Here is a 72,089-nt window from a genome sequence, read left to right as displayed (position 1 = left end):
ATTACGAATTTATTTGACGATGTTTGATTTATATCACGAATTATACTATAGCACATTTCTAATAGGTTTAACGAATTACATGTCATTTATTTGAATTGAAATTTATTTTAATGACTTAGTATTTACTAAAAAAATGTAATTTTTTTTAAAAAAAAGTTTTGATATGGGTTTGAATGATTGTTTTGAATTCTTAGAATTTTGTGCATTTGCAATGTACCTAAGTTAGCAGCGAGCTTGTTTTGCGAAGCAAACCATATAAAATAGCGTAGCAATTTTTGGGGGTTGGCGAACGTTAGCGAGCATGGGGCGCAGCCCACTAGTTTTAGATATTTATTTACCATCACTATTACCATTAAGTCAAGCACGAGCTTTTAAAATGAAAATCTCGTAAGAGAGGAATTATGTTTTCCTCCTTTAATCTATAATCCTAACCCATTGGAGTCGATTAAATTTTTCTGACTCCAACTCCTACAAAAAAAATTTCAACTCCGACTCCACAGATCTTCTGAAGAGGACCCGTAATATAACTTATAGTTACCTAATATTGAAGTTATTAGGTAACTAAATAATATTACCGTTCATTAGTTCAAGCATGCTACATTGATTTACCAGTTTGTTAGGTACTATAAATCTATAGCCATAGAAAGAAAGAATCGGAAGGCCATTTGAAATTCGACAACTCCCGTTTATAGTCAACTAATGCGTTTTGTTTAACGTTATCTCTCCCTTTCCCGATTATTGTGAGTTAAATGAGTAATGATCCCGAAACCGTAACTGTGACTTCTGTCACAGCCCTATTTGGCGCGAAACAATGCCGCCAACCATTAAGGTTCTTCCTCATCCGGAATTCCCGTTGATCTCTTTAGGGGACCGACTGATACAAATGCAGAGTGTACTAGAATGGTCAGACCAATGGTACTGGAGGTTTCCCTAGCGCTGATCGTTTCCTTCACCAGGTGAAATGATCCTTTTGCATCCGGGATGAAGTTTTAGGAAGATGGATGGCACCCTATTCTACAACCACCGTTACATTAACCGCCTTATCAGACAGACCACAATACAGCCTGGATAATTAGTCGCTTGTCTTGTTGCCAGTCGAGGGTTCTGATTGTTTGACACGCCAGTCGATGGGTCCGGTATGGTCCTCAACGAAAAATAGCGATAGCACCTTCCCATGAAATCATATTTGTTCATTAATTGAAAAACTTCAAATTTGAAAATGGCGAATTGCATTCTCCTTCATTTAGGGAAAAAAAAAACTCATATATATATATCTATACATAAATGATGTGCTTCGGAGCAATACAGTTATAAGTTAAACTTTTCCAAAGGTAGCTCAACAGACGTACTACAGTATTTTTTAGATCGATACTTTATAACAGGGGTTTCCAATTTACATGAGGCCGGGGGCCGCACTTGAAAACATCAGTCAATTGGCGGGCCGCAACTTTATCAAAATTTTATCTAGGACTCTTTTATGTTTGAAGGAACATTAAGTATTACTGTCAGATTTTTATCAAGTTGTACAAAACAAACGTATTAAATTACAAATTAGAAGTAGATTTTTAAGCGACATACACGATTATTTTTGTATTTGAATAAATATTTTCTTGGACGCAAAACCTAAAAAATATTTTTTTTTTTTTTGTGTCGTTGGGATGTTAAATTTCACAGAAACGACGAAATTAGTTTTTTTTTAACGAAAGAAAAGTATTTTAAACCCATATAGACTTTTTACGAAAATTGTTCGCAAAAATTGCCAATTAATATATTTTAGTTCGCGGGCCACAAAAGAAATCAAATTGAACTTGCCTTTTTTAAAAATAATAAAAATTAACTACATAGACTTTAACATTTTCAATTAGAAAAAGTGACACGATTTGAACTACAGCATCTTGGTTTGGTCCAGCTAACAAAACCCGACTTGTTCATAAAAAAGACACGGAAAAAATATTCTTTTGACTTCCTTACCCGAATTTGGCCACTTTTGAATCTAAGTCTAATGAAAAAAACAATTTTTTGTACTTTTCTAAACTTTAATTAACTTTTTAAATCGAATTGTGCAGAAAAAAAATTATTATTTCTCCCTATCCGAAACTTGGCGTTTTTCAAATGGAAGTGTACGGGGAAAAAAAATTATTTGATATCTCCCAAACTCGGCCATTTTTAAATCTAAGTGATCAGAAAGAGAAAAAAAATCTTTTATCTTCCCTAAACTTGGCCACTTTTGAATCAAAATATAGAGAAAAAAGAATAAAATCATTTTTCATCTCCCAGGAACGTGGTCACTTTTGAATCGAAGTGATCAGAAAAAAAAAACTTTAGCCTCTCCCAAAATTAGCCATTTCTAAATCTAAGTGCACAAAAAACGAAAAAAAAAAGTTTTTCTTTGATTTTACCTTAACTTGTAGTCACTTTTGAATCAAAATGTACAAAATAATAATAATAATTCTTTAACTACTCATAAATTTAGCCAATTTTGAATCCAAGTATACAGAAAACAAAATGTCTGATCTTTTTTTTTGGAAATTAATGTGATTTTTTCCCTTTTAAAAAAGAAAAAAAATTTTAAGGAAAAAAAAGGTATTAAACACTTTATTGTCCAATAAAAATGTTTTATATCAGTCAATCACATTCCATTTTATCATCTCCATAATGGAAACAGTCAAGCATTTCATTTAGCATAAAGAAACAAAACCTACAATTACATTGTGATATATTTTTTTTGTTTCCAACTTATAGCTTCCAAAACAAGCTTCAGGTTTTTTTTTTCATATCTGTAAAATTTACGAACCTTTTTTTTTCTTCAACTTTGCGAGCGAGCTCCTATGAATCTAAACACAAAAATCAAATTTTTAGAACTTGAATTCAGTGAGCAATCGATGGGAGCTCTCCTTTGTCATTTACACCTCTATCTCCTTTTCAGTCGGATATTTTGTGGTTGATTTAATTGCAGAAAGGGTGGAACATTTTTCTTTCCGATAGCGCCATTTTAATTGCCTTGTCTTAATATTCAAGACCATTTTGGTGGTAATGCTCGAGTTTGGCAATAATAAATTTACCATTGTAGCTGTTTGAATTTATCTTTTCTCGAAAGCTAATAAAAAGTTCCGCCTATAATGAAATGTTAAAATCCGCTCGTGAGCGCTGTTTTCCATTTTGCGAAAATAATTCTATTTTGATGAGTAAAGGAGATAAAATTCTGTCATTATTTTGAGCGTCGATAGCTTCTGTGTGAGCAGCGTAGTGCCATTCCAATAACAATAAAGTTCTTGGCAGAACATAGCTTTTTGCAACTAATGTAATGTTACAAATCATGGTGTGTCTCCCTCCACGCTGAGTAGAAGTTCATTAAAAGTGTGTGTTTCTCCTGTTTTTGATCCATATTTGGCGTGTTACTGCTAGAATGGAAATTTTTAAAGAAACTCTGTGAATTACACTGGGGAGCAAATTTTTTATTGCATTTTTAAATGTTCTTGATCTTGCCTAATGTGATTGTAGGGATTATAAATCTGAAATTAGTTTTGCTGTTGAAGCTACTTATTTTTTTAAATGACATTTTTAGTCTATTTTTTTTGTAGTAATGAACAAGTTTAAAAACTTTATATATAAGATGAGAGTCGCGTTAATATGTCGACAAACTTCCAGAGGAGTTAGGGCATATTATCAGGATTAAAACTGCATGGATGGTGTTTTCTACACTAGGGAACGTTGCAAGCTCCATACCGCCTACACTTCCGGGTTACTGTTTCCGGTGTATTTTAAAGCCATTTGGCTCCCAACGTGATCATTGTGTTTTGAGATTCTTACAAACGTGGTATTTGATTACTGATTACTTGTGTTTACAATGCTAAAGGTGCTAACACTAACGTAAGATGGTGCACAAGAACAAACAGTAATAAACAAATGGAAAGAGGCCAAATCAGGACTGCCAAAAAAGCGAGTTATTCAAAATCTAGCAAGAATGTCACCTTTTTTAACAATATATAAATAACTAAAACAAATTTTCACCTCAAACTCCCCAGAATTACTTAATAACATTAATATCTTATGAAATACGGCAGATTTGAACTCAGAAATTATCTAATTTACTTCTTTTCTTGAAAACAAAAGTATCCGTTTGAAAATATCGCCTCGCAGAATAAGCTGTAGTAAGCAGTTGCAAACTTTCTAACCGGAACTAGAGCAGGTATTGAGCTCGAGATTGTTATTGTTTACATTTATATTGAAAACACCATCCATAGGAACCCATGCCCGGAACTGTCATAATCTTCCTTATTATTACTATACTCCTTGTTATTCTTTGTGTGAACAGATAATAATGGGAAACGCCCCTAGCCGCGTACAATGGCATTTTCTGGCATGGGTTCCTATGCAGTTTTAATCCTGATAAGGTGCAGTAACTCTTCTAAAGGTTTATTGTAGCATGTAGGGGACCCTCTGTTATATCTAACGTTTTTAAACCTGTACATTACGGCAAAAAATAGACTAAGAATGTTTTCTTAATTTTAACATTCCAGGTTTTGGTATAAGCTTTATGACCATACGCGATATTGATGTTTTGTTCTACAGAACTCTATGTTTTGTTTTGTTTTTTGGTTTAAGTTAATTTATGTTAGTTCTCAGATCATTAATATTGACTGTCAAGTTTAGATAAATGAGCATTCTCGACACCTCTTTCCTTTTGTTGTTAGTCAAGGTTTTATAATGCCGCAAAAGCTGCTCATGACATTTGTATTGTGCAAGGAGAGGTTGCTACAGCTAAAGGAGCCACTCGTGATTTATCAGGTTTTAAAAATGAAAATCTTGACCTCAAAGACGCACCTCATTCTGGCAGTCCATTTGAGTTCGAAGAAGAGCGATTATGCAACTGATGCATGAAAATTCGTGTCAAAACGACAAGGGAACTAGTAGGGAAAGTTAAATGCTCCCACAATTCATTTTAAATTTTTAAAAAAGGAAAAAAGACGGGGGAGCACAGTTATAAACCTAATAGGTTTTTTTTCTTTTCTTTTTTTCCCCTAGGAACAACAAATTCGTTATTTTTTTTATGCTGGTGGGACTTATGTAATTTGTTCTGGCCCCCTAATTAAGAGCAAAACTATCTTTTGACGTTTTTTTAATTAAAAAAATTCTAATAGTTATTAAAAAAATCTATTAGATTATCGGAATCATATTTGTACAAAAATATAAAATTAAAAAAAATAATAGTTTGACAGTTTTTTTTCTCTCCTTCATTTTCAAAAGTTTATCAATAATTGCTTTTGTAAATTAAATACATTACGATGGTGAATAACTGTTTCTCTTAGATCTAAATAACCACAAATTTAAAAAAATTATTGTTTGGAAATGAGTCGTGTTTGAAAGAATTTACCTTCAATGCTGAAAAAGTCACCGGTGTATTTCATAACCATAAATTATTAAAATGCCAAATATAATATTTTTCGCTTATTTTCAACTAACTTAATACAAAATAATGAGAAAAGTATGAAAAATTAGTTTGATAAGAGGTTATAAGAAAGTCAAGTTTTATATTTTTAACTTTTATTTCAATTCAATGTTCAATTTGCTTTCTAATAAATATCAAGTATTTGAACATATATGTCATATTGTTTTCCAAAAAAGAATTTGAAAGTTATTTTTCAATAGTTTAGATAGAAAGAAAAACACTTGAAAACTTAACAAAACTGTAGTTAATGTCATCATTTTCTTGATAAATTTATTTAGATACTTATGATTACACTGATACTGAAGACAAATACAAATAAATTATAATGAAGGCAAATAAATTATGATACTGATACAAATTTAATGTTTTGAATGATTAAATGTGTTTTAAGGAATAAAAGAGTTGAAGGGATATACGTCTTTAACGAATATACTCCAATTTGTTATGAACCAATTAAAAAGTTAAGGTAAAAATAAATCAATTTAACTGTCCCTGCAGAAAATCGCAACTCAGATTTGAAGATGAAATATCAAAAAGACAAGAATCAGTAAAACATTATTGACAAATTTTTTTTCTTACTAAATATAATATAATCATTTGACTTTATTTTCTTAGGGTTAACAAATTTTTTGTGTTCCTTCTTATATGTTTTAGAAGTTGACAAATTTTTGATTTAATAAAAATTTTTATCGTCTGAAATGTAAAATTTAATATAATTCTAGAATAGTTTCAACATTACTTGAGTTGAACTACAAGTAGAAACGAAATGTGTAAAAGGTTTGGGAAATTATAATTTTGATAAAGCAACAGTGAAAGATGGTTTACAAAATTNGGTTGGTGAGCGCCAGCGAGCAGGGGGCGAAGCCTCCTAGTTTAATATAATTCTGGAATAGTTTCAACATTACTTGAGTTGAATTACAAGTAGAAACGAAATGTGTAAAAGGTTTGGGAAATTATAATTTTGATAAAGCAACAGTGAAAGATGGTTTACAAAATTAGAAGTGGGTGCACCAAATCAGATCAATTAAAGTAATGGTAGAACATTATTATTATTTTACTGGAGTTTGCAGATTAACTCAATGAGAAGCAATTTTTGATTGTATTATGTAAATTAATTTTTGATGCAGTCAAATTTGTAAATTAATTTTGATTCCTTAACTAACCATTTTGGACTAAACATTAATCATGTAAATGCATTGTTTCCAAAAAGAAAATATTTCTTAAAAATAGGTCATAACGTTTACGTAGATTTAATACAAAAACAATCTTTGCGACTACCAATGACACAAAAATATTATTTTTCAAACGCAATACATTTTTTTTTCTTTTGTTCAAGGGTTGGAAAACGGATAACAAATTTATCCGTAATTTTCTTCTCGACTGGATCATTTTACTGATTTAGATGCGAGAAAGCACTGTTATGAGCGGCAAGATAAAAATTGAATCATATAAAAAGTTAAAATATAACCTTAACTTTTAATATGAGCTATTAGTACTTAATATCATTTTATATCTAATTTAAAATGAAAAAGTTCCACTGAGTATCGTAGTATGGAAAAAATGAAAAGCGCGGTGACCAATGTTCCACGTTTAAAATGTTATAGACTTTAATTTCTCTTTAACTTTAGAAATTCAGATAGCCAGTTTTATGATTTATACGCGCATCTTCTTCTTCGGCACTTCAGCCTTATAAAGGCCAAGGCCGTCACACTCCAGTTTTCGCCATCGCTGTCTGAGCAAGACTACTGCTCTCGAATTTCTGAAACCTAACATGCCAAGATCTTTTTCTGCATTCAACCACATTCAGATTTTCAACCACCTGGTAGCTGGGTAATTTGTTTTCTTGTGTCAGAGGGTTTGCCAAAAGTCCGTTTCCTTGCAGCAGTTGTCTTCTGATTTTTGAAAATGCCCATTTACGATAAGCTTTAATGATTTAAACAATGTTGGGCTCTTTAAATTTATTGTAGCGCTCGCTGTTATGAAGTGTTTGCCATAATTTATTTTCAATCACAGGGCCATGAATGTTTCTTAAATTTTTCCGTTGCACATTTGATTCCTTTAATTTTCATATATTTAGCATGCAAAATCTAATTAAAATACTTCCCTTCTTTGAGTTTTTCCTACAACTCTTAACATTTTTCCTGTCTATAGCCAGAATGTTCTGAACTTGTTCTAATCAATTTCTGGTTACAACTGAACTTGTTCTCGAAAGTTTCACCACATTTTAAACCATTAAAATGGTACCTAACTTCAATTTGCAAAAAATTAAAACAAAAATTTCATGTATAACAATTTTTTTAAATTATATAATTATAATTTTTATTTTAGAATTAATAAAAATGAATGAATTCCTTTACATTACGAAAGTTTCCATGCGCATCTTTTATTTCTTTCCCATCTATAAATTTTTTATTTGAATTATTTGGCGATTTAAAGATTAAATTCGCCAATGAGAACTCTTTTCTTCAGTCAGATCTCCTGGATCCTCTTTCTCCCGGAGAAACGGGGGAAAGTGTAAAACACAGGAGCAAAGAGCCATTTGTCAGGAGCAGCTTGGCGATTAGTTGGGCGTAGGTGAGGCGCGTAAGGCACTTTTCAATCATTAATAGCTGTCTTCTCTTCGTATTTGGGAGAATCAGAAAAGAAAAACCGTTTAGATAAATCGCTCGTTAGCGTTACAGCCGCCTTTATCTCCAACTCTTTTTTTTTGTCACTTTTCCCTAATGGGAGGTATACAGGAAGTGAGGGAAGCCAGCTTCTATCACACTTTAACGAAACGCTCCCGATTTTGACATTCCGCTATCGCGACAAACTTCAAAAGAGTTTTCAGTTCATTGTCGTCCGAACCAATAGCCTATGTTCATTGTAGTGACGGGTTCAGTTTAAAGATTTAATCCCTTATTTCTAGTTCGATTTCTTTACGCAAATAACTCAAGTTTATTTTGTGCACAAAACTAATGTTCATAATGTTATGTGTTTATAATGGTATTATTAGTATGATATCTTTCTCAGAATAGGTAGTTTAATTGTTTGCTGATTAAATAAAGTGGACGCTAAAGACGGGAAAATTTTCGGTTGTGCGTCTTCCATATTACACTTATGGTGTTACAAAAATGTAATTATTTTCTCCACTTGATTTGTCAAATTTAGATTTTGTTTAAATATTTTATTTAATCATCAGCTTATTTTTAGTATTGTGCCTGTTAGTCTGTCTTTGTAGGATAGAGATCAAAATTTCGGTTGGAATAAAGAGAAGAAAAAAAATAAATTCGGAAACGATTATAAATTGCATTTGTATCAGGCTGGGCCTAGTCTAGAAATGCAGAGAACCTAGGAAAAATTCGAAATTTTGATAAATCATAAATTCTGTTTGGTGACAAATTCTACTTTTAGTGGTCAAGAAACGTATGTAACCTATATTGTCATCTAACTACACATAGTTGCTCTTGGATTTGAGTACTCTTGCTAATTGGAATGCTGTCGAAACTTCGTTTGACCATTAATTGTATTCGAGGATAATGACGTTATAATGTATTCTTGTTCTGGTCAAGATACGTTTGAGGCTTGTATTGTTATCCAACACAGAGCTCCAGTTGAAGTAGGAGTGCTTTAACTAGTGTGAATTTTGATTGGCGACGAATTTCTTTTAGCCTTATTATTGCTATAAATTCAGCAAATAGTGACGCTTGAACTGTCATCAATACTCCAAAGGAGCTTTTGGTGTCATCAATACACCAAAGGAGCTTTAAGAGTTCTAGCTAGTGGGAAAGTGGTAAACATTTTGGTAGCAAAATTCTACCCTTTCACGCATGAAATCGAATTACACTGGCTTTTATAATTAAGATAATTTGCATATTTTGCTACATTCAACTCACAGCGTCGCGTACAATTTATGGCATAAATTTCAGGATTCCAGATCTGTCTAGAGAAAGTCTGATCAAGATCGGCCAAGTGCCACAATGGCCATCAAAGATCGGTATTCGTTTATTACAGCGAGGCGTAATTCAATAACTTCTTAACTCACTCGTGAACTCTATGCGGCCACAGGAAGTCAAGGGATGCTGTTTTCAGAAAGCTTTATGAGAGAGGGCGGTTTGTAAAAAGACCTGCTGCTAGCGTCCAGCTGACTTCAGCCAACAGATGCATTCGTTTAAGTTTGCGCAGATATGATAGAGATTGGAACATGAATCAATGGCCGAAAGTTCTCTTTGCAATGAGACCCGCTTCAGCTTGACCTTTGACTCTTGATTTACTTTCATATAGAGAAAACCAAGGATCCATTACCTTCTCTCTAATGTCCAAGAAATTTACCATTATGGCTGGTCAGAGAAGGTATTCCCACACGCTACGCTAGATTCCCACACTACCCTCCCTATTTTTGAAAGTGGTACTGAGACTAGTGTGAGACATAGGGATGAGGTCTTGGAGCCCTATGATCACCCTTTCAAGGGTTTAGTGAGTCCTGATTTTATTCTAATAGATGACAATACTACATCACACATAGCACTTCAGGTCCATCATTTTATGGAAAATGAAGATATTCGAGGGGTGGATTGGCCGGCTAGATCTCCAAGCCTCAACCTTATATAACATGTCTAAAACGTTTTTAGAAGGCGATTGCAACGTATAATCCCCCATCCGAAAACCATCCATCCAGGGTCTGCAAACAGCGTTACTGAAAGAGTGGAACAAACTGTCATAGGAACCCATAAGCAATTCCTATTTACCAGTATTAAATCACGGCAGGTGGCTCGTATATCTGCACGACTTGGCCACAACCCCTATTAAACCAATTTTTTATTCAATTCTGTAACCACGCTTTGATACCATCCGACACTGATGAGTTATCATACGTGTGTATTATAAGTATTGAAGGATTATTATTTTTGTATTTCATCAACCTATGTTCAACATAATTTTATTAGAATCTGTTCTGTAATTCTAGAATAAATCAGCCAACTACAAAAAATATCTTAATTTTGAACACCTGTGTAATAAAAACATAGTATAATAATAATTATATCATTCTTGAGCGGGATTCTCTGGGCTTTTTTAAAGTATGCTTATTATATATTGGCTCATCTGTACAGAGATTAAAGTAAGTTTCAAAAGACTATATGTGTCTTTGGCTAATTTAAAAAATTTGGTCCTTTGCAAATCATCGACATCACTTTGCAATACGCTGGGCTAACTAAGAAAGTCCCTAGAGCTTACTAATCTGCCCAACAGGATTATAGCAATTAGCCAACTTATTCTTTGGCTAATTAGTGAATACATCATCTATCGCTCAATAAGCCTAAGCAAACACTAGTTGTTTGAGTAATTTTTGCCTACTTTCTAGCTGGACTAGGGACATATAAACGAATTGCAAAATACTTCCATTCTAATAGAAAATTATAGAGACTTTTCAATCAGCTTGGCGCTTTGCAAAGACTTGAATTTCCCAATTAACCTTCGACTTACACGCTTGTTTATTTTTTTGTAAACAAGATTTTTGCTGACTACAGTTGCCTAAGCCAATTTTATATGTTAAAATTGCTGTGAAGTTTCGAAAGAACTCATAAAAACTTCAAAAAAAATTACTTAATTTATTTTAAAGCAAGGTCTTAACTGGTTACAACTTACTTGTCATGGAAGTTGAAAATCTAATACGTTTTTGACTATCAATTTAAAAAGTTTTTTTTTTTTTTTTTTTTTAAAAAAAAACTAGAATAACTCACTTAAATATGATTGTTTTTATGGAAAACAAAAAGCAATATATTCCTACTTGCTTGTTAAGATGCTTATATTATCCTACAAAAAAGAAAATTTATGAATTTCCTGTAATATAAAATAAAATCAGCCTTAACTGCATCTACAGCTCATTATCCAGAAGAATTTTTTAATCAAAATTAATGCTATTCTGTTGATCTAAGTAAAAATCTTAGAATTGTTGTTCATATCTACTTCCGTGACTGAATGAAAGAATTTTAAGTTTTTATTTTGAAATGAAAAAATAACCTTGATTTCATGAATTTTTAATTTTAGAGAAATGTTAAATGTTCATTTATAAAGTAGAACGATTTACTGTTATTTTAGAGTCACCAGAAATTGCGATGTTACCTCGAAGCCTATTGCATGGATACAGGTAAACAGCCGTCGTTAGTTCTCGACAGTTTGTAGTACTTGATGTCGGTACTTGACTCGACTTTGTCAGTACTTTATGTAATATCCGTATTCTTCCAATTTTTTATCCTGTATAGAAAACGTAATTAATTTATTTCCCCTATTTTACTGATAACATAGCTAGTTAGCGATATTTCTGGATTTTCTTATATCAGTATGAGAGCGGACTTTTATTCCCATAACGGAAATTAGGTTGAACTGGTTAAAAAAATGCTCCAAAATTCACCCAAGATTTTAATTTCTCCTGATTTGCGTGAATATTTTACTAACTGAAAAAAAATCACTGAATGGCAGTTTATTACAACACTGACTGTAAACGTGTTGGCTTTGGTCAAAATACTATCGGGGTATTGACATTCAGGATTATTAAATTAAACTAGTGGACTGCGCCCCCTGCTCGCTAACGCTCGCCAAGCCCAGAAAATTGCTACGCAATCTTATATGGTTTGCTCCGCAAACCAAGCTCGCTACTAACTTAAGTACATTGCAAATGCACAAAAGTCTAAGAATTCAAAACAATCATTCAAATCCATATAACAACTTTTTTTAAAAAAAAAAATTACATCTTTTTAGTAAATACTAAGTCATTAAAATAAATTTGAATTCAAATTAATGACAGGTAATTCGTTAAACCTATTAGAAATGTTCCATAGTATAAAATCTTAAAGCGTAACAGCACGACTAAGACTCATTTTTCAATGAATAACTTATAACAATAATAAAACAAATAAATTCGTGATATAAATCAAAAATCGTCAAATAAATTCGTAATATATAAATTCGTGAAAAAAAGCGCTTTCGACAAAATACTAAAATAGAGATCTATCGACAAAGACTACTCATTTCTGCCTAGCTTAATAGTACGAGATTGCTTCAGCTGATGCTCTCTCAGGTTATTTCAGTTTCCGTTTTTAAAAGCGCTATATGTTGAGCCACCTCAGCTTGATTTGGCATGTGACATTTTTAGCGGCAATCATTGGTCGATTTTCTAACATTGCCATTCGGGGAGTTGTAATGAGGCTTTTTTTGTCGCCGTGTAAGAGAAATATATATATAGATCAAATTAAAGCAAGACGCGCTTTCATTGTTGAGCACTATTTTGAGCCTTGTTATGTAGTAACCTAACCTAGTCGCCAATTTTTGTTTTCTTAGCACTGACGTCTAACAATCGATCCATTCCAGGATTGAGGCCTTCAATATTCAACTGTGTAGCCTTGCAATTTTTATTCCTACCCAGAAGACCAGAGAAATTCCTGGTTCAGGCAAATTCATAGAGACGATCAAATTTCTCGAGAATTACACATCAGATCAACTTAACCCCCCCCAACGAAAACTAAGTCCCACCCACGAGGGTCCCAAGAACCAGAAGGTAGAAAAAGGGTAAGTTCGGTATTATTCAATTTGATGTCATTTCAAACATCAATCATTGATTTCGAAGCAAAGCCTAATCTTATTTTTTTTTTCGATCTGGCGTGCGCTTCCCGATATATTCATATTAAAAAAAAAACACATTTGATCAACTCTATCCCTCCTCCGAATACTATCCCTTCCCCCCCCCCCTAAGAGTCACCCAAGAACCAGAAGAAGGTCACATTTGGTTTCATTAAATAGGAGGTCATTTCATACATCAAACATTGATGTCTTTTTCGAAACTAAGTCTAATCTTATTTTTTAAATAAGCCATGAATTTCCCGAGATTTTTCTATTTTAAAAAATGTTCTCTCCATCTTTATTTTCAATTACAACATCAATCTCGGAGCCAAAATGCAAGAGTCTGTGTCAAACTGAAATACATTATTTTTTAAACGAAAATCTAAATCTGCAGTAAAAATAGGGGGTCTCGTTTATGTTTTTGGATTTGCGAAGTGGGGGTGGAGTCGAGTTTGGTATCGTTGAGTGAATGTTTAAAAAATATTAATATTTGAGTTTTGATTTGTTGTGTACAGACCGCTTCCATGCATTTTCGACAACCTGTACATAAATGTACAAGCAAAATAACTTTAAAAAAATAGGTTATTCATTTTCCTACCTAAATAAAATAATAAAAATTTTTATGAATATTTTATTTCATTTTATAACAACCGTTGAGCAGCCGAACCAATTTTTGGGTTTACTACTGCGTATGTTCAACTCCGTAGCCTTGTAATTTTGAACTCAATTCAGAAGACAAGGAAACTCCTGGATCAAGTATTGGGAGAAATATGCCTTCGATGAGGACTTTTTGATGGAACTAACCCGCATTTGCTTTATACGGAGGGGGAAACCACAAAGACCTCCCACGGTCCGTCTACCACAGAGGATATTTTACGTTCGCATAATGGTCGGTGCAAGTCGGGTGCGGAATTTCATACGACCAGCCATTGTTGGGATTTGAACCCAGTCACCTCATTGGAAGGTGTCCCCTTTCCTCTGTCCCCTTTTCCACCACGGCTCTTTCGTGAATATTTTATTTTTTTATAACCGTCATTGAACAGCCAACCTAATTCTTGAGTTTACTACTTCTACTGCTAAACTCCGTAGCCTTGTAATTTTGAACACAACCCAGAAGACAAGGGAGATCCTGAATCAAGTATTGGGAGAAATTTGCCTTCGTTCAGGACTTTTTGATGGAACTAACCCACATTTGTGTTACATGGAGAGGAAGACCACGAGAACCTCCCACGGTCAGCCTGGCGGCAAAGGGACTCTAACTCGAGATTCTACCACTGAGGATATTTCACGTCACCACTGTGGTTGGTAAAAGCCGGATGCAGATTCATATCGACTAGCCATCGCTGGGATTTGAACCCGATTCACCTCATTGGAAGGCGAGCGCTCTATCCCTTGAGCCATAGCGGCTCTTTCATGAATATTTCTTTTATATCCGTCGTTGAACAGTCGACCTAGTTTTTGGGTTTGCGAGTTATGTTCAACTCCGTAATCTTGTGATTTTGAGCGAATCCAGAAGACAAGGAAACTGCTGGATGAGTATCCCCAGAGGTATGATTCGTTTTGGGAACATGGAGGACTTTGTGACTCTGCAGATTTAACGTACATCAGTCACTATTTACAACACAGGGAGTCTTCAGCCCGTGAGGCTCGAACACACGAACTGTTTGACATGGGCTCAGTGCTCTACCAACCAGAACATATTTACCACCTTTATAACTGAAGAGCAGCAATAACAAAAGACCTTAGTTACATTTTCAAAGGTGATAAAAAGATTTTCCATGCCATCTACTTAAATTCGACCGGAAAGTGTTTCTTACCTGTCAAATATTTTTAAATAAATTTGTGAACGCCCCCTCAATTCAAATGAAGCATAATACTAAACAGACTAAGTCAGAGCTGCAACACAATAGCACCAATGCGAATTCCGTGTTTTCGACTGCTTTTAACTTTTTGTAAAAGCGAAAACTCCCCGTTTCCATTGAAAGAAAATATCGGGAAAATGATTTAGAACAAACGATGGTCCCTTCCCCGTTGAACACCTGTACACGAAAACACAATGTGAAAAACTAATGAGACATCTTTCGCTTCATTCAGTTTTAAAACAAAACGTTAATGAGTTCATTCATTATAAAAACAATGGTTTTGTGTTAACAAATACAGCCCCTTTTGATGACCCATTTTAAATGTTTTCTTTTGTTGCAGAATTACTATTGTGTGGTGACGTGCTAACTTAACGTTATAAGTAGTATTTTCCTTCTGATGAAAAAAAACATTTAATTGTTACGAAAAATTAAATGGCCTTTGTTTTTAGAAAACTTCGTTAAAGTGCCTTTGTGACATAGTCACTCTTGTTTTAAGGTATGATAAACATGTTTTTCCTTTGGTTTTTTTAGGGATGCTAATTAATTATGCGTGATTATATGTGTGCATTTATTTTTTTCCGCAGGGCTTCGTTTGATTTTCTTAAAAAAGCCGGCCAAATGGACTAGTGGTTAGTTTGCTTGACTGTGAAGACAATGGCTGCAGGTTCGAATCCCGCTCAGAGCATGGATATGTTGCGTAACTACCACTATAAATATTGAATACCAAATTACTAGTATATAAAACATGATTCCATCAGAAGGTACCTTCTGATAGATGAAGGTTGACAGGGTCGATAATTAAATCCCCTCAAATGCATCTCTGTGTGTGTTGTCTCTTGTTGTGTGTGAATGTGACCCACCCTGTGTGCGGGTATTTGTGGCGAGGTTAATGCTGCACGCTTCCGTGACTTAGATTCGCTGGTTCCCACCGGGTAACTATAAAGTATTAACACTCCCGGTGCCTTCTAAGACGAAGAACGAAAGTTCAGTGTCTGCCGCTATTAATGAGAAAAAATTTAAAAAGAATAAATTAAAAATTTTGAAATTAATTATCAAATTGCTCATTTGTAAGCATTCTTGACAAATCAAATTGTAATATTATACTAGCTGAATACCCGTTCTTCGTACGGGGTGAAAAAATAATCAGTAAATCAGTACTGAACAGCATTACAAAATTGTGCACAAAAACTCATACTTAAGGTTTGTCAGAATCTTACAACTTTTTCCTGTACTTATATCTTTGAGGAGCCGTAAAAAACCTTTTTCTGTCTATCATGAAAATGCTCAGTATTGATGCGATTGTAATAGGTACCAAATTTACTCCTAAAATACTTTATGTCTATATAAGAGTATATTTAGTACATAAAACTGCATCAACTTCCATAATGCCAGTAATGCCTACTATCAAAATTAAGCATCGTTGATGTCAATAATAATATGGAGACTTTTTACGGTTTCCCATAACAAATACACTACAATACAATTACAATAATTACATTTTCTCCAATAAATTTGTGTTTTAGTACATAGCTTATTTTCGAATTCAATTAGTAACTGTTACCAAAATTAGTTAAACATCATTTTAATTATATCTCATAACCGTCGTTGAACAGCCGACCCAATTTTGGGCTTCACGACTGCTAATCTTCAACTCCGAAGTCTTGTATTTTTGAATCCAACCCTGAAGACAAGGAAACTCCTGGATCAAGTATTGGGAGAAATTTGCCTTCGTGGAGGACTTTTTGATGGAACTAACCCGCATTTGTGTTACATGGAGAGGAAAACCACCCACGGCTAGCCTGATGGCAAAGGGACTCTAACCCATTATCCGTTTACCAGTGAGGATATTTTACATCAGCACTGTGGTCGATGTATGCCGGAAGCGGAATTTGAATCCCAGCCATTACTGAGATCGAACCCGGGTCACCTCGTTGGTAGAAAATATTATTGAAGTCATCATTAAAGTATTTGATAAAACTGGATTATCTGTCATTTATTTTAAAACAATGACTTCCGCCAAACCAATGAGAAAATTCCGTTTTTTAAATGTCTCTGAATTTAAAAATCGAAAATCCGATTACGTAATTTGTTTACAATTGTACTCATTTAATTTCATGTTGAATGTCGTATTTTTTAAGCCTACGATTTACCAGCATTCCGGTATACTGACGCACACGCACAAATTCTTTATTCTATTATATATATCGATAAATTTTTATATTTTATAACTTACTTTTAAAAGTAAAAGAATGTAGAAGTTGGTACTAGTGTTTTCTATATTCATTTTTCTAAAATATTTAGTGCTCCATTTTCAACATTGAAAAATTGAAGCTACAATGTTTAATTATAAGCATAAAGTTATAATTTTAGTTTGCTGATTAACATTCACAAAACACATTTTTTTTCCCCTCTTTAAGCAAAATTTTAAACATTAGTCGAAAAAATAAGCCAAAAATGATTAGATTCATTAATGACAGCTCTACATTTTGAAACGTTAAGCAAATTTAATTCGTAAAAATTTATTTATAAATTAATTAAAGTATTTAACTTATAAGTAACCCGATAACTTGGCACTCCAGTAGCGCAATCAGTTCAGAGAACGCTATGCCATGGGAGAAACTTTTCCGACTAAACAATCGGCAACGTGTATAAGCAGCAACGTCTGTGTTAAATCTGTTGTGACTTGCGATGTAGAAGTTAGATGAGGAGTACTGTGCACTTCGTCTGAATGGGGCCAAAATTACGTGCCACTCTTACCATAGCTGTTAAAACATTAAGACCTGAAATGGGCTAAGTCCTTATACAAGGTTGGGTTGTATGATGCTTACCGATGACAATGTTAACGGGTACTTTAAGCAGGTTAATGCGTCCTAAATCCAAACTTTGTTGCACTACCCTTCTCCTGACAATACCCAGATTTCAATCTTATTGGACATTCCTCTGGAGAATATGAAAAAAATATTCGATATATCGCTCATGGGTTGCAATAGCGGCACAACTCAAAAAATCATGTTTTGAGATAAGTGGGTTTAAAGTTTTCATTGCTAAGAAAAATGCATAAGAAATGCTTTAGTTTGCTTTAACGAGGATTACTTTCAAGTTGAATTATAAGTTGTGCAAGCATTGCTGCTGAAAAGAATGTGTATTTTCATATTTACCCCTGTTCTTAGTCCAAAACGCGAGTTTTTTTAGTTGTGCCACTATTGCAGCCCATGAGCGACATAGTTCCACTACCATATAGTCTCACGCTGTTGAAAATTATTAACTAGATGATACGACCATAATATTTAAACGAAAGAATCAAGGCTGATAAAAGTTGCCTAAATGAAAGATTGAGAAGATAATAATAAAGTAGAGGCTCAGTGACGAGCTTTTTACTCTAATATTTCTTAAACATTTGACTAAGTGACACCATTTATATCTCTTACAAAGACTTTATTAATTCCATTTATAAATCTTATCCGACAATGAACCATATTATACCCTTTACACATAAAAGCTGTATGCTTTCTTGCAATCCAAAAATCAGATCCTCTAATCATCTTAAATTCACAAATGCTCCAAACTAAATTAATAGTTAATCTTTGAAGATAAACTTATGTTTATAAAGACTATGATATTAATTGGTACCTAATGTATTAAAATAGGTTAATCATCCAAATTATAACAAATTGCCTCTCTTTAGTGAAGATGGTTCTACAATTAAGAGCAATGAACTTTAAGGGCTATTTATGGAAAGCTCTGTCGTCACATTAAATAACATGATATTGCGTATAATATGCTACTTTTTTGAGTTTGTAACAGTTACTTATGGCTGTTAGGTTAAGTTTTGGCTGTAAGCCGGCGTCCTCTGCGCTAATTATGAGAATGGGCAAAATGTCAATATAGATTTTTACGGAAATGAAATAATTTGTGATCGAATTTTTTATTGTTTTAAAAGGTACTCCTACCTTGTCTGTATTTGTAAAATTTTGATGAAACTGAGATTCGTCTAGGTAGAACTCATTTAGAATTGTTGAATAGAGTGTTATGGTAAAGACAAAGAGGTGAAGAACCATTCTCATCTGGGTGGAAAATTATCACCAAATGGACGATTTTGAAAGAGTTTGATAATTTTTTTTAGAACATTTAATCCATTTGTCCGTTCTAAAGCTTAGACAATTAGGCACCTGCAACTCGAAAATAAGTGAATTAATTATGCTTAACAATGTTATTTAAAACAGATTTAATTGGATTCCTGTAAGCGACGTCAAGCGTGTGTGTCACGCCTGATTGGCTTCTGAATCGACAAATGCCACGATTTACCTACGATGACGTACGTCACTTGCAGGTATTCAGTTCTACATGTAGTTTATTAAAGTTTGATGATATACGCGGATGGTATACGTAGTTTACTAAAGTTTTGCTTTAAAATTGCGGCAATCAAATTGTGGCTTTTTAATTTTTCTCGGCGAAAAAATTTCGAAAATCAAACTTATTAACAAGAAACATAAGACTAAGAATTATAAGCCCAACACTTGCATTATGAGCAGCATAAACCACAAAACCATGTTATAAAATACTGCAGGAAAGCGTTGTTTTCAACACTGTCCTTAATGTCTTTTTATTTTGTATTATTTCTTGAAATGTAAACTACATTCATCTTATTTATATTGAAAAGATACGTGCATCTATTTAAATCTTGCCACGTTAAAAAAAACTATGGAATTGAATGTTACCTGCTCTAATTTTATATCGTGAACATAAAAAAATTTCATTAATTAAAATACTTGACAAGCAGAGTCTTTTGCTAAATGTACCATATTGCCACTTCATGATCACCCCGTCAATAATTAATTTCAGCATCTTTTGTCTTCATTATAATCTCAGTTCTTCATGGTAAGAGTTTTACGAGATGGGTCATCTGTAGCATCTAAACATAACTTTTCTCTAATTGTATGAGTCTGGGTGGTTGTGGATCCAGTTATTGGAATGCTTCTCAAACTTCTCCAAACTAACAGTATAACATCCTTACTTTCCCTTTTCTTTGATATCAATTATGAAAGATAGCTATGTATTTAATTTATGAACCTTTATGTTGTTTATAAATAAACTTAGATTCTATTAACTATAATCTCCACTGAATTTTTCACAATTTCTGAACTCGGTTTTTGTTATCGAACAGCACACAAAAGAAAATAACCTACGAAATAAATGCTTTAAATCTTAATTATTTTTCTATGAGCTGCATAAAGACTGTCATTAACGGTTCATTAATATTTTTTCGCTGGAAACTACAAAATTTAAGTTTTTGATTTGACGTTCTTTCAGTGAGAGTAGATACAAGAAGAGAGACCATTTGTTTCTACATAATTTAGAACCTTTTTGAAGAGAATTATTGTATAACAGCATTTCTAATTTCTCTAAACGGGAAAAATTTGTGGAAAACAAAACTTTGGGGAAAAACTGGAATAAAATGCTGTTTACTGGAATAGTTTGAGGCTATAAAATTTTACCACCTCTGCTTTTGGTTCGCATTAATATTGAAGTAATTAAGTGTATATTTTCATATACTTTATCTAAATGGTGCTCATTTCAACTTATGCGTATGATTTTGTGTGACAGTTTATTATCTGTGTTTTACAGGTGTCTCAATTTAATGTCCTCTCAGGTAAGTAGCTACAAATAGCAGGCAGTTAGGGGCCGTTTTCATAGATAGCCGGGAAAGTAATTCATCGTCTGCTGAAAAGTCTGAAGTTAGGTTTTTTTTTATGTGGCAGCGCCGCAGAGCACATTAAGATAGCAATGGCTAGAAAGGGGAGGGGGAACATTTTGTACTATCTTCGGATGATAAAACTTCCCTGTTATTTGCTGTGTAAAAACCAAAACACCTATTTCGTTCACGAGTTTGATTGAATAGCTTCCGTTGCGTCACTTCCGGCCTTATCAGTTCTCCGCTACTTTTTGACAAGAGGTGGCGGTAGCTAATGACTGATGGCTGCCATTGCCAAACCGACAATTAAAAATACAGTGGATTGAAAAATCATTGTGAGGTGCGACGTTCTTTCTATTGTATGATTTCCCGGAGCCTGGGTTATTTTTCTTAATGGTCTTATGCCCCCAAATTACCTCAATTACCAGATGGGGAGGGACGGGATAACTTTGCTATTTTACGATGAAAACGATATCCCACTACCTATAATCGATTATTTTACTTACTTTGCAGACGATTTTGCTTGGTCGGAAAAGAATAAAAAGTTTTACCGTTTATAATAAAGGTGTTTCTAATTGTTCTAACGAGTCAAAGAATTACTTTTGCTCTGAATCCTGATCAATATTGGAAAAGGAATTTTAAGGCTAGAAATTACCGATGACAATGAGAAGATTTTCGCCAAATAGTGCACGGCTCTACTTATTCTTTTTACGCCGAAGACATTGATCAATTCACTTCATTCAGGAGGAAGGAGAAAACTTTGTGAAATGGAAACAATCATTTTTACAAGTTATAATATTTATATTCAGACGCGTTTAAAGTAGATTTTTAACGATACGATAAAACTTTTTTTTTAAACGAAACTTAACAATTTTTTTTTAAAATTCTTATCGAAACGAAAATCAGCAATAAATTTAGAATTGAAAAAATTAAAGGTAAAACAAGCTAGCTGTTAGCCAAGGTGAAGCATGCAAATTAAATACTTTAAATTATTAAAAAATTTGTATACCTAAAACAATATTTGTGAATTTACAATTTTAGAGCATGGGACAATAACTTACAATAAATTAGAAAAACTTTTCTGGCGAAAAACATGGCAGTTTACAATTTTATAATATGCTTCTGTGCATTGCAGTGTTATCTACTAGCAATTTCAAAAACTTGTATAGTATAAATTTAGAATTAATAATAAGGAAGAGTTTGATATAAAAATATCACTTTTTGAAAAGTGTGGCTTGTTTTCATAATTGTATTCCTAATAAAAAGGGAAATGGATCTTAGATAAAATTTTGAAGCTTGTAAAAATTTTTAAGAAAAAGGCATTTAAGGAACTTTTATGTAACATTGAAAATAACTTGATTATCTGTACGATTATAAAGAAACTCGGTGGCTGACTGGTAGCGCTGCCGTGCCACCGGTCCTGGGTTCGATCTTCTGGCCGGGCAAGGTTGACTCAGCCTTTCATCCCTTCAGTGGGTTTATAAATGAGTACCAAGCATGCTTGGGAACTAAACACTGGGGGTTCCGAGTTCGGCTGACCACCTAGCAGGAATATCTGCTCTTGCACCCCAGAACCCAAGGGCAAGAAAACTGAGATGGACACAGTATGCCTTGGCCCTGTGTGAGCTGTCGCGCCACTGAGTTTAGTTTTCTTTAGTACGATTATAAAATATAATTGTAATAAATAATTTCTGCTGTATCAAGGAGATGAGGAAGAAAAATAAGTTTTATAGAGCAATAAACCTTGCTAACGCAATTTGAAGAATTCAGTGTAGGTCAATGTAACATTTTTAATCAGAGAAATTCTGTACATGGCACTCCATTAGGTCTTAAAAATACAGATATAATTTCTAGAACATGTGAATGAATAAATTGGATACAATAAGATTAAATACTTGATGAACTTACCCTACAGTGTCCTTAGGAAATAGCACTACACATAAATTTAAGATACCAGTATGTTTGAATGAATGTTTTGAATCATTCTGATTAAGAATTCAAATCTTTTATTTTTGCTTTAGTATTCGGTTCATTAAAAACTGAAATACTTTGCATTGACTTAATACAATATTTCAATCAAAAATAATTTAATCAAACAATAAGTTTATCAGAAATTTAAGATACAAGAAAAGTCTTAATCTCAATAAAATTTATCATACAAACATTTAGCAATTTGAATCATTCTCTTTCATGTATGTTGTTCTATAACTTTCTTTTGGATGGTGTGTTCTTCGATTTGGAAGGTTTTGCATTCTTTGGACTTCTGTAGACAGCACCACTGCGTGTTTTGCTCTCACTAAAGTTGATGCCAACACTGCTAAACACTTTTCCACTGCGAGTTTTACATTCAACAATTTGCTTCTTGGAACATATTGCAGAAATATTTACCTAAACAAAATTAATGCATCACATTAAAATTTTTGAAAAAAAATCTTGTTAGCTGCTCCTCCTTAAAAGGTGCTTTGATGCATATCAAACGGGAATTATTAAGAAAGAAATAAAGATGAACTGATCTATATTAAAATGAGACAAAGATAAAATAACAAAAAAAACTCACCTATTTTTGACTGAAATTCTATGAATTTCATAATAATACTTAAATATAACCACACAATACACCTTTCCTTTTTGACTTTCAATCATGATTCATTAAAATCTCATATGTTGGTATTATTGATCAATTTTACAAAACCGATAAAAAAAAATATGAAGAGGCACCCCACGTGCAACGTAATCTCGACATCTTGTTTCCTTTTGCAAGAAAGCCAAAAAATGGGTCACTCCTTCCTCGCGGCTTCAGAATCATGGAAAAATGTCTATAAAAGCATTAGAACAACAAAACGTCTACCTACCCTGACGGTTGAGCAAGAGACACTGACAACTCCACTTCAAGTTGTAGTTAGTTCAAGTTTAGGGAAAACTAGTCTGTTGCCAATCAAAATAAGGTATACTGATGGTGAAAATGCAGTTAATACTCGTGACGTCACTTCTTCAGTCTTAATGTTAAGGCTCCTATACTATCAGAGCTGACCTATCAAGCAATATTGGAGCAAAAAAGGAGCATTGCAATCAGAGTTTTAGCCCCAAGGACTTTCATTAAGTTAACATAGGTACGAGTAGATACTTTATTTACGTCGAACTAGAGTTGCACAATGGGCTACTGGCAATGGACTGGGAAACATCCCTGAAGATGATCCGGAGACATACCATCGAAATTTCGATCCTCTGCAGAGATGACCCTCCTGCTTTGGTAGTCCGACGACCTGAGCACAAAGTCGAGCACTTTACGGTAAAACAGTTTAACGAGGACCGATACAGCTCACCTCGGTCTCTACGCAGGCTGATCAAAGTGGTCACCCACCCGCTTACTGACCGCCGCCAATGATGCTTAGGTGTTCTACTGGGAACCGTGTCTTTACTATCAGTCCACTGCGTAACGAGCGTTCATTAAAGATTGTGATGTTAAACATAGTTTAATAATGCTTGGAATTGTCTTGACAGAAAACGCATCTAAGTGCTCCATTGTGAATTTTAAATGTTGGACCCTTCACAGTTCACTGCTTGTGTGAAGGGCTGAGTGCTCCAACTTTTTCTTAGTTTTTGTTTCCTAACTGAAGAACTTGTGACAATAGGGTTTTCTAAATGTTATCTTTTTACATCAGACTGTCCCTTAGTATAGTTTAGACAGGCACTTTGCAAGTTCTAGGAACTTTGGAAACATGGACAGCAAAGTGGTCGACCACCTGCACTTAATGACTGAGACGGCCGACGTGTACATAAAATTGTCAGGGTAAAAGACAAATAATTTCACGTGAAATAACAGCAGGTAGTAAGGCGGAACATGAAACGAACGCGTCCATTATAACAGTGCAACAAAATTTGGCTGTAATGGGATATGGCAGCAGAAAGCCGACTTGAGTGCTTTAACTAACAGCACGACATCTTGTCCAATGCCTCTCCTGGGCACGTGACCATTTTGGTTGAACCCTAGACAACTGGAAAACAGTAGCTTGGACAGATGAGTCACAATTACAGCTGGTCAGAGCTGATGGGAGTGTTCGATTGCGGCACAGGCACCACGAATTAATGAACCCAAGTTGTAAACAAAGCACTATGCAGTCTGTTGGTGGCTCTATAATGATATGGGCTGCTTTTTGACGACTTGGACTGCATCCAATGGTTTGATTTCACCAATCATTGACTAGAAATGGTTTTATTCAACTGCTTGGAGACCACTTGCAGCCGTTCACTGATGTCATGTACCCAAACAACGATGGAACTTTTATGGATGACAAGGCGCCATGTCACCGGGCCTTAATTGTTCTAACTTGAAGAACATTCTGGACAATTTCAGTGAATGATTTGGCCACCTAGATCGTCCGGCATGAATTCCATCGAACTTTTATGTGATATAATCAAAATGTCAATTCGTGGACAAGATCCTACACCCGCAACACATCTATTGAGGCTGTAAGGCTAAATATTCCAGCAAGAGACTTCCAACTTCTTGTTATCAAGTCTAGTTGCAACAGTTCGTTGAGTTAAAGGAAGTCCAACACTATATTAAAAAGTATCCCATGACTTTCTCCCCCCAGCCTATTACAACAGCGCCTATTACCACAACACTAGTAGTACCTAACATACAAATATAATTACCTAATATAGTAATAGTAATAGGGATTTATGACCCCCCATTAAGCAGTTGAGGAATAATATTTTGTACCAAAATTTACTTTTTACGTGAATTTACTGTCACCCTGAATATAATGTTATTACTGCAAGATGAAACTTTACTTTTGTTATTTTTTAATTCACTACAGATTTCATCATTGAAGATAATGTCTGACCAGATATTAGAGAATTCCGTTCCGAGGATTTCTACTTACTTCATCCTTTTGATCAGAGTTGTCTTGAATATCCACATTTTGATTATCACCATTAAAACTTATGCCTGCACTCTGCAAATCTAAATGCACAAGGTGAAGATCATTCAGATTTGCCTCCCTTGAACCTGATATCTGCCTGATTTTATTTAATGGGTCTTCTAAAGGCACAAAGCAATCACCATTCTGATTCTGTATAGAAGCATTCTGAAGGCCGGCGCCATTCCATCTGAAGGAAACAACAAATATCGTATGAATCGATATCGTAATATCATTCTTTCGACTCGTTTAACTCAATTTATACAGGGGGGCTCCAAGGTTAAGTTAAAGTGGGAAATTACGAACAGGATGTTGCAAATTTTTGTAACGCGTTGGAATGTCCTCTTTGAAGTAGAAGTTTACTTGAAAAATAAATCGACAAGTGCCATCCAGATTTGTTTTACTACCAGTATAATGTATATGTATTTGTTGAAAATTGTATATGTTTTGGGGGGGGGGGTNCCTTCCTCATTTAATATCACGTGATTCAGCGTCACCACCTCTCTTAAAAAATGAACTGAAAGTGTTCCCTCTGTAAACGAATGACCGAACCAAGTCGATTTGTAATGTTTTCAGTTTGATTTATGAATGGAGAACTGTCTGGTCATTGCTCTTTTGCAAAAGAATATAAGATCGGACGAAGCTCATTTACAACCCTGTTTTGATTAATTGCCAACACTCATATAAATAAGTAGGCAATCACGGTGAATTTAAAAGGTGTCTAGGGTGTTCTGATTTTGGTCATCCTGCTTCGTGCTCTTTAAGTTGAAGTTTAAGGGCACGTAAAGAATTCACTTCGACTCAAGGATCTCGAAAGATATGTCTAAACTCAGAACAGTAACTGATCTTCGGACGCTCTGCATAGTTGGAATTCTAATCAGAAATTTGAGTTTTCAACTGTTAAAATTACCGAACTTGATTTTTGGGAAGAGATTCCATACTTTGAAAAATTCTTATAATTTAGCTAATGATCTTTCCAGCATTCTACCATTTCCCAATATTTGATAGTCTATTCAAATTTAATCTGTTGGACACTGAGGTTCTTGTCAAATCCTCTCAAGTCTGTTTCTTGTCTTTCTTTTTAATTGCCTTATTCAAACTTGTTACTCTGTCTCTATTGGTTAAACAACTTAGCACGTGTTTGTCTGTTTACTTCCCTCCCATCTCTTGGTGTTTAGACACTGAGGAAGACTCTTGTTTATAGAATGTCTATTTCTGTACTTTCATTTGTGCTTTATTCATGATTTTTTTTAGTCTGCATAGAATACAAATATACCCTAAATACAAAATATACCCTATCCTTTTTATATAATCTCTATAATACTTTATAATTTTTAACTCAATTTCTTAATTTAAAACTTTTAAAACCGTTAAACTCTGATGTGCATGACTTCAATCTCACCCTGTACCATATAATGTGCAATGATTTGAAAACTATTCAGTCTGTTTTTTTTTTTTTTTTTTTTTTTTTTTTTTTTTTTTTTTCGAGCTGTAAATACCAGAATTAATGTCAACACCATCTCTAAACAAAAGTAAATAAGTTGATTTTGCGCGAATAGAATCAGATACTATCTATACAAATCTTCCTTTATTAAAAGAAATTGGATCAAACAAAACTTTCAAAAGATTCTGGAATTATAAATTCACAAATACAACTAACAACGCATGCTTTCATTAAAATACCTAAAAAAGAACAAAAATTAAACTTTTAGGCTCATTTCTTAAAATTAATTCAAATGTCCTCAGAACTTTTTTCCCCTAAGCTCTTTAATTATTGTGCTAAAATTATTGTGATATACTAAGAAAAGCTATCATTCGGCGTTACTATTATACATAGCAGCAAATATGCACAAAATATCGTGAGACGCAAACATCTGGACAGAAACTTACCCGGACAAAATATCATGGTATAAGATCTCCTGTGAACCAAACAGTTTGTGTCAGAATATCACAAGAATTAAATATCGTGGGATTTAATATCACATGGCCCAAATAGCGTTAGACTTATTATTTTATGTCGTTGTTATTTTATTCTTGTTATTTTATATCGTTAGACTTAATATCACATAGTTCAAACATAGTGAGACTTAATAAAAAATGGACTAAATACCATTTGGTAGAATATTGCATGGAAAAAATATCACACATATATGTCCATTGCAGATAAATCGCTAACGGGATAACACATTTTTAATATAAACTATTAATTGGAAAAAATGGGTATTTATCACTTAAAGGAGGCAGTAAAAAATTACCGTACTATTATCGGCGCCAGTATTTATTAATTAACTGTGGTGGTAGGTAAAACTTGTATTGTTTTAATAAATAATATATGCTGGTGTAATAGGTTCGTAATACTTTAATATAGTTACATAATGTAAGTACGTATTCTAAGTGCTGCGATAATAAATTTTACACAGCCGGTTTTACGGAAAAGTACCGAAAAATGCTTACTATACAGAGGAGAATGAGTTTACTGTAACAAAGAAAAATGCTTACCTATATGAGCATACATAAGTCAAAAATTTTAAGCCATCGTTATAAATTACTAACAACATCAAGAGTGTTAACATGTATGTAAGCGATGTTTTGAAGCTTTCAAGTTTGAGGATATTTGATTCAAACCAGTTGAAAACAATATAAGAAGAACCAACCTAGAGATACAAATATATAAATTTTTATATGCTTCAAACAAAAATTTGTGATAATAGGGAGATTTCGCAAAGTTACGTTAAGCTCTCTTTCTGTTAGCTCTCTTTCGTAAGATTTCAAGTAATTGCGTCAGTTCAGGATGAACTGCGCATGCGCCGGTAAAAAAATATCAAACTTACGTAAGAGAAAATAAGAGATTTTGCAAAATCTACAAGTTACAAAGGATGACGTAGTGGAATATCATTTTAACTTTGATCACAAAATCAAAACAATCATTTACAGTAAACGTAAACTATCTCTGGAACTTACGTATTAACGCCACCGCAGCTATAGATTTGGCGGCTTTTAAGTGCTGCCAATCTACAACTAAAATTTTTGCGACAAATCAAAAAATAAAACACTTTATTTAAAATCCAAGCATTAAATCGGATTTCGGTGGAAAATAAGCTGATATAGAGTTAAACATAGATTCAAAACAGTCTTTGTTTTCCTTCACCTGATGCTGTCGCCGTATGAGCTCTGATGAATAAGATTCCAAATAATGTCTCGCTGTCCCCCTATGTCTCTTGTTCCTCCATTTAGCACTTCCCACATTCTCTCAACTGTTTGTGTATGAACTCCTGTATCAGGATCAATAAAATTGTATTTATGATTAACTTTACCATGTAGGAATCCTTCTATTTCCATTCTCTTAGTTTGGTAACATTTCCAATTCTCAGAATAAATTGTACTACCATTTGCAATGTTTTCAATAATTTTATCAAGAAGGGTAGAGCCAGTTCTATTAGGACAACAAACGAATCTTTTGTTTCTCTAGCAAACGCCCACTGTTCGGGTAATACTCAACCACATTACGATTAGTAAACAAACTTTCAACCTTCTTGTTTGGTTTATTCACCATATCCAAGACACATAATTCAAGCATGTAATTGCTCCAATCTATAACAGTTTTATCCGATAAATTAAGTTGTTTTCCACAAAATTTAATCGACATTAACTCCTCGCAATAGCAGTATATGAATCTCTAAGCTGAACAAAATGGAATTCTGCTTCCCTCAAACCAGTTTTCTTTTCTAAGTCCTACTTGCTGATCACACTGTCTTAAATTACATTTCCAAAACGTACATTTGCCAAAATAAAGTTTCATGTCATGGGAATTGGCACATTTTCATTTTTTTTTTCCTTTTTCGGTAAAATATTTCCCTCCTGAAGAAATAAAATTGCATCTTGTTTTGTTTTTGGCAAATCCCAGAGACGAATTTTCGTAGCGCTAAAAATGTCGCCAAAAATCAGCAAACAACAAGGCATCCAATAGATAACTGCGTGCGAACAATGGGTTGCTCTTTATTGGCTTCTACTGCGCTGGCGTTAGTACGTAAGTTCCCTATCTCTTTAAAGCTTTGGAGTACGATTGAAGATGCCTCAATGACTGCGGTTCTATGAGCAAAAAAATTTGGTAGATCATAGATTTTGTTAAATTAAACGATAAAGAATCCAGCTTATTATTATTATTATTAATAATACTATTTAAAAACATATATTATTGAACTTAATTATTTAACTTCTTTTAACTAAATTGGACATTTAAAATAAATATAATTTATAACTTTAAGATGGCGAAAATATATCTAGTTCCTCTTGGAGCTAGTGCAATTAGGCAACCATAGTATTAAACAATAATATCATTTTTTTACTGAATCAACCAATTGTAATATCACACGATTCATTTCTAAATTTCATCAATACCAAATTCCCATTCCATGTCTATGTAAACAAAACGAAATCAAGACTATCTTAAACAAAAACAACATTTAACATCTATAAACAGTGTGCTTGCAGCTTTGCTTTGTAGCGTAAATCACGCCAGCATAATGTAAAGATAAGTTGCATCCAAAATAAACTCGAAGGGCGCTGGGCCCATGTCCAAGAGGTCGTGGGTTCGATCCTCGCCGGCCGAAGACTCCCCGTGTAGTAAATGGTGACTGATGTACGTTAAATCTGTCGAGTCTCAAAGTCCTCCATGTTCCCACAACAAATCAATACCTCTGGGGGTGCTGATCCAGAAGTTTCCTTGTCTTCCGGATTGGTTCAAAATTACAAGGCTACGGAGTTGAACGTAAGTAGTCGTAAACCCATGAAATTGGGTAGGCTGTTCAACGACGGTTATAAAATAAAAAATCTTACGTACGGAAGCTGGCATAAAAATGCGAAATCTCTCTAATAGTTGCGTAAATTCGTGTAAGCTGGGTACCACACGAAAATCCATGTCAGATCGGGAGAATAAATGATATCACAGTCTTTTGGAAACAACAAAACAGTAGCACATGAGAAACTGAAGCAAAAAAGAAAGAAAGGGGTACATTCAAAAGGTAAAATTCATTGTCACTTCTAGGTAAGCCACAGTACTTTTTAAAAAAAATTATTGGGTATTTTTTCGCTAACCGGGCGCAAGCAAAAAATCGCCAAATAATGCAGAATTCCGCCAATTACAGCTATAAGGGGACTGTTAGTTCGGGGCCATTTGGAGTCGTGCCTAGCTGAATTTGAGTGGAGACGAGGAGTAAACGATCCATTTGAGCAAATTCTCAAGAACATCACCGTATTCTGGAAAAACAAATTATTATAAGCATTCTTTTTAGGTAAAACTGTTTTGTTTACAATTCATTAATATTTGTTTACAGTTGAACTTGTATTGTTTACTATTAATAAATATTTGTTTATAGTTGATTTTTTTTTTACTTTTATTCCGCTAACTGTTTTGTCATTCGCTTCGCTTGGCGACTGGGCTCGCGTTTGGTTCATAATTGGCAACATTTACTCCCGACTTACAAAAAAAGTACCATTTATTTTTTGTACAAGAACCGGGCTGTGTTACTTTGATGCTTTGGCGATTGTAGTTGGTGTGATCGGAATTCAGTACGACAATGTCACCCAAAAAGAGTCCATCAGGATCAAACATCTTGGCATCCAGTAAGATTCTAGATTTTTTATTGCAGTATGAAAGAGATGGCGAGTTGCTTCTGCGTAACTCAGTGAAAAGATTAACATCCATATCGGAAAAAGTCCAATGCACATCCAAGTCCAATACACGTATTAATAAAGTTGTTAGAGTAGCAAATATAAATATGAAACAATTGGAAGACTGGAGGGTAATAGAATCAGTCACATTTTCTAATTGCTTAAAAGAGTAATTGTTGTGTAAGGTAGGTTGTGGCTAAAATCACCACGATTTCCTAGTACGAAAGTAAACTTTCTGAAAATTTTCCTACCTTGGGAAATTTCCCGAAATGTCCTGAAGCAAATTTTTGTTAATCAGTTTCCCAGTTACCTGACATTTGGGAAATTTCTAGTGTAAATACTGAAAACTTAACAATCTGAGGAAAGAGCTTCGAATAAAAATTTCCCAGTGGTTAAAATGTAACTTATCCCTATATTTCTCGAAAGCCTTTAATTATTGTAATTCAAAAATTTATTTATCTATATTCTTCATATTGGAGGCTATGAAGTAAGTTTACAATGTACACACGGGACTTGATTTTATCAACGAAATCAGCGTTTACTTACGTAAAGAACTGTTTCGTTTAGCTTTTCATCTTGTTTTTTCACTAGTTTCACGAATGTTGTAAATTTTAGAATTGCAGTTGTTAACAAAAACGTGAAAAAAGTTTTTATAACTCCATTCATAATCATCAAAATGAGAGGGAAATAATTATTAAAGCCTGACATTAATAAGAAATTAATATCACCATAGTCCTTGTATGCAGTCGGAAATTCAACGAAAATAAAAAAAGAAATTGTAATGAAAAACACTTTCATAAGAAAGTCGTCCCGGCTGTACAGGCTCCTGCTCTGCTCTGAAAAATAAAAAGATGGTTCGTTATATAAGGCCATATTTCATGCCTTGAAATTCTGAAATTTATTTGCGTTTCACCTAAAGTTTTAAAGCTATTGAGTTTGAAATTTACTTTATGACTTAACTATAGAAAAATCTACTTTTGTCAGCCTCTTTTTTTTGCTATGAATCATTTTAAAGAATAATTTTTTATCATATGACCTAATCTTTGTAATAATTGGGGAAGAAGAAGATCACATATAACCACATATGTGAACTATGACGTCAGCGCCAGGTGATCGCTTACAAGCAAAATTGCGTGTTAAAGTGAGTTAAATTTCTTCACATAAGTTATAATGTTAATTAACGTGAAGTTAATTAAATACAGTAGAGTATCGAATATCGAATTAATTGAAATGTAAATCTTTTTCCTCTACATCTGTTACCTAACTTAGATTTATTATTTGTTCATGTATTTTATTATAATCATGACCTATTTTTGATTTGTATGCATGGCAACTTCGATGCATAATTTGTTTTGTTATGTTCCACGTGGCCTTGTGCTTGTCTTTGTTTAAAGTTAGAAGTAAATAAAGAAAGAATTGAAATCTTTGTGAAAAAAAATCTTTGTGTACGAATATAGAATGTATCACTTAAGAGAATTGATGCTTGACGGGCTTGACTTACTCAGAATGGAAAAAAAAGTTGCTAACAAAAACAAATGCCACGTTTCAACAACCAATCAGGATCGAAATACCCCCACTACGTCACTTGCAGGCATCCCATTAATGAGCAATTGGATACCTGCAAGTGACGTCATGCATGGGTGTCGAACCTGATTGGCTGCTGACGATTCAACAGTCAATCAGGTTCGACACCCATGCGAGACATCGCTTGCAGGTACCTAATTAACTTAAATCGGAAAACTGATTCGGCGTGATAGTAAACCAAGTCTGATAGCTGTAACATTAACGCGCCGTCTTGTTTATGCACATCAAGCTAATTTCAGCGGCATTCTTCTTCTCGAATTGCAGGTACCCAATTAATAACTTTTAATAAAAGAAATTAATGTTTTATTTTACGAAATTAAACCGTTGGGTACTTGCAATCCGAAATGAGCCGTTGAAACCCTATGGTTGTGCCAAATTACACGTCTGTGCTGCTTTTGTTAACATTAACGCCTTTAGGCTTGCTTTAATATCATCCTGAATCAATTTTCGGATCAGATTTAATTGAATACCTCGAGCGATATCACTTGTGTGGTTAATCTGATTAGTTACTAAACCGTGGCATAAACAAATACCTAAATTTACCCACGCGTGTCATCGCTCAATAGAGTTTGAGGCAAAGCTTTTATTTATTTGATTTAGCACAATCAGAATGCACCAATCCAAATTTTCTTCTTCTTTTTTTTTGGATTTTACTCTTTTATTAACTCTGTTTTTAGATGGCATCGATACTTTTCTTTGATAGTTTAGAAAAATTTAACTTTTTCGTTCAATAATATGATTTGTAAATAAATTCTAATGATCTTTATTTCACTTACTTTTTTTAACTTACTCTTATTTTTGGTGTTACACTCCACGATGTTGTAAAATAATGATGTTCCAAACCTCTCTGTTCCTAGCCTTGGATTCCAAGTTTTAAATTTTTATTATGGTTAGATTAGGGCATGGAATTTCAGTTCTAAAGGTACGAACAATTACTGAAATTTTTACTCGTCACTATTTTTGCGAAAAAGATATAAACAATTTTTAAAATTTTAATAGATGTAGTTTCAAAATCTTTTGTTAACCAAAAACGATAAAAGAATGTAAAAACTGAAAAATGTAAATGCATACATTAAATATTATAATCTGGAAAAAATTTAGGAAATTCGCTGAACACTGGTGAAACTTTTTTTACCATCTGAATAATTGTTAGTAAAGCGAGCATAAACTTGAATTCTGCTTACTCAGCCAACATTATATCCACTTGTTCGTTAAAGAGAATTGGATTTAATTACTGAAAAGTTTATTTACATTCTCTATCCTAAAATTCAAGAACTTTTTATTTGGAATGTCAACCCTAGCTGTCACAAACGTTCAGAGATGTTAAACGCATCGAATAGCATGAGATTTCAGTCTTGTTCTGATGTATTACTTAGCTCATGCTGATTTAATCATATACATTTTCAACGTTAGCCCATAGCAAATTCTATAGAAAAAATGGTAATTTGATTTAAAATACAATATTTTACAAGATAGCACTTACTAGTCGGTTTTTATTATTTGGTCGCCAATAGCAAAATGATGCGTGCAAATTTCACGTCCTGGATTATATCTTTGGTCAGTTCGTATGATTTAATGTCTGGGTCTTGCTCTGGATCTTGAGTAGTTCTTATTTATATTTACTGTAATTATTAGAATATGTTAAACACGTAGACCTCGGACAAATTTAGGTATATGAATGCGTCAACTAACTGTGACTGGCGATGTTTCTAAGAAATTAAAATTACGTTTAGAAACAAATTAAACAAGAGAGCTATTAAAAACGATTGTTTTTATTTTCGATTTTTTTAACTTCCCCTTTTTGCATCAAACATTGTTTTTACCTAAATTTCTCTTACTTCTTCTTTTAAATACTTACATTTTGGTTCATCATGATTATAAGTTAAATTCAACTTCTTTAGGAAATGCTTTGTTTAAACAGTTGCTCTGCTACTGAAACTTCTTATATAATTTACTAAAAATGTAAAATGAGATTTTCTGAAATGTAAATTAACATCGAGAATAATATTCAGCCAATACCAATTATCTAAAACGTAAATTTAAAATTAATAACGATCTTATAAAGTGTCGAGTAGTATCGATATTTTGTTTCGATATTACTGAGTAGTATAATTTTTTTTTCCTCGGTAGTATCGGCACTTTCTTTTTTATGTTTTTGGGACACTAATTATGGATATTTTCTCTCGAAACCGTGCTTAGCAATTATACAGTGAATCTGAAAAACATGGATATCAAAAAATATTTCAAAAAATACGCGCCGTATCAAAAATCTAAAAATACATTTGAAAAATATAGACAAGAGTCATTCAATCAGAGATGAGCTCTGGGGTTGTGGAGGGGAGAGCTTGAAACTCCTAAGTTGAAACTCTCATTTTTTTCCTCCCTTATAACAGAATTTTCAGAAAAAGAGATCACCAATTTGAGTTACAAGTTAGCTCACAGATGGCGCTGTTATAGCATAGTGGAAATGGAGTACAAATTGTTTAAAATGAAATATCTCCAGAAATATGTGTCAGACCGGAATCAATCTGATGACACCGACCCCCGTAGTCACCCCATCATTAGATGTGGTGAGACGGGGTCAAGTATGATGTCATTGGATAGATTTTTCAACAAAAAAAAATAATAATAATCAAACTTGTCTTTATTTATTTTTCTGATCTTGCATGCATTTGGAGATATTTCCCTTTTATGCAATTTTTATACGATTTTCATTTTGCGGTAACAGTAAAACATTGTGAAAACAGTTTTGTAACAATAGCAACAGCAAGCAACCAGTTTATTGGGTCGGTTTTGGTATTATTGAAAGCATTTTTTGAAAATATTTCAAACTTGTATTTTTAGATTTTTGATCTGATGGGTTTTTTTTCCCCGAGATATTTCCCCGTTTCCTTACTTTTCGAAAACCCTGTGCAGAGAATATTTTTCATGGATGGCTCTTTGCACAGTTGTGTTAGTTTTGCGGGTTACGACTCACCAAACTAACAAACCACCAAACTTTTCTGGTTCATTATATTAATTAGTTCAGATTTCGATTCATCCATTGTACTGTTGACATCATACTTTCTTGTTATTAAATATTTTCTGTTATAGAAATGGGATTGCAGTCATTTGACTTATGCAAATTAGAATGAAGATTCACTTATATAGCTTGGATTAAACAAATTCGAATTCACGAATGAAATGAGTATTTAAACCCCAAAATTATCGGAATTCAAACCCTGTATGCACTATTTATATCGCGTTAATGCGGAGTCTATGAAGAGAAGAAAAAAAAAGGAAACGCTGGTGAAATTTCAATCAATTTTAATGTTTTATTATAATTATTAGTATTCCCAATAGCTAGGTAAAAAGGCACAAATAGTAAAACAGATATAAACACAGATTCAAATGGAAGAACTAAGATCGAGAAGACCAAAGTCATTGCATAATTAGTGATCTTGACTCCCATTACCTCGATTCTTCGGTAGATCCATGACGTACAGATGCTCCCTGTCCATTCCTTCTCCAGAATCACAAGGCAATTGTTTCCTGTTTACAGTTGAAAAACTACAATAGCACTGCGTCTTGGTTTATCTGAGATAAGAAAAGGACATAACATCCTCCAACTTCTTAGAGCTGTCCGAGTTTGAAGGTCTTGTAAGGTATTAAATGTAAATAATTTTTAATGCAAACTGCTTAAACCTCCAATAAGAGATGCCTTTTACCGGCACTCATTTTTGTAAAGTTGCCAGCTTCTTTATTGTCCCAAAGAACAAAATGGCCAGACACAGGAGAACAATTTATTTCTCCCTTATAATGAGAGTTCTCAAGAATTCTTGACATTGAAAAATTTCAGATGTTGATGGGTATTCAATGTAACGAATTGATTAGGTGGCTGCTTACGAATCAGAAATGATGACTGCCTTTTCAAACTTGTAATGAATAGCTAATAATTGCTTTAGAACTATTCAACTGGCTCAATTTTAATGTATAAATTTTTTTTTTTATTGATTTAAAGGAACTAAACTCTTGTGGATTACGTCTGAGGTATATTTGATAAAGTGTAGAAATTTTTTATTGAGTTTTGAAATTTCTTTTGCTCTTACATTTTTTTTTAAAAAGTAACTTTTAAAATAGAAAAAGTCAGAAAATCCATTTCTGATTTTCTGAAGCATAGATTTTTTCTTTAGTTCAAGTTTATTAGCTTAAGAAAACAGTACGGGCATAATATAGTGCCATAAATACTCAAAATACTAGAATAAACATTAAAACTGTATGAATTGCTGACTTAATAGGAATTACTTTTAAATTTTTGATTCAATTTTATGCTTTCCTTAACCTTAAAAAAAACCGTTATCAAGCCAAAAATAAAGAAGCCAATCTATCACAAATTCTTATTTTATCTGTATACAATAAATACTTTTATATCTACTCAAAATAAAAGCAAATGTACAACTCCTTCATTTTATTTTCCCCGCCATTATATGAAACAATTTATCCATCACAATCACTTTGCATCGAAATTTTCCTCTAAGATTGCCAGTGGTCTCTAAGAGGAAAGAATTTCTAATCAAATCTCTAACCACATAATTTAATTCTCCCTATAGTCCCCCTCGGAATTCTCATAAACATTCAATTATTGTGAAGCCTAATCGGAAACACTAAAGGACCGAATCCAGGCCACTTCACAAATGAAGGGAAAGTTATGATCTCTAAGAGTGGCAACACTTCATCTGAACGCGAAACCTACCTGCTCCCTCTAGAACAACTGAAGAGGCAAGCACAGTTGGTTAATAATGACGGAGGAACGGTGGGTATTTTTATTCTCTTTGAAGCATTGTTACAATGTTTCAAGGGAGACTTAATTTGAAGGCAGATTTTCATTTGTACATATCTCATTACCTACCTCTATTCTATCGCATTTATTTTTTGGTTAAATATTTCATTATTGCGAAAGATATGAAAGGAATCTTCTTATTGTGTGAAATTGAAGGGAATTACAAAAGATACAAAGGCCCTAGTATTGCTGAAATATGTTTTATTACAAATCGAGTTACGAAATTTCATTATGCTTTATAGAATTCTTCTCGAATGAACATGCCAATGCTATACATTTAAAAATACCGCTTCAACTTTGCAATTGATATTTGGTTTAGGAAAGATTTTTAAAGAACGAAATATTACAATGGAAATGTAAAAATGAAAAAGGTCAACAACAAAAAAATATATTAAATCTCAGATTGTTAAAAAATCGGACGACGTTTTATTTTGTTTTGTTGTGCAAAATCATAAAACTTAGAAACGTGAAAATACGAAGGTGCTTAGATGAAGTGTGATGTACATGAAGTGTGATTTAATATTCGATGACTAATTTGGCAATTATTATAAAGTTTAGTTGGTCTTGATTTCATCATGAAAGCATTCATGTGCAATTTTTTGTTGACTTCCAATAAAATTTAACTTAGGATTCTGAATTTCGTAGAGGAGATTAACAAAAGATGTTATATTTTGTTTTGTTTGACAAAATCATAAAAATCAAGGACTTGAAATTACCAAGATATGTACAATAAGTGTGATTTAACATTTGATCATTAGTTTGACAATTATTAAAGCGTTCATATGATTTTGATTTTATCAAGAAAGCATCTGTTTGTAACCTTTTATCAACTTTCTATAACTTATCTAAAATTTAATTTAGAATTCTGAATTTTATACAGGAGCTTAACAAAAGCGCAGACATTATATTTTGTTCTGTTGAGCAAAATCAGACTTAAAACAGTATCTTAGAGACTTGAAAATACGAAAGTGTGTAAAAAAATGTATAGAAAGAGCTATTTAACGTTTCATAATTAGTTTGAAATTATTAAAGGGTTTAGATGGTTTTAATTTCCTGTTTCCAATGGGCAACTTTTTTTTCTGTATTTTATGATTTATTTTAACAGAAGTTTGACAAATGTGCAGACATTATTTAAATAAAAACGTTTTGAGAAAAATTAAAAAAAACTTTTATAATTCAATTTTTTAAAGCTCAATTTTTAAGAGAAAAAAAAATACTTTGACGTCTTACGCATACAATAAAAATCATAAGATTTATGTTATTTACTTGGAACTACTTTTAATAGACGATCAAGTGCACTCTTTTTAAAACTATGATAGGGCAAAAAAAAAAATTCATCCCCAAAAAATATAAAATACTTGCCAATACTCAAATTCTAGTATAGATTTAAGCAACGGCATGCTATATTCAAACAAAATACCAAGTTTTAGCTTAATAGGTTTATTAAAAATTAAATAAACTTGTGTGAAAAGAAAATGTGAATTAGGAAAAATAGACTTAACGACAAAACTTTGAATAAATAATTGTAAGAAAAATACTTGAGTTAGCAGACAATGCCAGTATAAAAACAGGAGTGTTATTTTTTGCTTTCAGTATTTTTAATTTTGCTGCAATTTAGTAATTTGAGTATTATGGTATACTTGGTGCAAAATTACTCAAACTAAAACCTGCTTAACATTTATTTATTTTTTTAAAAATATCAAGCATTTTGGTAGGAAAAACTCTCTAGATCCCATTTAGCTGTTAAACTTGTTTAAAAAAAAAAAAAAAAAAAAAAAAACCTTGTGTGATCCTCTGCAACTAACGAAAATCAAATTACAAGAAATTAACATTCTGAAAGGCCATATTTATTTATGAGCTTATTTTTGTGGAAAGCTATTGCAATAATAAACGCTTTTTTCGCCATTATTTGTTTTTTATTTTCTTTAAATAATGACTATTTATCCATTGTTGATGGAAAATTTATTTATCTCCCTTTTTAAACTTTTATAAGCTGGCACTTGAGTTGAAGTTGATGTCAAAACAACACAAGGTGTAGAGAAAGAGAGATAAGATGTAACCAGGTATGAAATTTCAACTTGAAATTTATAAAAAAAAATTTAATTGAACAGTAAACGGAGCTTCCTAACATAAACAAGTTCGTACTTAAAGTAATAATTACTGCACAATTTATTGACAAATAACTCATCTAATCAAATGTATTTTATCGAAAAAGATTGAGCTTTTGATACATAACCACTATTTATAATTGCGGTTTTTTTTAAACAAATAATTAAATGAAACCGGCATGCATACAATTTTTCATTTATTTAATTTTTTTACGGGACAGTGAACAGCTCACCCCCAGTTTAGATATTAATGCTTTTTTTTCTGATAATAACGTGTGGGGGTTTCTCTTCACCCATTGTTGCGAAACATGTGGGTCTTCTCCCTCCCACAATTATCAATGAACCTCCCAGTTAATCGATGTATATAAAGTCCCCACTTTCAACAATGGTCTTCAGTGGGGATCATTTTTAAACTGAAAGCGTTACTTTTTCACATCCTACACCCAAACCACCGAGTCTTCAGCTTCTTTAAAAGAGTTCTATATCTGTTGGAGGAACAGTGCGGTGGAAATAATCGAAATGATCTGAATAACTTTTAATTTTATGATCGGATTTTAACGCACTAAGGAGCATTCCTAATAGTTTGAAGAGTAGGCAAATTAAAGTAGCCGGTTATAATACACACAAGACGGTAATTTCTTTGATATATCTGTTCCTTGAATCAAAGAACATATTTGCAATCTGGTAAATGTGCATACTGTTAAAAATGCTGGAGCAAGTTGAAGCATGATATCGTTTAAATTCTTGATGCAACCGTCATAGGGTGCTCAGTTGAACCATTCGTATTATTTGAACATCATTATATGATACTTTAGTTCAATTTGAACTGAAATAAATTTTAATTTCAGCCGACTAGGTGGCCGAGTGGTTAGCGTGTCTGACTGCGGAGCCATTGACCGCGGGTTCGAATCCTGCTCAGGGCATGGTTGTTTCTTTCTCTCTCTGTGTTCTATGTCCTTTTCCCTTTGTGTGAATGTAACCCGCCTTATAAACGGTTTTGTTGTTGTGTGACGTGGGCGACGCTGCTCCACCGCCGTGGCTTCGCCACAAGTGCCCACTGGGCAACGAGAAGAGAGTAGCAGTTCTGATATTTCTGTGGCCAATGGGATACCCCCAAGTGCCCACCATTAAGAAGAAAAAAACCATTTATTTCATACCTTATTAACATTTTGACGAATTTTTATCATATTATGGTTTAAGGTTATATTATGGTTCAGAAGCGATTTTTTCTCAGATTGAATTCGATAGTTTAGTTAGACAAACACTCAAAATGTGGACATGTAGCTGTCAAATACTAAAATATTGGATTCAGTTTTTTTTTAAAAGGCGATTATTTCCTTATATTTAAAAGGTTAAAAAGTAAAAATCAGTTAAAAGAAAATTTTGTTATTAATTCAAAAAAGGTTATCTGATAATAATAAACTATGCTTTTTAATGTCTGCCTTTTGAACCTTTAAAATACCATCGTGAACGTAAAAATCGGATCTTTTTTTCATAAAATTTAAAGGATTATATGATGCATACTAACTTCGACATCAACTTTGAAGTCGTCCATAATTTAAATCATCGAAAATTCTTTAAATATTATGCTAACTGACCCTCCCTTTTTTTTTTTTTTTTTTNTTTAAATTTTTTTTTTTTTTTGTTAAATATATTTTTGTTTGCTTTTAACGTGAAGGAATTAATTTTTAGAATACTTCACTTAATATGTCCTGTATGTCCTTAATATGTATTCGAGCCTAGAAAAATTTGCGGACTACATAAAAAAAAATGAATAAAAATATTGCTAAAATGTCAAACCGAATTTCGAACACTCATTACAATTCATTAGTTGCAATGCAGAAATTTATAAGTAAATTTGAAATGAAATGTATCTACGCGGAGAGACGAAATCAGGTACTATGGTACAATTACCTGTAAGGTACATTTCTAGTGGGAGAAAAATCCAGAATTATTACACAACCTGTTAAAAATGCGTATCATTGAGCTGAAATAGACATAGAGCAAGCATGCTGCTGTATTCCCCCATCTCACTTTGTCTCAAACATCAGACTCCCCTCTGTCACGTGCTCCCTCTTTTATCGATATTGTGTCACGTGACAATTGAGGTATGTTATCTTTTTTGGTGGATTCAGGTTTGCGCCCTTGGTAAAAATTTCAAGCAAAATTATCGTTTTGTGTTGTACCAAAATTCCTGTTTATTTGAACATAATTTTTATTAATAAAGCCAAAATACACGATAGAGCCGTGATGGCTCAGGGGATAGAGCGCTCGCCCTCCAATGAGGTGAACCGGGTTCGAATCCCACCAATGGCTGGTCGATACGAATCCGCATCCGGCTTGCACCGACCACAGTGCTGACGTGAAATATCTTCAATGGTAGACAGATCATGGGTTAGAGTCAACACCTACTAGAAGGTCAAGGCCTGCTGGCTCAACGATTTCAACCCCGTGACGTCACGAAGAGAAGGCAATAGCGTCTGTAGCTCTAACGTAGGAACGCCATTGACGGTCGTTGTTTACACGTGAATGTTGCAGCAAAATTTGATTTTATATCGAAGATTTAAAGAGTTATCGAAGTAAGTAAAAGTTACTAATTTTTTTATGAATGTGTTATGTTTAATTTCAATAGATTTTTCTCTAATGTGCTGTAAATTAAGCTTGAAATCGGATTGAAAGCACGTATATAATTTAACTTGCATTGGTGTTGTGAGACGTTATTTGAGTCTCTAATGTATTTATATGTATTATCTGATCTATTTCCATTTGAATTATAAAATAACATAATTTAGTATTCAAATATAAAATAACAAAAGCATTCGATTGTATTTTATATTCATACTTCATGACTAAAGGATCTTAAATGAATCTAAGCGATTCAGATAGACTGCTCAAGATTTTAAGTAGCCCTAGAATTGTTTGTAAAATATACATTTCATTAAATCGGTTAACATATGTTTGAATTATACATTTATATAAGCAAATTAAAATATATTAGTTACAATCCAACATGTTTTACTGCTAAACTTTTTAGTGTTTGTAAGAATAAAATATGCAATTTCTTGAAATACTAATAAGATGTTTGTAATGTTTTGTACATTATGTATGTTAGATTAGAGATTTATATATATCTTTCTCAGTAAAAATACTAAATAATTTGAAATGTAGAATTAGCAGTTGGTATAAATTTACCAATATTTTAAAACTACTGTGGACAAGAATTACAAAGAAATTTAAACTGTATTAGCAATGAAAAGTAGTTATTTTTAACTCTAATGAAATTAAATTTAAACAAATTTTAGTAAAAAAATACCATATGTGTTTATCTGAAGAATGATGATAGAAGTTACATTTGTTTATATTTAGCTATGCGAATTTTACATTTAAATATGCCTAAGAAGAATTTTAATATTGAAGAATTTCTAAATGTACCAATGTTCCGGGATAAAATTATTAGTTTCTAATTCTATTTCAAGGTTTGGTGTCATTGTTAACTTATAGTTCTTCTAATGTGCTGTTAAAATACTTTTAAATATTTTAATTAAAGAAAATTTTAGTGAATAAATTACTTAATTGAACACTTATTTTAGAGATTGTTGATTACATTTAGCAGAACTTTGTTTTTATGAACCAAAACTTTCGAAAATTTCTTTAAGAATCTGTAAACTAAGAAAAATATTTTTTAAGATATTATTTGAAGTGTAGAATTACCAGTTGGTTTAATGTTAGCAATATTTGAAAACTACTTTTCACTAATTATTATAAACAAGCATTACAAAGAAATTTAAACTGTTTTGGTGATGAAAAGTAGTTATTTTTAACTCTAATGAAATTAAATTTAAACCAATTTTAGTAAAAAAATACCATATGTGTTTATCTGAAGAATGCTGATAGAAGTTACATTTGTTTATATTTAGTTATTAGAATTTTAAATTTAAATATGCCTGAGAAGAAATTCGGGGATAAAAATATTTGTTTCTAATTCTATATCAAGGTTTAGTGTTATTGTTAACTTATAGTGTGCTGTTAATGTAATTTTAAGTATTTTGAATAAAGAGAATTTTAGTGAATACATTTCTTAATTGAGCACTTATTTTAGAGATTGTTGACTACATTTAGCAGAACTTTATATTAACCAAAACTTTAGAAAATTTATTTAAGATTCAGATAACTAAGAAAAATATTTTTTAACATGTTTTTTGGGAAGTAAAACAATTTTTTTTTATTTTCATTATTCCAATGACAAATTAAGGTAAGTGTAGATAAATTGATATTTTACTTTCAGCCATGAGTCTTAATGTCTGTTTATTTTTTAGGCAAAAGTCATGATTTATGCTTGTTGTGTTCTATTGTGTCGAAGAAACTATGATGATAATCACAAGATATTTCGTTTCCCCCAAGACACACAACTGCAGCAATTGTGGTGTATTTCATTTATGCAAACAATATTTAAAATTTGTATTTAACTTTTAGCTAAGAATATTTGTTTAAATTTATAATTTATTATATGTTTAAATTAATAAGGATTATCACTTTTAATGCTTTCCTAAAGTAGATTGTTTTTCATCACCCCTTTTAAAAATTATATATATCCTAATTATTATTGTGAATTGTAAAATGATTAATAGGATATCTTACATCAAGACTTTTAAAAGCAAACATTTAATTATTACCATAAATTGTAAAATGATTAATAGGAAGGTCATAGGAATTTAAAGGTTCAATTTAATCTAATGTTTTTAGAGTTTTAAAAATGTATTGTAAATAATAGTCTTTTTTTCATAAACTTCTTGCTTATTTTCAAAACTTTTCTTAGTTTTAATTATTGGGTGATGCAATGCAACTACTTTGCATTATTTGCATTATATTTTGTGGTACATCTCATCAGAAACTGCAATTTTAAGAAACTACAATTTTGTTTTTACTAGTATATATTTCTTATTATCTCATAAAAATAGTTAAAAGCTCCATAAGTATGAGATATTTGTGTGTTTTTCTTAAAGGAAAATTTAATTTTCAATTTGCTTATAGCTCCAGATTTAATTTATAATATAGAATAGTATTTAAAAACATTTTTGTATTTCATTCAATATTTTATTTAATTTACTATAATTTTTCATTTCCTTCTTTCGGATTATTAAATTTCTCAAAATCAACAAGTTTTTAAAATATGTTGTTACAGGTGTAAAAGTGTCGGGTAATTTGAATGGTTCATATATGGTAAAGTATTTAATGACTACTATAGAATCATTAGTAATTTACTGTGTTACTTTGACATATTTTTTATCAACGGGCAGCATTTTCGAAAAAGATTGTTTCATTAACATGCACGGAAAAATACAGTATGTAAGCAAATACTTTGAATTATCCATGAATTTTTTTTACCAAATTTTTGTTTGCCTTATGGGGTTATGTTTTAAAATAAAATATTTGGAAATTTGGTCATTTAAAAATATACGACATTTACAATATGTTTTCTTCAGAAGTATAGTAATCTTGAAATCGCAAGTAATGATATAATGTAATAAGTAAAAATTGCATTCATTATTTTTATTGGTGTACTTTTTATGCTCCTGTTATTTTATTGAGGGAAGAGATAAACAAACAGTTTTTGGTCAGTATATAAATTTGATATATTATGGTAGAGCTTTGTAGATATTTTGCATATGTGTTGTATGTCGGGGAGGTATGTTGGGAATNTGCACCGACCACAGTGCTGACGTGAAATATCTTCAATGGTAGACACATCAAGGTTTACAGTCCCTCTTGCCTTCAGGCAAACCTTGGGAGGTTCTTGTGGTCTTCCTCTCCATGTAACGCGAATGCGGGTTAGTTCCATGAAAAAGTCCTCCACGAAAGCAAAGTTTCCCTCCAATGCTTGAACCAGGACCTCCCTTGTCTTCTGGATTGGGCTCAAAATTATAAGGCTACGGAGTTGAACATTAGAAGTCATAAACCCAAAAATTGGGTCGGCTCTGTTTAACGACGGTTATAAAATGAAAATTACATATTATTTGAACCATTTATTTGGTAAGTTTTCCTTTACATATGGTGTCACAGTCAAAATTATAGTTCTTATAACCTTGGGAGGTTCTTTTGGTCTTCCTCTCCATGTAACGCAAATGCGGGTTCGTTCCATGAAAAAGTCTGGTCGATACGAACCCGCATCCGGCTTGCACCGACCACAGTGCTGACGTGAAATATCTTCAATGGTAGACACATCAAGGTTTACAGTCCCTCTTGCCTTCAGGCAAACCTTGGGAGGTTCTTGTGGTCTTCCTCTCCATGTAACGCGAATGCGGGTTAGTTCCATGAAAAAGTCCTCCACGAAAGCAAAGTTTCCCTCCAATGCTTGAACCAGGACCTCCCTTGTCTTCTGGATTGGGCTCAAAATTATAAGGCTACGGAGTTGAACATTAGAAGTCATAAACCCAAAAATTGGGTCGGCTCTGTTTAACGACGGTTATAAAATGAAAATTACATATTATTTGAACCATTTATTTGGTAAGTTTTCCTTTACATATGGTGTCACAGTCAAAATTATAGTTCTTATAACCTTGGGAGGTTCTTTTGGTCTTCCTCTCCATGTAACGCAAATGCGGGTTCGTTCCATGAAAAAGTCTGGTCGATACGAACCCGCATCCGGCTTGCACCGACCACAGTGCTGACGTGAAATATCTTCAATGGTAGACACATCAAGGTTTACAGTCCCTCTTGCCTTCAGGCAAACCTTGGGAGGTTCTTGTGGTCTTCCTCTCCATGTAACGCGAATGCGGGTTAGTTCCATGAAAAAGTCCTCCACGAAAGCAAAGTTTCCCTCCAATGCTTGAACCAGGACCTCCCTTGTCTTCTGGATTGGGCTCAAAATTATAAGGCTACGGAGTTGAACATTAGAAGTCATAAACCCAAAAATTGGGTCGGCTCTGTTTAACGACGGTTATAAAATGAAAATTACATATTATTTGAACCATTTATTTGGTAAGTTTTCCTTTACATATGGTGTCACAGTCAAAATTATAGTTCTTATAACCTTGGGAGGTTCTTTTGGTCTTCCTCTCCATGTAACGCAAATGCGGGTTCGTTCCATGAAAAAGTCTGGTCGATACGAACCCGCATCCGGCTTGCACCGACCACAGTGCTGACGTGAAATATCTTCAATGGTAGACACATCAAGGTTTACAGTCCCTCTTGCCTTCAGGCAAACCTTGGGAGGTTCTTGTGGTCTTCCTCTCCATGTAACGCGAATGCGGGTTAGTTCCATGAAAAAGTCCTCCACGAAAGCAAAGTTTCCCTCCAATGCTTGAACCAGGACCTCCCTTGTCTTCTGGATTGGGCTCAAAATTATAAGGCTACGGAGTTGAACATTAGAAGTCATAAACCCAAAAATTGGGTCGGCTCTGTTTAACGACGGTTATAAAATGAAAATTACATATTATTTGAACCATTTATTTGGTAAGTTTTCCTTTACATATGGTGTCACAGTCGAAATTATAGTTCTTATAACCCCACATTTAGTAAAAAAATAAAAAAAAAAAAAATAAAAAAAAACTTAAAATTAATTTTAACAGAATAAATTGTTTTTATGCCAGTCTCTATGGTATCATGATAAAACTACCAAATTTAACCACAATTATTACGAAACATCATGACAACAAAATAAAATTTGATTTTTAATTTTACTAAAAGTTATTACTTCGGTACAAATCACTGTGATTTTATTGTTTCCATAGGGCCAGAAACAAGGTAAATTTTACCATATTCTTTTAGTTCTAACTATACTTTTTTTTTCTCAGTCTATATACTTATTTTAATTATTTAAAAAAAAAACTACTTTGTACCATTTTGCCTTACCTTTTAAAATGAAATTGTATGTCACAGGTACCCTCCTTTAGATATGTTAAATGAAAAATCAACATTTTATCCCATTGCGCAAGATTGTTTTAAAGTCATAATCCAGCAACTAGAAAAATTAAATTCTAGAATTTTCTGGAAGTTAAGAGGGAAAACAATAAAAATAATTCAACGCGAAATTTTAATTATTTTCAAACATGTATTGAAAAAATTTATAAATCCATCATTATCTCATTTTACATTTCATGACACTTCATTAAAAAATATCTAAAAAAAGGCACATTTTTCGAGCATAATTTTACTGCAACTTTAATTTTAAAAAAATTTAAATAACAGGGATAAAGTTATTTTCTCTCTTTATTCAAGAGAAAAAGAAGGGAAGTGTAGGGGGAGACGTCGTAAATTGAATTCCGCGACATCTGATTGTAACACACTATCTTTGGACCTCAAGGGGATTAATCATTTCTTTTCAATACTCTAAAGTCACATCCACCCCCGCTCACCGACCATAAGAATGAAAAGGGGTTTCTCTTCCTATCACCCCACACAACGGAACGGACACACCAACTTTTCACTGTCCTCTCTTTCTTCTTTACAACCTAGGACACCCTCGCCAACAAAACATCCACACAAAAAAGTGGTCCGAAGTTCTAAAAAAGAGCTCCATTTTGGAATCCAAAACGCACGTCTGTTTGGATAGGTTTCTTTCTGATGGCGTGGGCACCTCTTTTGCATTGGCGAAAAAGAAAGAAGAAGAAAAAGTAGTTGTCAGTACACTCCCAAGGGGCTGAAACCTGCACCACACAATGTCTTGCCTGTGTATTGATAAAAAGGAAAATGTATACATCCACAAGAAGCAGTTACCGCATTCAAAACCGCATGCTTGCATCAATTCTTGATGGTACAGTCGAAGTTACCACACTATGTCATCTGCGTCTAAAAATGCAGTACTCAATGGAGAGAAAATGGAATAAAAAATGAGCTTTTTTATGTGGTTCTGACAGTCCACAAAGCAGGCAAAAATTATCCATTTTCAACTTTGTAGAGCCTTTGGTAAATGGTAGTTTTATATGCGCGAATTGTATTTGCCATTTCTTTAAAGTGCATTTTTTGAAGAAGAAAAAAATGCGGGCTGTTTTTAATGTTATCTTGGATTGTGACGGTGGGTCTTGTCCAACAAGGGCTGCCGTTGGCATCGGGACGAAAAATACATTTTTAGAATTTGAATCTCTTTTTAGATTAAGGATTGTGGCGACTGAATGTGGTTTATAATATTCCATTACTATTCGATTTGGAATTCTACGCAAACAAGATGATACAATTTCGTGCCTTTGAAATGCAAAGTCGGAGTATTGCAAAGTGATTTTCGATTTTGATTTACTGATGTAATAGAGCTCTAGTCAATTGCAAATGGAAATATATGGTAACTAAGCAAGGGAGTCAGCTTTATGACGACATAAAGCAGCTCCAAAGACCTCCGAGAATTCTTATTTGAAGAGGATCACCAGTGTGAAATTCTGAAAAATCATTTTTTTTCCTTCACTTTTACATAATTCTATTCTATGCACATTCGATATCCGTTTCTCATAAGTGTAAGCTGAATTTTTTATAAATGATAAGTCTTTGTGTCACGGATATGGACTGAATAAGCCTTTCTAAATTATAAGTAGTGTTTCTTTTTTAAATTCCTACGATTAGTTCACACTCCCCCTATACCTTGTTCAAATTTTCAATCGGTAATAAAATATTTATTATTCTAACACTCAAGTTCAAATACATTTTTTTAAACTTTTAGTGGAGGACACTTGATGACTTTTTTTTTTTCAAATATTAATTCATTCATTAAGTACGGATGACCGAAAAACGAAATGGAATTTTCTGATTGGTTAAGCGTTAGTTATCTATTATATATAATTCTCTTACGTGGCTCCCAAATTTTGGCTGTATTTCTTTTCCGCCGGTGGCAACGTTTGCTTTGTTTTGAAAACACCAAAGCATTCTGCCTTTTAATGATGTGTTTCTGATCTAATATATATAATTCTCTTACGTGGCTCCCAAATTTTGGCTGAAGTACTTTGTACAACTAAATAAGATTCTTTTCACAACAGTTAAATATTTACTTTATTTTCTTCATTCATAGAGAAAACAGTCGGCAAAGAATTCTGTTAGGTTAAAAAACATTTCGCAAAAAAAAAAACGAATTCTAAAAGAAATAAAAATAAACAACTTAAAAAATAAAAATGCTGTTGCCAGCCATGGAATTTTTGGAAAGTTAACTTAGCAACATAAATCATAATGACATAGAAGCGCAACTAGATCAAAATTAAGATAGCTGAGCGCTTGACGTAACAAATCCTTCAATTCCATAAGTGTTGTATCGCCAAATGCCCAAATTAACAATTGTATTTTTAAAGAAATTCTCTCTCTCTCTCTACTATTCAGACTACTATTTCATATTGTTTCACAACACATGACTTTAACACTCTGGTGGGAAAGACTTTAAAACAAAACTTACAACAGTTACTTTTCTCAACAACTGAAATTTAGAATAGTGTGATTAAGAAAAATACAATTAACAATTTCAAATTAATATTGAAATGTACAGGTTTAGAATTTTCTACAGTGAAAAGTTTACGGAACTTCAGTGTTCAAAAAAGTATACAAAAGCTAGACGTTAAAAACTTATCCAATGAGTGAGTAAAGCGAGGATTGGATTGCGAGGCAATCCGAAATGAACTGCGAAAGCAGTTCCGGCGGTTGGCGAGCGCCAGCTAGCAGGGGGCGAAGCCTCCTAGTTGTTTTAAATTTTCCTATAAGCGATTCAGTTCTTCACCTATTTTAAGAATCACATCAGTGATAATTTCTACACTATAGCTCTATTTGAACAAAAAAAAATATTTTATTGCGCACATTTAAATATTATTTTATAATCGTTGTGTCAGATAAATTCAATAAAGAACATGACGTGGTAACACGTGTGGTTCACGTCACAAAATTTATATTTTTATAGTTTTCTGATACCACGCGCCTTCTTTTTTCAATTCCTACTATTAGTTATCACACTCTCTCCCTCCATATATTTATACAGTAGGGAACCGATTATCCGGAACGATCGGGACCATCGATATTCCGGATAACTGATTTTTCCGGTTTTCTGAATCGCTACAAAAAGCCGTTTTTTTTTATAGTTAAACCCAACTAAAAAAAAATTGGAAATAATCTTAAAAAGAAGAAAAAACGATGGAGTAATACACTAATGATTATTTCCAAAATGATGGTAAGGTAAACATCTTTCAAAAAATAACGAAAAATCCTAAAATCATACGAGGAAAAAAAAAAATTTTTCAAAAAAATGGCGGGAAAACTAATCGAATTTCGTTCCGGTTTTTTGGTTTTCCGGTTTTCTGATTTCCGGATAATTGGTTCTGTACTGTATATCTTTCAATCGTTCGTAAAATACATTTTATTCACCCATTCAAATTCAAATACATTTTTTAAAACTTGTAGTGGATGTCACTTTATGTTAATAAAGTATTTTCAAACATTAATTCATTCATTAAATTTAATTAGTTAAATTTAGTTTTATATGGGAGAAAAATTGTAATTATTTTAAAAAAAGTAACTAAAATAAAAGTTTTCTTTGTTAACCTAAGTAGGAATTGATTTTTATTTTTTTAATACTACTTGATAAGGAGTTGGATTATATTAACGAAAAAAATAAGCATGTTCTGTAGGTTTTTTTTTTTTTTTTCAGGCAGGCAAATCGAAAATGTATAGATTCTGAAGAAATTTCTTTACCATTAATGAACTGTAAAAATTAATTTTCTTTTAAAGAGCTAAAAACAAAATGTCGGTGTAGCAATTCTTCTTTGACGGAGTCTTTCTTTATGAAAGGTGTACACACAAAAAAAATGGACTATATAAGCGAATTGCAACTCAAGTTCGTGTGATTTTTTTTTTTCGATAAACAAATTTTTGCAAAATAAAACTTAAGAAAATGTAAAAATCTACCAAAGCTACCAAACAAAGTTGATAGAGCCATGATGGCCCTGGATGAGAGCTCACGCCTCCCAATGAGGTGACCCAGGTTCTAATCCCAAAGATGCCTGATGGATTCGGATTCAGCTCTCTGGTCTTGGGCAAGGGAACTTGCAAAAGAAATTAAATTCTTTTCCTCTTCAAAATCTTAAAATAAATCAATGCATAACAAATTAAAAGCAAGATGGCGAGAAATTAGTTGTCTACTCAATATTTTGTTTTTATAAGATTATGTATGTAGGATATTTGAATGCCTTATTTGCTGCATCGATTAACTCCATAAAACAAGGAGCAGCGAAAATCGTCTGGTGTAAATTATGTCTCGAAAATTTTATTATTAAGTTGAATTAAAATTCATTATCAAAGAATTTTTTTTTTTAATTTGTGAAATTAAGAGTCAGTGTTTAAAAAACACTCAGAAAGTAATGTTAATTGATATAATTTATTTTTTATTTTTTTATTTTTTTTTTTTTGTTCACTCCAGGATTTTTTCTCCTTCCAATTTTGATCTAAAACTTCAGTTAGAAATGCGCCTAAGTCTCTTTACATTTTTCACTCTTATCAAAACATTTATCAAGTCATTTAGAAATTAAGGGGCATTAATTGAAAGCTGGAGCTAGTAGATGCTTCAGTATTCAAAAATTTTTAAAACAGTTGTTGTTCGTAAGGATTTGAATCAAAATTGATCGCTTATAAATGATTCAGAGCATGTTTCAACAGACTCTAATTTACCAACCACACTGCAATATTTAAAATTCGTCACATTTTCTGCCTTATTGACAAAAACCATTTCCTGGGTAATGCTCCGAACGAACATTTTGGCGACTTGACGAAATTGCTGTCTTCGCTTATTTGAGACAGGATTTCATCAAAAACNATTTCCGGATAACGGGTTCTGTACTGTATATCTTATTAGAATTTTCAATCGTTCGTAAAATACTTTTTATTCATCCATTCAAGTTAAAATACATTTTTTAAAACTTGTAGTGGATGTCACTTTATGTTAATGAAGTATTTTCAAACATTAATTCATTCATTAAATTTAATTAGTTAAATTTAGTTTTATATGGGAGAAAAATTATAATTATTCTAAAAAAAGTAACTAAAATAAAAGTTTTCTTTGTTAACCTAAGTAGGAATTGATTTTTATTTTATTTTATATTACTTGATAAGGAGTTGGATTATATTAACGAAAAAAATAAGCATGTTCTGTAGGGTTTTTTTTTTTTTTTTTTTTTTTTTTTTGCTGGAAAATTAANTTTTTTTTTTTTTTTTTTTTTTTTTTTCAGCCAGGCAAATCGAAAATGTATAGATTCTGTAGAAATTTCTTTACCATTAATGAACTGTAAAAATTAATTTTCTTTTAAAGAGCTAAAAACAAAATGTCGGTGTAGCAATTCTTCTTTGACGGAGTCTTTCTTTATGAAAGGTGTACACACAAAAAAAAATGGACTATATAAGCGAATTGCAACTCAAGTTCGTGTGATTTTTTTTTTTTTCGATAAGCAAATTTTTGCAAAATAAAACTTAAGAAAATGTAAAAATCTACCAAAGCTACCAAACAAAGTTGATAGAACCATGATGGCCCTGGATGAGAGCTCTCGCCTCCCAATGAGGTGACCCAGGTTCTAATCCCAAAGATGCCTGATAGATTCGGATTCAGCTCTCTGGTCTTGGGCAAGGGAACTTGTAAAGAAATTAAATTCTTTGCCACTTTAAACTTTTTAAAAAAATCAATGAGTAAAAAAAATGAATAACATATTAGAAGCAAGATGGCGAGAAATTAGTTGTCTACCCAATGTTTTGTTTTTATAAGATTATGTATGTAGGATATTTGAATGCCTTACTTGCTGCATCGATTAACTCCATAAAGCAAGAAGCAACGAAAATCGTCTGGTGTAAATTATTCTTATTATTTAATGTCTCAAAAATTTTATTATTAGGTTGAATTAAAATTCATTATTGAAATTTTTTTCTTCTTTTAATTTGTAAAGTTAAGAGTCAAATAAGTACTTTGAAATTAAAATTAGAAAAAAAAGAAAAAAAAAGAACTCAGAAAAGGTGTTAATTGATGTAACTTTTTTTTTTTTTTTTTTTTTTTTTTTTTTTTTTTTTNTTTTTGTTCACTCCAGGATTTTTTCCCTTCCAATTTTGATCCAAAACTTCAGTTAAATGCGCCTCAGTCTTTTTATATATTCCACTGTTATCAAAACATTTATCAAGTCATTTAGAAACTAAGGGGTATTAATTGAAAGCTGGAGCTAGTAGATGCTTCAGTATTCAAAAATTTTTAAAACAGTTGTTGTTCGTAAGGATTTGAATCAAAATTGATCGCTTATAAATGATTCAGAGCATGTTTCAACAGACTCTAATTTACCAAACACATTGCAATATTTAAAATTCCTCACATTTTCTGCCTTATTGACAAAAACCATTTCCTGGGTAATGCTCCGAACGAACATTTTGGCGACTTGACGAAATTGCTGTCTTCGCTTATTTGAGACAGGATTTCATCAAAAACATTAGGCTTTGTGCTACCCATGAAATTAGATATTTAGCTAAAAAATGCAACATAAAATTAAAAAAAAAAAATATGGGAAGTAAATTTTCCATTACCTTCGGAATTAAAACCGGGATTCCTGCATGGAAAACGAGCGATCTAGTCTTTAAAATCTGATTTTAAAAAAAAGTGTTACAGAACTCCCAGAATGTAATTAGATGACTTTCAACAGCTTTGTAAAGTTATCGGAAAGATTTGCTCTTCTGCAAAAATCATATGATTTCGAAGCTATGTGATAGTTTAAAATAAGAAATGCAGCACAAGTATTTCTGAATCGTTAGGAAGTGAAACTTTTATTTTTACGAGTGAGCATTTATCAACTTAATTCTTGCTTAAAAGCATCGTTTCATAAAAGTGCTTTTTTCATTGGGTGTTTTTAAAAAGTACTTCATTTTCCCTTTTCGAAAATGAGAATTTTTTATTTACCCTGTCGATTTCCGCCACGTATGCAAGAGCGTAGTTTTCACATTGTTCTATTCAACGTTTTCACAATTCAATCTAACACTAGTGCATTTCGGCGTACCCTCAGTCCGTAGCGTATGAAGGCAACAATCATTTTACATGTTTGATGAAATGCTTGCGGGTCAGCATCTGCGTATACTGAGCTGGGTTCTGTGAGATTCTTGCACTCTTATGTACAACTCTGCTGCAATTGGCAAAAGATTCCCAATTGCAGGTTTCATTTTCCACCCTCTGAAATCGAACCGAAAAATCTCTCCATCTTTTTATGGTGGTTAATATAATCAAGAAAAAAGTTTTTTCTTTTTATCAGAAGCTTAGTTATTTTATCATGATCATGTAAAGTCTTTGAAAACTATTTTACAATTTTTTAATGTATATAGTGCTTAAAAATATTCTTTCAGTGCTTAAAAAGTACTTAAAAGGTGCTTCTTTTTTGCTGAAAGATTTGGCTACGCACCCTGAAAAAGCATTTAAATTGTACGAAACAATCTTTGGTAAATAAAAGCAACATTCAATAATAATAAGAAAAAAATCACACACAGATTTACGATTGCCAAACCATGGAAACAAAAACTTACACCACTATCTTTCGCCGTGATTTTAATATGTTTGGGAAGACGTCATGTCCGTTTTCTTGAATTATGACTCCGAACGAAGGGAGAATAAAGAAAATTCGAAGTGACCATTGTTCAGCACAAAGCACAAGCATTCAAAAATAAAAATAAAAATTATCATGGGGCGCATTCTTTTTTCCAAAAGGTCATTCCTTGGACACCGTCCAGATCTAAAGAAATAAACAAAGTCGATGACAGGATGTCGAACAAAAAGTTATTTTCTTCGCATAAATTTACAAGAACCAAATGTTTATTTCCTACCTATTGACTTGCTAGTTATTCTTAGATCTGTATCTTTTCGTTGATTTTTTTTTTTCTTCATATATATACATTTTTATCTATTCCCAAAACTCGCGTGAATTGTTGGGAGTTGAGAGGAGGTGGGGAGGGAGGAAAGGACCACACAAAAGTCCCTTTTCAACAATAAGAATACAAGAGATACTTCTTTTTTTTCTTTGTTGTTATTACTTTGCATTCTCTTGGCTTGGGAAGAGTCTTTTGTGGAGTGTTGGCAGCGACAAAAGTGTGGTCAATAGATTTTTTGTTGCCCCATCCCTATGTTTGCAGCAACGGATTTTGGGGTCCGTTATTATTCTACATATACGTATCTGGAATATTTGGAGGAGGATTTTGGACTCTGTTATCCATTTTCTGGCCTTTAGGATATGCGAATGTGATGCTTCAGAGGCAGTACCGAAAGAAACTGGTTGACTGTAAACTTTGTGAAATATTTGCAATATTTTCAATGTGAAAACACGAAAATTTTTATACTTTTCAAAATAAATTTATAATCTTACTTAATAAAAAGATATTCTTAATATACTAATATAAAATGGAATTGTGCGTAAAAATGTTCCATAATCACCACCCTTGATTTATATTTTCTTACAATGATTACAAAATAGTATACATTTTAGGTTTTTCTTAATACAACAATATAAAATGGAAAATTTCGGTTTCTCAGAAACTATTTGTTGGATTTCGCTCAAATTTTGCATTTTGCCACTTAAAATTGCCCTCAATAAAATGATGTTCAAAAGAGTATACCTTACAATTCTAATTTTTTTTTTACTATTTTTTAAATAAAATAATAAATATTTACTGAAATTTTAATTTTGCATGGAATTATCTTTGGATAAATGAAGCTTATAACTGCATGCAAATGTTTTTTAATTCGATAAAAAAGTGCTCTAGATATGCTAAAAATAAAATCAAAATTAAGGGTCCAAGGTTTGGACCGCTCTCCTGACCAGACTATTGGGACCATTCTCAAATTGCGGCAATTGCAAATTATTTGAGGTCAGAAATACAAATGTGTCGAAAACAAAAGCATGTTTATTCAGAGATAGTACGTTTTTGTGTCTGATTTCGTAACTTAAAATATCGTCTGCACTAACTAATTAACATATTTAAGGTCATCCCTTCAAACCCTTAAGATTGAGCTCTAGAACGTGAGGATCTGATCGTTAAATCAAAAGTTATTCAGGGTGGTCTGTATTTGAATTTCAGCACTGTACATAAAAATGTTCAGTAATCACCAGCCTTAGTATTTATCTTGTCGAAATAATAACAAAAGAGTATACACATTGGGAGTCACGTACTATATTAAAGAGAGCAAAAAATACAAAAACAGAATCAATATCTAATGAATAAAGCGAGTGAAGAAAAATAGAGAAACTTGCCCAGCATGTTCGCTTAAAATTTTAAGCTCCATTATCCAATTTCTGTTTTTTAAGATACATATGAGAGAATACGAAGTTTCAAAGCTCCAGCGAAAAATATTAGATGGATGTAAAAATGGAAAATATTAGCAACATTTTCAATGCGAAAATACTGAAATTTTTATGCGTTTCTTAATAAATGCTATACTCGTATTACTTGATTAAAAGCCTTATCAATTATATGATAAGTGAATATAAAATATCTAAATAATTTTTCTATATCTTATTACTCATTAAAACTACTTTCTTAATATATCAGTGTAAAATGAGATTATACAAAATGTTCCACGTCCTTGTCATAATGAAGTAAAAAGCTATATACACATTTTAATATTTAAGCTAGGAAAAAATACCTGAAGAATCATTAATGACAAAACTTGACCAATCATCAATGAGGAGAGAATCAAAAACATCGAAACTTGTTTCGTTGCCAAATCATACTGAGAAGAGGGGAAATTCTATTACTTAAATCACATTTAATGCAATCAAATAGTTTTTTTATTTTTAATCACAATATCCCCTTTCTTGATAGTGATTTATCAGGTTTTGGTAACGTTCTTATTCCCGACCCCCCCCCACACTTAAATCTTCATTTGCAACCAGTAATTAATATTTTAATGACGGCATTATTTTACTTTTAACGTGGATGAAAACGATGTATATTGTGAAACTCACTACATATACTCTGTATGAAATAATATCGTCTGCACTAAAATATCGGCTGCATTAATTAATTAGTGTTTCTTAGGTCACCCCCTCGAACCATTAAGATGCAGTCCATAAACTTGAAGATCCGATCATTAGAAAAAAAGATATTCAAAGTAGTCCGTTTTTTGAATATTTTATTTTGCGTACTGTACGCACTTTGTTATTCAGTATACAACACAAAAATTTATAATTACAATAAGATATGATACACAAAATGTTCCGGAAAGTTATTTTTACGATGGAATATAGAACACGAATTATTAATTTACGATGTGAATATAAAAATAAGATTCATTATTGAGAAATATGAGATTAAAAACATCAAAACTTGTTTGATTGTCTTAGCAAACTTGAAGATGTTTCAAACCATCACCATCAAAGTGCCCTTTACTTCCTTAGTGAATCAAGCGGCTTTTGATGTTTTTAAAAATGCTATTTGATAGTGATTCATCAGATTTCGATAGCTTTTTTTTCTTTTTTCCGTCTTTTAAATATTAATTATTATTTTTGATAAGGGCTTTAAATACGTACATTTAGAGGTGATTGCCCGCTTTACAACTATGCACAGATGGCAGCAAGAACGACGAAGGTCATTCAGGTAGTGGGGTTTTTATTAAAACACCCACGTACGCATTGAGTCTCAAATTTAGAAATTTTGAATTTTGCTCAGTTTTCAGATCTGAGCTCATTGCGATTGAAAATGGCCTAAGACATGTTGAGAATATTGCTGAGCCTGACTTTAAGCATATATGGATACTGACGGATAGCAAATCTTCAATCCAACACCTTAGCAACTGGATGAATGTTGGAGACAGGGCTGCGGCTTCAATTTTAGGGATGCTCTTCAGGCTCTCTGCGGACTTTGGAGTACACTTCCAATGGATTCCATCACACGTTGGAATCAAAGGTAACGAGATGGCGGACTCACTAGCTAAAGATGCTTCTTTGGAGCCCTTACAACCAGATCTACCTTCCACTTTCAACGAGGTCTTTGCAGAGCGCAAAAAAAATTTTTATGGACCTCTGGAGGGTTCCTCCTCCGCATAGTTGGTATTTCAGAAAACGACCTGGAAGTGCCTTGCTTTTTGAGGGATCTAGAAGCCAGCAGACTTGTTTATCTCGCTTTGCAAGTAGTCACTTGAGGTGTCTCTCGTATGTTCAGGGGCAAAAGACTTTTGGACTTTGCACTAAATGTAGGACTGCTCAGGCTTCGCCCGAGCATATTCTAAACTGTATCGATTTTAAGATCGACGAGGTTTTTTCAAAACCTCATCTGTTTTTAGACTTCCTGGACAGTTTTGGACTTATGGAATTGGTCTAATTGGGATGGACCTCTTGGGGATTAGAAACAACAACAGAGGTGATTGCCCAGTATATATAAGTTGTAAACACCAAAACATGCATTAAATTAGTTTTTTTTTTTTTTTTTAATTTTTTTTTGTCTAATGGCAAGTACTGAACCTCGGAAGATGCCGGATGTGTTGCTTATTTCACGTTAACCAGTGGGCACCTGTGAACCTAAGTCACGGAGGCGAGCAACATTACCCACGCCACAGATACCCGTTCATAGGGCCACATTCACACAACAGAAGACAACACACAGAGAGAAACATCCATGCACAGAGCGGGATTCGAACCAGCAGCCATTGACTTCGCAGTCAGGCACGATAACCGCTCGGCCGCCTGGCCGATTTTTTTTTAAACATTAAATAAGTATTTTGGACAAATACTAATAGTTGGCTAGGTTATAATTCTATTTCTTTTTTATTTCTCTAGGAGGCTTCACCCCTCTGTTCACTCCTCTCAACGACCCCCAGTGGTTTTTCTCCCATTCATCAGTGTCTTTTTGTTTTCAAAAATCTGTGAAAAAGATCATTTTGCGTATAAGATTTTTAAGTATTATACTTTTTGTAAGAACATTTTTTAATATGTTAATCGTAACAAAGCGATCGAATAGCTAAAATTGAAAATTAATCAACTGTACTTAAAAGAAAATAAATAAATAAATAAAAATTAGAATTATGAATACAGAGTATGTGACTCAATAAGAAATGACAAATGATAAGTAATTTTACTTGTTACCAATATGCAACGATGACCTTACATTATATAACAGTTCGCATTATAAACAGTTTTTATCTCTCGTTAGTTTTTAAATTTTCAAAAACAAATTAGAATTTCTGAAATAAGCTCATTCTAAGTTTATAAACAAAAATAGTTCTTTCAGCATGTTAAATTTCAACTCTTTAGATGTATTCCTAGCGCCCGTAGTGCGGCGAACGAGATATATTTTCCAAGTTAAACTGCAGTGGCCAGTTAATTATATATTCCAGAAATAAATATTGAATATTAATAATATTTATTCCATCGTAATCCCTGTGTATTTTTTCACACACCTTGATGATTTTTAATTTCCAAGTCTTACAGTTTTTGGGCTGCAAAACAACGCTTAAGCTTAAAACAGCGTTAAGCGTTACCGCTTAACGTTAAAGCTAATGTTAACACTGCAACGTTAACGCTTAAAACAGCTGCTGTCCTTACGAATTTTTAAAATAGGGAAAAAAATCCCCTGAATCAGTTTTTATCCCAATGTTGATTTTAGCTTTTAAAGAATAAAAAATAGTTTAAAAGTATGAAATAATTCAGGAGTATAGGCCAAAGATTTGCAGTTTGAATTTTTTTTCGTACATAAAATTAACTTCTTTGTAACATTTCTTCTGATCTCAAATGGCATTTATATGTTTTATTTATCTTTAAAAAATATCATCTATAATTTAAAAGAAGAAAAAAACATTCCTTATAACTGTTATGAAAGTGTTTTTCTTGACTATAAATAATTACTATGACTAGTATAAAAATTAAGTTAATACTGATGACAAAGAAATGAACGAAAGAGAGATTGATATTTTCTAATTCGTTGTGAGATAAATAACTTAATATAAGGAAATATCTTAATTTGAAACCTTTATTTATTCTGATATATGAAAAATAATTAAAAATTCATTTTAAAATTTATGTGTAATGAGAATCAAATGTGCATTACGTGATCCAAAGAAATTCTCAAATGGAATTAGGAATAAATTTATCTATTCTCTGCAGAATTTTTAGAAGTTCAAATATTATTCTGTTGCAAAAATTCAGCTGTCATGAAATTATGCGATTTATTTATTTTTTTGGCTGCAAGAACTACAATTTTGCTCTCTTTATTGGGTGGCTAGAGAACTTCCTCAAATTTTACAATTTGAACTTTTCTTTTAGGCTTTTCTTTAGCTTTTTTTTTGTACGAAATACTATGGAATTAAGAATAAATTTATGCGTTTTCTGCGAAATTTTTAAAATTCAACTATTTTGATGCAAAACTCAGCTGTCATGTAATTATGCTATTTATTTATTTTGTAGGTTACAAGAACTATAGCTTTTGATCTTGTAATTTCGATTTTGTCTTAAGTAATCACTGCTCCTGCTTAGGAACTTTGGTCCAGTTATTTTATTTCGTCGAATTTACATTGGGTATTATAAACTGAGGCAGACAAGGATGACTCAGGAAATAGAGCGCCCCTCTTCTAATAAGGCAGCCCAGGTTCAAATCCCAACTGTTAACGCTCACTTTGTATATTGCTCTTCATTCGGTCCAACCACAGTGTTGACATAAAATATCTCCAGAGCTAGACAAATCATGATATGCAATCCCCTTTAAATTTAGCTTAATTAATAAGTAATCTTAATTGTGTAAGTTTTCCTCTATATTTAATGGAAATACGTGCAACTTTCATCGAAAGTGAGTTTTCCCATATTTAGAAATTCACTTGCCTTCTGCATTGATTTCAAAAGTAGAAGGCTACAGAATTTAACATTGATAGTCATAAATTGATAACGGATTGGCAGTTTAATAATAGTGATAAAATAAAATGTATCTAGGTTTATTGCTTCTATATGCATTTCTGTGTTGATATTACAAGTACAAGACTACGTAATTGAATATTGATACCGTCATTCGGGGCTACTTTGTGCAGGATTTCGCAGTTTTTGAACTTTGACATGTAAAAAAAACTATGTTAATTCAAACTTTAGTAAAATTTATCGATATTATATTCATAACTGGACTCAGACGAGTGAATTTGATCAATATTGGCATTATTTGTATGTAATATTTACAAATAATAAGTCAAAACATACCTTGCACAAAGTAGCCCCCAAGTGGGGCTACTTTGTGCAGCGATAGGAATTCAGTTTAATAATCATGTTTTTAGTAAAATATTGATATAAAATTGTTAAAAAAGTTAATTGTTGACATTTTTAATAACAAAAACATCAAGATATGTAAAGATATTAGTTTGAAAATAATTTTCAGCGTTAAAAAACCATTTTTTATAAAGAATTTTTTCTTAAAAAGAATGTTTATTTCAAAACATTTGAGTTTAAACAAAAGGAAACCATATACATTTTTGAACATTGAAATGGATGAAATTTCAAAAATAATAATTATTACATATTCATTAACATTTATAATATTGATAAATTTGAACATAACATGCTTGAATGAACATGACAGAACTTGCTCTTCAGTTTCTGTCAAAATCACCTGATGTCCTATAAAATATATTTTTATGTGTTAAATCGTTTGATTAATTCATTAGAAAAATCTTTGTAGAAGAAAAATAATAGTTTACCAGGAAGTTTCACGTGTTTCTTGTGAATTTTATTAGAGATAGTATTTCTGTGGATTTTGTACTTCCGAGAAGCTTCTGCAATCGACATACCACCAGCAACTGCTTGCAAACATTGTTGCAGCTTTTCTAAAGTGTAATCACGGTAGTTTCTCGTTCCAGGTATTTTTTTATAACGTCTGACCATTTTTCTGTCGAAAAAAAAAACGAATGAAACTTTGCACAAAGTAGCCCCAAAGTGCATTTTTTTTCATTTTCCGTTTATTTGTTATTAATTTTCAAATTTTTTTAACGCTAACATGATATAATTGTTTATTAATATATAAATAAAAAATTTTGCACTTACGGCAATTGTTTTATCAACGTCTTTGCATTTCACAGCTAAAGTTTCCACGCACACTTTTCGACATCAGACGTCCTCGGAAAGTTGTTGACATTTGGATGAACGAAACACACTCTGAGATTGTTTTAAAATTCGAAAAAAAAATTTGTAGTAATAGAAGAGACTTCTATCTTCAAATTCCACACATTTTTAACGTGAAATAAACATAATACTGAATAGAAGTACTTGAAAAATGCCAAATTCGAATTTGCACAAAGTAGCCCCGAATGACGGTAGCCATAAATTCAAAAAGGATTGACAGTTTAATGGCAGTGATAAAATAAAATGTATCTAGGATCCCCCTTCATTTGCACAATTTTAGCGATATGACATTGAATAAACTGACCATCCAATTTTAAGAAAGAAATGACCATACAGAAATTAATGAAACATTTTCAGTTTATTGTAAGTTATTTTTCTTTGCACTTCGTCTGGAACCAGCTAGAATTTTTAAAAATTTGTTTTATACCCCAATGCAACACGATTATACGATATTTTTCAACATCATATTAAAAGGACTGGATTTTTAAAGAAAGCTGTCTCTTAGACCACTGTTGGTATTACAAGGAATTGAACTTTTTTTTACTTTTTTACCTATTTGAACTTTTTTTTACGCAGAGTCTTTGCGAATTCCCACTCAACGCACCATCTCTCATGTTTATGGAGAACAAGATGTGCAGGGAAACATATTACAGGGGAAATAGGTAAGATGGGATAGTTATCGTTTTCTGGTTTAAACTGTAAAGAATTCCTAATCAAATTACTGTATAAAAAACCGGCACTTCGGATCATCAGCCATAAAATCTATTTTACCATACCGTATCATTTTTTACCGTAAAATATTATGTAGTATTTTCAGTTTAAGTACTTCAATGATTTTACTGTAATTATTACTGTAAAAATTATGGAATATCAGATTTTTTGTTTCGTTACATGCTCCGGTGAAAATAGATTTTACGGTAAGTGCCCTGGGTGCCGACTCTTTTTGACATAATTTGATCTGGAATTTTATATACAGTTCTTAGGAAAACTGATTTTGATACAATATTATTCGACCTAAATCTTATGAAATGAAATCAAAATAATAATCATAAAGTTATTGTTCGACTTTTTTATTTTTAAGACTGTCTTTTTCCGGACTAAATTAAGCCATACTCTTTGAAAAATCAGAAGAAAATAAACTTTAGAGAGTTATTGTTTTTTTTTCCTTTTTTATAATGTTTAACTGGTAGATGACTGTGTTACCCCAATAGCCAAGTTATTATAACGAAATTTAACCATCCAGTTATTTAGAAAAACTAATTATTTTTTATGATGATATCCATTATAGCTGGTATAATTAATGTCAATCAAATATCTAATACGGTGGACCAAAAAAATGAAATAAGAAAAAGGAGACAAGGTAAAAAAAAATGAGATAAGAATATAAATAAAAAAAAGTCCTAAATAAATTAAGCAGGTAAAATAAATAAATAAAAAAGCAAAGTTTTATTTTGCCTGATAGCTATGCTATTAAATTCCCTTGAAAACGCAAGAACATAACAGGTCGTTTCGCGATCAACACCCTTAATATGAATTTTTAGAGTCCTTAGCCAAATTGAAGTCATAAAAATATATATAATAAAAAAAGAAAAACGTTGCCGAAATTTTATGAATAAATATTGAGAAATATGAGGCAAAACCTGATTGATTGCCGGATGTAACACATATGACTATTGCGTTGGCACTTTGGAAGATAATTGCTAAAAACACCTCCAAAGTTCTTCATGAACTCCAGCTGGTCTTCAAATATTTCATCTCCCTTTTTCCCTTATGATTCAACAGCTTTTTTTTCTTTTCTTTGCCTTCTTCACATGAATATTAGTGATCCCTAATGTAAATACTTTTTGATTTATCTTTTGACACAGTCTCCAAAAATGTATTTTAAAAAAATTATGTCCAAACAAAACTTTAATGCCTGTTTAATTAGAGAATGCAGATAAGAATTAAAGGATGATAATTAAAAACACTTTCAGGTTTTTCCCCCGACTATGAATCAGGTTTGGGTCTATTATACCCTCAGCATCCTCAATAATAATTTCTCATTTTTTATTAGTGTTTTGTCTCTCTAAAATATTAATTTACCCAACTAATGTGCATATTTTTTCCCCTTCATTCTTGCTAAGGATTCTAATTGTAGATTCAGCTTGGACATAGCAGAACATCCGTCCAAACTTACTAGACACCTTCAATAGTTAACTATTCTGGTTTCCAAATATATCTGCTTAGAAAAAAAAAACACCTACTAATAAAACGAGTCCAAAAATTTATTGTCGTTAAAATACAATAAATTGAATGATTTGAAGAGTTATTTGTTAATTGCAATATCTTTTTTTAATTTAATTGAATGGTTGCGACAGTGTGTTTAAATCGATCTCAATTTCTCCGGTCATATTAGTAGTACAAAGACATTCATTTACTTCGAATCATGGAATGATTCAAAGCAAAATACTTTCGCTTTCTTTTAGAACTTCAACAAATAACAAACCATTGAAAATGAAAAGGAGGAAAAACATATGGAAGACAGATAATGGAAGAAAAAAATCCACCACCCCTGCCTAACAAGAATTGTTGGCGACAAATATTTTACTCTTTTCATGTTGTCGGAGAGCCGTGGGAGGCCAACTGGCAATCGGTCAGTGAACAAAGCGTGAGCAAAGTGGAGGCGACAGGGGGTCCAAATATTGGCCCCATCCGATTCAAAAGAACCTTTCTTCCGTGTATTCAATGGAGTGTCCATATGCCTTGCCGTCTATTCTATTGAAGCAGAGAATCTTTTTTGTCGATTCTTTCTTTGGCGAGAGAGAATGATGATTGTGAATGAAGTGTCCATTGATTGTAAAAGAGTGAGAGTGAGAAATCTTGAGGACCAATGAAATACCCATTTACACTTGATTCTTAGTGATCGAGACGTTTTGTCTGATTCATTTAATGCCTAGTTCAATGAACTAAATAAACCAAAAAGTCTCTAAACATTTTAATGCTTTATTGAGACACTGCGTTTTTTTTTTAACCACATGACACAGAAGCAGAAACTATTTAAAAAAATACTTGAATAAAAGTTATGTATATTAAATTATGTTTTTATTTATTTGAAACAACCAGGATTACCTACCCTATTGTATTGCATAATCAGGAAGGCAGGTCATTTTGACCTTTGGCCAGCGGGTAGCTATTAAGGGATTAAGTATTCATTAAGACTTGGCTCTGCTGAAAATGAATAACTGATAACTTATAAAAGTTAAAGAAGAATTTTGAATTAGAATGCGCGCGCTACTTTTGCTCATCTTGACGCAAGCATAAGGGAATGCGAAGGGAACCTCCCGTATGCGAAAAAGTCTAGTAACATGTTAATGCTTTATTTATACACAAAGTTTTATTTCTCTCCTTTTTTTTTTTTTTCTTTTTTCTTTTTTTTTAATCTCATGAAATAGAGGTGGTTGAACTACCGAAAAAATACTTCAATAAAAGCTTTGCAGAATAAATTATGCTTTTATTTATTTAAAACTTCCAAGATGGGAGTTTCTACGAATGTTAACCCCTTAATAGCTACCCATCCCATTGTATTATACTAACATGCTCTCTCAGTGTTTCATCCATCTGAGGGAAAAGTTTAACATCATAACTGTAAAATTAAATAGTTTAATTTGTTAAAACGAGTTGAGGAGTGTCTTTATTAATAAAAAAATTCTGATTTCATCGTCTGAAACGATACAATTGTTATAGTCTGAAAAAAAGCAATCTTTCTGATAGAATTTTTAACCTTACTGTAAAATTTCATATTTTTGTGTCACATTTTTTTCTCATCCATATTTTTGATTCACTAAATTTCTTCTTTTTTATTTTAAAAATATCTTCAATTACTAAAGAGGTAAAGATAGCAACCATCTTGAAAGATACAACTATGCAATCCATCTTGAAAGAGTTACTATTTTAGATGAAAGGGCATTAAAGCAGCTCTTCGAAAGCTCTGTTGTTCCATGAAATTACAATTTTAGTAAAATCTATGCTATTTTCAGGACTTTCATGAGTTTTCAATAGTTATTCAAGAGCTCAGGGGATACCGCGCTCGTCTCCCAATTAGGTGACCCAGGTTCGATTCCCAGCGATGGCTGATCGATGCGAATTCCGCATCCGGATCGAACCGACCACTGTGATGACGTAAAGTGTCCTCAGTGGTAGGCAGATCATGGGTTAAAGTCCCCTTGCCATCAAACTAGTCACGGGTGATTTTCGTGGTTTTCCTCTCCGTGTAACGCAAATGAGAGTAGCTCTATCAAAAAGTCCTCAACGAAGATAAATTTCTCCCAATACTTGATCAAGGAGTTCCCTTTTCTTTTGGATTAGGTTCAAAATTACAACATTGAGAGCCGTAAACTCAAATTTGAGTCGGCTGTTCAACGATGGTTATAAAATAAAATAAAGCAAACTACACAGTAAAAAATTACGGATATATCTGTACCGTAAGTGCATCATCCGTAAAATCTATTTTACCTTAAAATTCATTCTTACCGTAAAATAATTAACAGTAATTTTTACAGGGATTTTTTTAAATTGAAGTTTTTCAGTGATTTTACGGTAATTATTACTGTAAAAATTACAGTTTTTTATTCCGTAACTTGTTCCAGTACTTTTTACCGTAATTTTTTACAATCTAGATTAAATTTTGCTGATATTTAGTCAGAGGGACCGCTATGACAATTATAAAAATAACGCAAAATGTCAACATGAGAATGAATATTGAAAAATATTAGGTAACAAAATTCTAAATGACTTGCAATATTCATTATTAAGTGACTGGTTTCAGGTGATATAAGTTTATTGCTCATAATCTAACTATAGCGTTGTTATGGTTTTACGCAATCCTTGCAAAAACCCAAGGTGATTTTTTTCACTATTACATTTAATTATTATACAAATCAGCACTAGATTTTAATTTTATAATAGAATGAAATACAAACTCTATACATCGAAATATTTATGCTTCCATTATTTGACTGCTGTTATTCTGTTGTTCTTTAAAATGTCGAAAGCGTGTTAATACAACAACGTGTTCATGATATTCCAGTTTAAACTATCCTAATTTCGATTACTTTTAATTATATTAAAAGATATTCATCTTAATTTGTGGCACTATTAATACAACGTAGTTTCACTAAAAAAAAAATATGTAACTATACTAAGTTTGTAATTAAAAAAAGGAGTTCTAATCCAATTTAAATGGAAACAACAAACTTATTATACAGACATGCGTATTACAACAAAAATTAGAGATTTTTTATCATTAAAAATAAATGATAAAATAATTATTATGAAGCAATAAAGAAGTTTTCATGCAATATTATTTAGAACTATCAGTTCACTCGTTTTGAGGAAATTTTGCTAACTACAAAAAGTACACCCATAATTGTTATTTAAACTATTGAGATTTTCCTTCACTCGAAATAAATGACATAAAGTACTACATTAATTTTTGAAAAAAAATAGTAATAGTTCTCATTAAATTTTATGTAGGACAACTATATGACACTTTTAATGGACATCTTGCAGAATACAAAAGGTAAAAGCGATTTTCAGTCGTTTAAAATAAACGACATAAAATAACATAATTATAGTTGAGTAATAAAAAAGTTCTCCCCCCTCTCTTTCTCTATATTTCTTTATACAGTTAATTTATACATTTGATTTATTACAAAAAATTTGAGCTTGCCTGTGTATTTAAAACTACATAGGTTTATCATCATTAATAAGTGGAACAAAATACTGTACTAATTGATGAATATTCGTAGTTGTTTTCGTACAATTTTATTTGAGTTACCAATATACTCTTTATTCGGATATGTAGTTTACTAAAACAACTGGATCTTACTTATGTATTTAGAGCTATAGATATTTCATGTCATTAAAAATACACAGCATCAAACAATATATAAGTTGTTGAATAATAAAAGAAGTTTCCGCTCAATTTTTTTGGATGGTTAAAAGAAAAGCTCACTCTTTATTCGAATGACTGCATACTACAAAAATAGAGAATATTTTAGTATTTCAACTATCATTTATCTTCATTTCGTCATGTCATTTATCTGAGCCATGGGAAAAAAATGACTTGAAATACTGTACTAATTGTATAATAACGACAGTTTCCCTGAAATTTCATTTGAGACGCCCAGCTTACATTTTATTCGGACATTCAGCTTACTACAACAAATTTGTCCTTACTTAGATATCTAAACTTTAGAAATTTTCAGTCATTAAAATGAAGGCCCTAAAATAATTTGCTTTATTATTAAAGAATTAAAAAAAACATACAATATTCTAGGATTGATCACGTCACTCTTTATTTGGACATCTTGCTAAATACAAATAGCAGTGCTTACATGAACATATAACCCTTTGACACAGAACCCTTTGAAGTATATTTTTCTACTTTTTATAAATATTATTTCGTATAAATTAAGTATATTTTTTTAAAAAAATTATGTTATTTTGCATTTTATTATTTTGAATAAATTTAATCTTTTGTGTAAATTTAGATCAAAATAAGTGAAAAATAATATATTTATTATTCTAGTAATTCATGGCTGTATGAAATACAGCATGAAACAGTTGTGTCTTTTTTTGCGTTAAAGGTGAAATCTTCTATACACACCTCCCTTCTAAACGATATTTTTTTTAAATCTGCACTTATTTGCAATTATTTAGATCTAAGAGAAACAGTTATTCATAATTGAAATTTCTTTAATTCACAAAATCAATTTTTGATATCTTTTTGAATATGAATAAAAAAAATTTCAAACTATGTTTAACAATTTTTTTAGAAACTATCAGGCTATCTTTTATAGTTAAAAAAATAATAAGTTACATTTTTGATTGTAGTTAGAGCGTCGAANTATATATATATATATTGACCACCGGTGTCCTACCTGCGTCACTGGGTTAAAGTATCTTTAGAGATTTATGGACATTGAAAATAAATGTTTGAAAAATGTATAGTAATTGCTGATGAACAAAAAAAATCTTCATACAACTTTGTAAAGGACATCTAGATTACTATAAAAAGTAGAATTTACATAGATCTTAAAACTATAGAAGCTTTCAGTCATTAAAAATAAAGGACATAAAACAGTATGTCAATTGTTAAAAAAAAAATTTTAAAAAATCTACTATTTAATTCGGATCAATTATCATCCGTTTCGTACAGATATTTAGCTTAAAATGCAGATTTCTTTTTTTCTAAAAGTACTTCTATTTAAAAATAATCACTTATTCTTTTCACAAGAAAAATTTAATTAATTTTTATCTGTCTTGATTAGTTTCAGAAAGAGAAACGTATTTATTCCACTTTTTTTTCTTCTCAAGATTAAAATACGGAAATAAAAAAAAAAATCGACTATTTAATTCGAATCAATTATCATACGTTTTGTACAGATATTTAGCTTAAAATGCAGATATCTTTTTTCTAAACGTACTTCTATTTAAAAATAATCACTTATTCTTTTCACAAGAAAAATGTAATTAAGTTTTATCTATGTTGATTAGTTATAGAAAGAGAAACGTATTTATTTCACCTTTTTTCTTCTCTCAACATTAAAATATGGGAATAAAAAAAATTCTACTATTTAATTCTGATCAATTATCATCCGTTTCGTACAGATATTTAGCTTAAAATGCAGATTTCTTTTTTTCTAAAAGTACTTCTATTTAAAAATAATCACTTATTCTTTTCACAAGAAAAATTTTATTAATTTTTATCTGTGTTGATTAGTTTCAGAAAGAGAAACGTATTTATTCCACTTCTTCTCAAGATTAAAATACGGAAATAAAAAAAAAAATCGACTATTTAATTCGAATCAATTATCATACGTTTTGTACAGATATTTAGCTTAAAATGCAGATATCTTTTTTCTAAACGTACTTCTATTTAAAAATAATCACTTATTCTTTTCACAAGAAAAATGTAATTAATTTTTATCTATGTTGATTAGTTATAGAAAGAGAAACGTATTTATTTCACTTTTTTTCTTCTCTCAACATTAAAATATGGGAATAAAAAAAATTCTACTATTTAAATCTGCTCAATTATCATGCGTTTTGTACGGATATTTAGCCTAAAATGCAGATTTCTTTTTTTCTAAACGTACTTCTATTTTAAATAATCACTTATTCTTTTCACAAGAAAAATGTAATTAATTTTTATCTATGTTGATTAGTTATAGAAAGAGAAACGTATTTATTTCACTTTTTTTTTCTCTCAAGACTAAAATACGGGAATAACTAAGAAAAAATATTTAATATACTCTCTTTCTCCCGTCCATTGATGGCCATCAAAGCGTGTAACTGCGTTGTTAACTTCGCCACGCTCTTTTGAACTCCTTTCATCGCATGACGTTTCGACTTTTTTTTTTCAATTCTACCTTTCCTCAGAGCTATTTCGGGATTGGTCCACACTTCATCGACTCAGAACTTAAAACAAAAGACCATTACTTCAACGCATCTCTCATTGGCTCTCTGCAAACTCTCCGAGAATCCTCTTTCAGCATCTCTCCCCTTTTACGACAATCAAGGTGCGAACACAATTCAATAAAAGCTCTGTATACTCAATGCAAACTACAAAGATCTTTCATCCAAAAACTGCCGTAATACTCTTTCTTTGTTGTCTATTATCCGACTTTGGTGGATAAATATAAAAGAGATAACAGCAGATTAGAGTTTCGTAAATAAACGGGGAAAGAAAGAAAAGATTTTTTCGACCGGTGCACCTATTGTGGAACTGTGGAGGGAAGCAGATGGTTTGATTCCACCAATAGGAGGAGGGCGTGACGGAGAAATAGACCAATGAGAATTTGTGTGGGAATTCGCAAGATGCGAGCATTCCCTCCCTTTTGAATGTATCCCCCGTGTATCTATCTGAAGAACATCGTGGGGAAATCGGAAAAGTCAAAAGAGACTGATCCGGCTCCGGGGAAACACGTGGGAAATTGTGTCTCCACTGTTGATCGAACTTGATTGCGAAAACTTTGCGAACTGGATTTGTTTGAACTCTTTCCAGATTGTTTGCTTGAGCTTGAATGACAATTGAACTTAATTGATTGATTGTTTTTGCAACACTATATCAAAACGGACATACATTTAATTCAGTGTTTCATTCCTCAACTTTTGTTCGAGCAAAGTTTTCAACCGATATTTCACACTTCTTCAGATTTCTCTGAAAATTGAATTGTTGATTTTTAATATTGGATGAATAATCTATTCAAAATGGGTCAAATTACAGTTGTGAAGTAGAAGAAAACAGCACTGGTTCGTATTCAAGCACTAAAATATATTGCCTAATATGTCTAAAGACTG

General features: G+C 32.1%; 1 protein-coding gene and 1 long non-coding RNA gene across 2 annotated transcripts in view; one reads left to right on the top strand and one right to left on the bottom strand.

Moving 5' to 3' along the window:
• Nucleotides 1-22,375: 22,375 nt before the first annotated feature.
• Nucleotides 22,376-25,707, bottom strand: LOC122269357 (uncharacterized). The gene is made up of 2 exons (XR_011636660.1): nt 25,486-25,707; nt 22,376-22,987 (listed from the first exon to the last, which is right to left on the bottom strand). It is a non-coding gene; the product is annotated as an uncharacterized lncRNA (long non-coding RNA).
• A 45,400-nt stretch (nt 25,708-71,107) lies between these two features.
• Nucleotides 71,108-72,089, top strand: part of LOC107457229 (transcription factor Sox-21-B) — a 7,536-nt gene continuing 6,554 nt past the window's right edge. Inside the window, exon 1 of the mRNA XM_016075339.3 lies at nt 71,108-72,089. This exon is cut by the window's right edge and continues 6,554 nt beyond it. The gene's annotated coding sequence lies outside the window, so the exon portion shown is untranslated.

This window comes from Parasteatoda tepidariorum, chromosome 4 (genome assembly GCF_043381705.1).
Source record: "Parasteatoda tepidariorum isolate YZ-2023 chromosome 4, CAS_Ptep_4.0, whole genome shotgun sequence".
NCBI lineage: Eukaryota > Metazoa > Arthropoda > Arachnida > Araneae > Theridiidae > Parasteatoda > Parasteatoda tepidariorum.
The sequence above is the reverse complement of the archived record's forward strand: the minus strand, read 5'-3'. Positions and strand labels throughout refer to the sequence as shown.